This window comes from Cupressus sempervirens, chromosome 9, assembly GCF_028749045.1.
Source record: "Cupressus sempervirens isolate cs-2001-9-10 chromosome 9, ASM2874904v1, whole genome shotgun sequence".
Classification (NCBI taxonomy): Eukaryota; Viridiplantae; Streptophyta; class Pinopsida; order Cupressales; family Cupressaceae; genus Cupressus; species Cupressus sempervirens.
The window spans coordinates 2,889,811-2,961,899 of NC_143126.1; the positions used below are offsets into that span (position 1 = coordinate 2,889,811).

Consider the following 72,089-nt stretch of genomic DNA (forward strand, 5'->3'; position numbering starts at 1 on the left):
GATGTAAAAGCCTTAGAGATGCGATGATAATAGTGTTCCACTTAGACAAAGCATGCTAAGTGAACTCTGCATAAGAAGAAGAAAGAAAAGTAAATGAACTGACAAATACAATAGGTTCAACTAGGTTAACATGATGAGCATGAAGCAAGAAACCCATTATTGTTATGTAGAGGGTAAGAGTGCACTCAACATTACATTTAATGGTGATGGGAGAAATGATTGAGGAATAATCAAAAGAATTCAAATTTGAATTCTTTCCAACTAAATAGAGTCACTAAGAACACATGAAATTTATGACTCCTGTACGAACATGCTACAACCTGAAAAGAGTGGCCCATTATTGCAATGGGAGGCTGAGCTATTGAGCAAAGTGAGAATTCAAATTTTGAATTCCTAATTCCCAAATCAAATCTTCTAAGTGAATTAAGAGAAGAGTATAAAAGAAAACAAAGTCGAAAGAGTAAAGATTAGATTGACAAGTAATTAGCAAAAGAGTCAAGAGAGTTGAGCTAACGTGGAATCTCAAAAGGTGAAGAAGAGTGATCAAAGTTATCATCTTCAAGGATTGTTTGTGTTGAGAAGAGGAGGGTGTTCTTGAACAATGCACAAAGTATTATGTGCACAAGAAAAGAGAGGGAAGCACACAAGTGATCAATGAATGAAGTTGTAGAGTTGAGAGAAGGAAGAGCATCATTCTAGATTAGCAAAGGGACCCTAAAAAGGGTCTATACCAAGCTAAGTTTAGTAGTTAAATTGTTAGATCATTTCTTTGTTGTTTACTTACTTGTGAAACAATAAATCCTATTGAGGGTGGACTCTAACAAGTTCCTTATATAAGCACCTTAATAGGGTGACACATTATCTTGTGTTCAAAAGTCCTTTAACCAAGTTGCTTCTAATAAAGCACAATCTTAATAGTTCTCATCCAAATCCTCTAATAGGGTGGCACCTCATAGTGTCATTGTAATCTTTTAACAAGGATAAGGTCTTGAACAAGCACACTTCAAAAGAGTGCAAACTTGTGAGGATCAACTCACACACCATTATTTTTTTACCCTAGTTGGGTTTCCATGAGATAAATATTATGTTATGTGTTGCTATTCTTATGTGATGTGTTTTTTCTTAACCCTGATTGGTTGAGTTATAGCCTACACTAGCTTGTAGATAAGTGAGGAGTGTGATTTAAGGTAGTAAGTGTAACATAGTGAATATATTGACTCAAAAGCCCTCCCCACCCACCCCTGAGTATACTAACATTTGTTTGGGACCAACAGTTGGTATTAGAGCCTAGGTCCTCAAGAGAGGAAATTTTAATAACTCAAGGAAAAAATCAAGATGTTTAAAAGGGATGCACCAAAGTTCTCTACGGAGAATTATAACTCATGGTGTAGAAATATGTGTTTGCATCTAAAGACTCTTGGAGATGCTTACTAGACCCATGTAGAGGTCAACTATGTATAGCCTACTAGTTAATGTAGTGTAGATTAGTTGAAGGAGAAGAAGATACACACAACCACAACAGATGCTCTAGCAAGCTCCCTATCATACTCTTGAGTATAAATACATGGAGGAACTAGAGACAACATAAAAAATGTGGGAGAATTTGGAGGTCATCCATCGTAGAGATAAGCATGGCATGAGGGCCAAAGATGAGAGCCTGAGAGGGAAGTTTGACAACATTAGAATGCAAGAGGGCGAAGAGATTGAAGCCTATGGAAAGCAAGTAAAAGATATCACACTAGCCATCAGAGCATGTGGTGGAATAATATTAAAAGATGAACATGTGAGCAAGATACTGAGAACCCTACTATTGAAGTATTCCATAAGGGTGTTAGGCATTCAAGAGTTGGAACAATAGACAAGATGGAGGTGCCACTTGATGCCTTGGTAGGAAAGTTCGCTATGTTTGAACTTAGAAAATTTGACAATAGTCAACTGCCAAGAGTTGAAATTGCATTCAAAGTCTGAGTTACATAAGTTACAACATTGCAAGAAAGAGGAGAACCAAGTACATCCAAACATAAAAAGGAGCTAGAAAGCCTGTATGTTGAAGAAGCATAACAAGAAGAGTCAGATGCTCTATTCACAAAAATAATGGTCAGAGGAAAGAAAAAGTACAAGGGTAAGCTTCCTTTCAAATGCTTATGCGGTAAAAAGGTAAGTCATTACATTGCTAGATGTTTGTAATTTGTCAAAAAGGAGATCAATGACTGGAGAGAAAACAATAACTAGAAGGGTACCAAAAAGAAGTGGTCAAAAGAAAAAGAGAAGAAGAAATGCTACATCACTAAAGGTGGTGGGATTGATGTAGAGTCAACCAATGATGAGGATGTAGTATCCTTCATCACCATCACAAAAGAAAGTGTAGAGAGAACCTTGATAACAAGTACCAATATCCATAAGAACTGGATAATATATAATGGTCTCTCACACCACATGTCCAGTGATAAGATAAAGTTCCATGAGGTCAAGGTCGTCGATGGAGGAATGGAGAAGTTCAACAAAAACTCATCATGCACAATGATAGGTAAGGGTACTATATCCCTAAATGAATCCACCACTTGTGAATATGTGTATCTAGTGGAAGTATTGAAATATGACATATTGAGTTTGGCTCAACTAATGGGCAAAGACTATAATTTTAAGTTCAACAAAGGCGCTTGCAAAATATTTGACAACACATGTAAGTTGTTGGCTATAGGAGAGAAAAGTAGAGGTAACCTTTTCTACCTCAATATTTATGGTAATACTTTTATGGTAGCTATAAATGATAGTAGTTGGTTACAACATAGGAGGTCATGTCATGTAAATTTTGAAAGAATTTTCAAAATAGGAAGGAAGAACTATGTAAAGGCTTTACCCCTTTTACTAAACCTAAAAATGTTATATGTAAGGATTGATGACTAAGAAAGTTGGCAAGTTCAAGTTTCTCTAGCAAGTCATTCACTTTAGAACATGTATTTGATCTAGTTCATACTGACTTGTGTGTCCTATGAGGACAAAGAGTGCATATGGTGATAGATACTTCATGTTGTTCATTGATGATTTTTCTAAAATGATGTGGACTATTTATTTGAAATAAAAGCTAGAAGTCTTTCACATGTTCAAAGTGTACAAGGAAAAGGTGGAAAGAGAGACCAAGACGACATTAAGGTGCTTGAGATCTAACCAAGGAGGCGAGTTCACCTCGTAGGAATTTGAAAGATACAATGAGGAGCATAGAATAAGAATGCAAGTGTAAGCTCCTAGGGCACCTCAGCAAAATAGTGTCATTGAAAGAAGAAACATAACTATCATAGATTTGCTAGAACTCTAATGATTCAAAATAATGTTGCTCAAATCCACTACAGAGAGAAGTTGTAAACACTATAATGTACACCTTAAATAGGTTACAAGTAAAGAAGGGGATGAAGAAGACTTCATATGTATTTTTGTTTGGTCACACACCATCTGACAATTACTTCAAAGTATTTGAAAGCAAGTGCTATATCAAGATAGATGAATACCAAGGGAATTTCAAATTTGAAAGTGATGAAGGTATCTTTTTGGGATACTCTACCAGAAGATTACAAACAATTTGAGTATATTTTATTAAGTGACATAGTGGAGAGTGTATTTGTTGAGGTAGAACCTATATAAGAAGTTGTACTAGCTTGAGTAGATGAAGCCAAACTTGAAGAGCAGAGAGCAGAAGCACCTGAAGGAGAACCGATGCTAGCCAAGTATGTGAGAAGACACCACTTAGTAGACCAGATCATTATGGATAAGGATGCTACAGTAGTAACCAAGAGAAAGATGAGAGAGATGGTGTGCCTACTCTCACACATAGAGCCTATGGATACAAAGGAGGCTCTAAAGGATGAAGACTAGAGAAAGGCCATGTAATAAGATATTGATTACACAGTATAAAATGACACATGGACCTTAGTCATCTAATTAGATGATGAGAATTCTATTGACACAAAGTGAATATTTTGAAACAAAATGAATGATGATGGAGAAGTGGTAAGAAACAAGGCCATACTTGTTTACAAGGGATATGTGCAAGAAGAAGGGATAGACTATGGAAAAACCTTCACACTAGTGGCCAAATTGGAAGGAGTCAAGATACTCTTAGCATTTGCAACACACAAAAACTTTAAGGTATATTAGATAGACATGAATTCTACATTCTTAAATAGTTCTAGACGAGGAAGTCTACATTGAGCAACCTAAGGGATTTGAAAATGAACAAGGCAAGAACCAAGTGTATAGACTTAGAAAAGCCTTGCATGGATTGAAACAAACACTAAGAGCATGGCATGAGAGGCTGCACTCATACTTGATGAAGATTGGGTTTGCAAGGACCAATGATAACTCCAATCTATACATGAAGCAATAAATAGAAATCAACTTGTTGATTGCAGAGATCTTCCTCAATGATATCATCTTTCGAGGAGATGATAAGCCAAGTGTTGATTTTTCTAAGGCCATGAAGAAGGAATTTGAAATGTCTGTGATTGGAAAAACCAAGTTCTTTAGTGGACTTCAGGTGTCCTAATTAAAGGGAGGAATCTTCATAAGACAAACTAAGTACGTGAGAGAAATACTAAAAACATTCGATATGGAGGATGCAAGATCGGTAGGTACTCCAACAGAAATCGGTTGTAAGCTATCAAAGGAAGATGAAAAGAGAGAAGTAAATGAGACACTTTAGTGGTCCATAATTGGTAAATTACAATATGCAGTGCACAACAGACCGACCATAGCACAAGTTGTTGGGTTGGTGGCTAGATTCTTGGCCAACCCAAAGGAAACACACATGGTAGCTGTAAAAACAATACTTAGGTATCTAAAGGATGTTGAAGAATATGATATGTGATATCCTTGCAAAGGTAATTTTGAATGTATTGTCTTTATTGATGCTTATTGGGTGAGAAACATAGATGATATAAATACCACAAGTGGATGTGCATTCTTTCTTGGAGGAAGACTAGTTACTTGGACCAACAAGAAACAAAATTGCATAATGCAATCAATTACTAAATTAGAATATGTAGCTGTAACAATGAATTACACTCAATTTTTTTGGATCAATCAAAATCTTGAAGGAATTTAGGAGAAAATAGAGGAACTAGTAGTTATCAATTGTGATAACGCTAGTGCAATCAATATATCCAAAAATTTGGTTATGCACTCAAAGACTAAGCACATATCCATCAAGTACCATTTTTTTCAGAGAAAAATTACAAAAATGAGAGGTTAGGTTGGAATATGTACCCACTAAGGAGCAATTGGATGATATCTTCACCAACCCTCTTTAGAAGGATAATTTTGAGTGTCTGAAAGAAAGGTTGGGGGTTCTACCCCTATTTGGCCTAAACTAGTACAAAAATGAGAGGTTAGGTTGGAATATATACCCACTAAGGAGAAATTGGATGATATCTTCATGAAGCTTCTTTAGAAGGATGCTTTTGAGTGTTTGAAAGAAAGGTTAGGGGTCCTACCCCTATCTACCCTAAACTTTTATAATCAGACAAACATCGATCCATGATTAAAAAAATTGCATTTGACCAAAAGTGGATTGATGAGAACAAGGGATTACTCTACAGGGGGAGAAATCAAAAATACAAGCAAGTCAAGTTGGTCACCTTTGACATTGATGTCAAAGTGGGAGAAGTTGAGAAGAAAAAAGGAATAGTGGAGCTGCAGATGATCAAAGCATGATAATGCACTATCCTAGGGGAGACAATGAAAGAAGTAGGAGAAAGCACACACGAACCAAAGAGTGCTAACATGACTAAGTGTTTCAATCAATGACAAAGGGGGATATTATTGGCCTAAGTGTTGTGAATATCAACTGGTAGATCAACCAATAGACTTAGTCATCAAAAGTGTTGTCATTGCTGACAACACATGCAAATGAATCATGACTAATAGAGAGGCACAACCGGAAAGCCACACTAATGTGTAACTCTAACTCACATGGGTAATCAAAGTAGATGAGATCTAAATGCTTGGCAGAGGTGATAATAATAGTGTTCCACTTAGAAAAATTATGCTAAGTGAAGTCCATGTAAGTAGAAGAAAGCCTAGCAAAAGAAGCAGCAAACATAATACATTCAACTAGGTCAACATGATGAGCACGAAGCAAGAAACCCATAACTGTCATGTAGAGGGTAAGAGTACACTCAACATTGAATTTAATGTTGATGGGAGAAAGGATCAAGGAACATTTAAAATAATTCAAATTTGAATTCTTTCCAACTAAAAAAAATCACTAGGAACACATGGCACTCATGACTCTTGTACAACCACACTACAACCTGATAAGTGCAACCCACTACTATAGCAAGAGACTGAGCTAGTGATTAGGGTGAGAATTAAAATTTTGAATTCCTACACCAAACCTTTTGAGAAAATAAAGAGAAGAGTATATAATACAACCAAGGTGAAAGAGTAAAGGTTAGACTACCAAGTGATTAACCAAAGAGCCAAGAGAGCCGAGCTAAGGTGGAATCTCAAAAAGTGAAGAAGAGTGATAGAGATATCATCTTCGAGGAGTGATTATGCTAAGAAGAAGAGAGTGTTCCTGAATAATGCAAAGAGTATTATGTGCATAAGTAGAGAGAGGGAAGCACACAAGTGGTTAGTGAACTAAGTTGTAGAGCTGAGAGAAGGCATAGTATAGTTCCAAATTGGTAAAGGGAGTCAAAAAAGGATCTATACCAAGCTAAGTTCAGTATCTAAGCTGTTAGATCATTTCTCTATTGTCTACTTACCTTTGCAACAACAAATCCTATCGAGGGTGGACCCTCACAAGTTCCTTGTATAAATCTCTTAACAAGATGACACATTAACTTGTGTTCAAAAATCCTATAACCAGGTTGCTTCTAATAGAGAAATACCTTAACAAGTCTCATCCATATCCTCTAATAGGGTGCACCTCATAATGTCAATGTAATATTTTAACAGGGATAAGCTCTTGATTAGGTGTACTCTAGAAGAGTGCAAACTTGTGAGGATCAACTTATACACCGTGGTTTTTACCCTAGCTAGGTTTCCAAAAGATAAATATTATGTTATGTGTTGCTATTTTTATGTGATATATTTTTTCTTAACCTTGACCAGTTAAGTTATAGCCTTCATTAACCTATCGCTAAGTGAGGAGTGTGATTTTAGGTAAAAAAATTAACATAGTGAGTATACTGATTCACCCACACCCCCCTCCCCCTAGTATACTGACCTGTGTTTGGGACCAACTTTATAAAAGTGGATCTGTTGGTCATTATTTTTCTTGATAAGGAAAATTGAGACCCTAAGATAATGATCCACAAGCATTCCCAACCATTATTATTATTTTTTATCTTGGGTAATTAAGTGAAAGACAATCCCTTCAAAGGGATATAAATAAAATCACAAAAAAATGCCCATAGATTTTGTAAGGAAAAACATAGAAAGAAATACTCCCATACGCAACAATGATCCTCTATGGGAACCATGAGAAACACCTATCACCAGTTCTATCCCCAAATTTGCAACTGGTGCAAGTAAAGCATTCCACATGCCATCTTATTCCAATTCTAGGTTTGTACCACCAAACCATCTTATTCCAATTCCTATTTTATACCACCAAACATAGAAATAACATATTCCCAATAAAATTCCAAATGAGCTAAAGGAGTCCAATCATATTCCTAAAACCTAAATCCAAAATCTAATATGACAACTTCTAGCTTTAAGACCGATTCCTTGAGATAAATATTGTGTTACATTTGCTATTCTTATGTGATGAATTTTTGTTTAACCCTAACTAATTGATTTATAACCTGCATTAACCTGTTGATAAGTGAGGAGTGCGATTAGAGGTAAAAATTTTAACATAATGAGTATAGTGATTCACCCCTTACCCTCTTAGTATATTGACCTGTGGTTGGGATTGATATTTTAAAAGTAGACTTGTTTGTCATCATTTTTCTTGATAAGGTGATTTGAGATCCTAAGATAATGATCCACAAGCCTTTCCAAATCATTTAAAAAAAAATCTTGTGTGAATTAAGTGAAAGGAAATCCCCTTGAAAGGATGTAAAAATAGTACCCACAGATTCTACAAGGAAAAACTCTAAAAGAAGGGTTCCCATATGCAACAATGATCATCAATGGAAACCATGATCTATATACCTATCACTAGTTCTAACCCCAATTTTTCAATTGGTGCAAGCAAATTGTTCCATGAACTATCTTATTGCAATTCCAATTTTATACCACCAAACAAAGAAAAGAACACATTCCCAATCAAATTCCAAATGAACCAAAGGATTCCAATCATATTTCGAAAACCTAAGTCCAAAATAATGAATCCAAAATTTAATCTGATAACTTCCAGGTTTGAGACTAGTTCCCCGAGATAAACATATTGTTAAATGTGTTCCTATTTTCATGTGATGTATTTTTTCCTAACCTTGGCTGGTTGAGTTATAGTCTGCATCAACTTGTAGATAAGTGAGGAGTGTGATTTGAAGCAAAAGTTTTAACATAGTGAATATATTAGACACTTATATATTTGCTTCTCTTTTCTCCAATTTAGTAAAAGACAGACAAAATATTAATGAAAAATATACATAGAAGGATCAGATTTTGGTTGAAGTGATGGAATAGTTGGCCAAACACATGTCTTCTTGTTTTATTAATTCAAGTTATATTTGATAAGATGGCTTCACTATTTGTTGTATAGTACAATTCCCTACTCATTTCATGATGAGTATTGTTGGAAAATTTTCAATCTCTATCCAATGATATAATATTAGAGAGTTATTCTCAAGTATCAACAGATGATATAAAAAACTTGGATACTATAATATAAAAATCTAAAATTTGAATGGAAATTTAAAATTAAGCTTGATATGGAATTGCCTCATTCACTATCATATCAAATTTGTTGTCTTGTGGATCTTTTCCTATCTCCACTTTCACTTAAAATAAGGGGAAAACTGACCATTCCAACAATACTATCATCAATGTATTGCCAGTTTCACAAATTGCAGTTCATTTTTTAAAGTTATTGACAATATCTCTGAAAACCTCTAATTAATTTATCATAGAAGAAAATTGTGAAGCTTTTATATACCAAAGGCTAGCTAAAATTCAAATGAACTAAATACAAGAGTTATATTTTTTGTATGGTTATTCCTGTGAAAAGGTAACATCCATTGGTTCCTCCTGTCTACCATTCTAAAATTTTTTTTCCTATCCTTGTAACAAAAATATTTATTAGAGAGCCTCTACGCAAGACCATTATTCATCCCTCAAAACTGTTTAGGTAGTCTTAACTATGGAGCTCTACAAGATCCAACATGGTGATCTGTCTAAAGGAATGGGTTGTTACAATCAACATCAATCCCATATAGTGTAGCTATCTCCATAAATCTTCCTATGGTCTCTTCCTCCACTACTCCACTTCTAGACAACATAAACAAGTTCTAGAAAATACATTTATTAAACCCTCTGTACATGAATAAACCAAGACAACCTTATGCCCTCCAACCCTATGATCCAATAAGGTCTTTTTCCCCCCTACAAATCCATCTCAAACTTCCTAGGAGTGCTATGATTTTGAAATCTTAATCCATGCTAAATGACCTTAAAACCATTACTAGAGCTAGCGAAAAAAAATAGATTAAATTCAACATTATTACAATTCATATCTATACAAAACGTGTGGGTGCCCATCTATAAACATAGAAAAAACATATTGGAAAAGATAGCAACGAGTCATTTGAAGACAACCAAAATAATAAGAGCAAAACTAAATAAACATGGTAAGCAACTAGATTGACTTAGATAACACACATTCACCAAGGATAGAAGGGGTATTTACTCTTTTTAAGGCAAAACGATTGAAAACTAACCAAATATGTAGGCCACATATCAAGCAACCTATATTTGATATATCCTATGGTTCTCCCTTGGGATCCCCTATAATGGAAAATGGATTAGAATTTGGCAATGTAAATAGGGAAAATTTAAAGAGGATGGGTAGCGTCATAAGTAATCCATATGTGCAATTTTTCCAAATGACATACCATAAACAACAAAAACATGCCAAAACAAGCTTAAACCACATTGCCTTATAGCTCTCACTTCCTTCACTAATAAAGCACATATAGATGAAAGAAAGAAATGAACGATGAGCATGTGAATACCTGGTTTATCACAGATAAGTTGTTTGGCAACACTAGGGAAAATCCTGCTTCGAAAAAACAAAAAGCTAAAGCCATCGAATGCAGAAAATAAAAGTCCCAATAAATTTCAAACGTGCTTCGACTTCTTAACAAGTAGAAAAATACCTACTCTGAAAACCAACAAAACAAGGTGAAGATTCGTTCTCGACAAAATTGAATTCATGCTCTACTAAATAGGAATGAAGGAAATAGTCCAAAGGAACAATGGGACAAAGTCACGGATGCGACAACCCATCAAATTGGGTTTATGGAAAAGTGGAATAAGAATAGGCTATTCTTATTCCACCCTTTTTAAGGAACAACTTTATGCCCATTATGGGGTAAAATTAGGAGAGCCAAATTCTAATTCCAATTTTGTATTTTGCAAACAAACGTCAAATTAGAAAATGAAGGTATATATATTTTCCTATTCCCACCCAATTCCTGCAGCCAAATGTAGCAAAACAAGCCCCATGTGAATGAAACTATAACATAGCCTATAATCACACCAAAATTGATTTCTTTATAATGATGCCAAAATTGATTTTTTTTCTTTCTTTCTTATTCTTAGGCTGGGGTCCCATGGGAGGGGCTTGGGCTCTATTTTTGTGGAGTGGGTGGTCCCATGATAATTTTTGTAGGGGGCTATAGTTTTATTTGGGATCTTTTCCTATAAAATAGGAGCTTTGACTTTTTAGCCTTCTTAATTTAAGGTTGCGGTCTCATGAGGGGAGCTTCCTAAAACAATTCAATGGGTCCTACTGAGACTTTTTAGGATTATTTTAAAGCGAGAGGTCCCATGAATTTTGATTTTGAATTTATGTAGAAAAGTTTAGCCTCCACAATTTATGCAAGTTGGTGGTCTCATGAATTGTTTTATTCAACATTGTCAATTTACACGTTTGAATAATTAAAATAAAATATTGATAAGAATTAATAAATATATATGATCAGGGAAGAGCCTGCAACACAATGGTAAATTGTGAGCCTGTTATCCAGGAGGTCTTGGGGAATTGAATATATTTAAGCATAATAATAATAATATTAATTAATTGCAACACATAACAATAATTATTCTTGGCTTCAACCTCTTACCAAATTAAAAAAAAAACCTACCTAAGCTGACCCCACCACTCCACATAAGACAACTAACTTTAGAAATTGATTTTTTTTGAAGTAGATTCACATACAAATCTAGAACCCTTTCCTTTTTAATTATTCTTAAAAAATGTCAGCCCCCTTCCCTTTTTAAATATTATTAAAAAATGTCAGTGGAACCCACTCTATATTTAGTCCCTGCCTTATTTATAAGGCAGGGAACTAATGTTTTTAGTGATGGTACATCATTAATTTTTTTCAATCAAAGTCAAATAGTACTAATGTTCTAAAATCATTTATTTTTAAATTAATTTTTAAACATTAATTTCTTATTTTTGATTGGTCGACCCCAATTTTCTTAGGGGTAAAATTGATTAAGTGTGACAAAAAAAATCAAAAATTAAATTCTAGAAACTTTGGTCATCTATAAGAGGAAGCATAATGAACCCATTGGCAAAGGCATCCTCATGGTTCTTCAAAACCCCAGAACTGATTATCACTTGTTAGTACCACAACTTCAGTAATTGTCTGCCACAATCATGTTTGGAAAAGGATATCATGTCCACTGCACTAGCAAAGACTTCTTGATAGTACTAAGTTGTAGCACAAATGCAATCCATGGCGATCTGGCTTCACTAGATGGCCTCATCACCGAATTCTCTTTGGTAGTGAGGAGGGTATTTAAGGAGTGATGAAGAAAATGGAGGCTGAAGCAGAGGCCCCATTCGCTGCCATGAGAGCCACCAAGGAGGAGCAACTAACCACAACCCATTAAACTTTTAAAATATGTAATGGGCATCGGCATGGAAGTGTAGAGATGAAAACCCTATCTGCCCTGGAGATGACAACTCTAAAAGTTTCCAAGAGACTTACTGCTCCTGCTCCAGCTACCACCAATTGATATTTAAAATTTGTCAATCTCTTCGCCAATTCACCCTGTCATTGTTATAAGAGCTCAAGACACCATACAAAACTTTAAATACATAGCAACGCCACTTTAAACCCTAACTCTAACGATTTGAAACCCAAGGAATGGCTCTAGTTGAGGGCGAGAGAGGTTTCTCCTCTTGCTTGCTTTGACTACAAAAACTTAGAGAAGCTAAGCAATTGGGGTCGTGCGGCTAATGGTATTTGTATGTCTTCCAGTAGTGCTACCTCTACTCTACTATTGGTGTTTGAACTGCTACCCTAGCTGATGGCTTTGCTTATGCCTCTTTCTTTGGCTTGGTTTTCTAGTTCTCACATGTGAATCAAGCGAAGCGTTCGTTCAATCCTACTCATTCTAGATTCTAGTGCCTTCTAAGACATTGAAATTCCCTTATCAAAATCTATCTACTTTAAAAATATTATATATTTTAGTTCACATTAATTTTTTTTGTCATTAATTCATATATCAAAAAACCTTATAAATAATTTTCAAATTAATTTTATATTTAACTATATTAAAATAAAATATTAATATGAAGAGCGTAAATATAAATAATAATAATAATTTTTTCATTATACATTTTTACAACTTCAAATATTGTTATGATATTAATAAATACGTCAATTTTAAAACTATAAAATAAAATCTATAATACTCAACATAAAATATGAATAAAAAAACTATAAATAATAACTAAGTTACATAAATCTAGTAATTAAATTATAATATTTAAAAGTTGAATATATTTAAGTTAAATGTATCTTTGAGATTTTAAAAAATATTTTGACATTCATAGTAATAAATCTTGTATCATTCAAGTGATGATAATAACCACCGCTATTGCAATAAGGGCATCTAACAATCCTCAAAGTATTTGAATAGTTGTTGTTCAAGAAACTAATAGTGATTTTTTAATCATGTAGTCACCTATAATCCTATAATATATAACTAGTTCTTAAGTTGTAATTTAAAAAAAAATAGTAATATGTGAAAAAGTTCAAATTTATTAAAAAACATAATCTTATTTAGAAGTATATTTTATTTATCAAATATCAAATTAATATATGAATATTTATAACAAATATTGTAGAATCATATATATAAAAAAATATACTAAATGATAATGAATTCTAAATTACTAATAATAATAAATATCAAATTATTAATCAACAATCTTTCAAATTGACCTTAAGATCTACTACTTTTACTATATCCATATCCTTCTCCCAAAGAACTCCAGCTCAACTCTTGTTAAAGAAGCTTATGTCCATAGAACCCCAGCCTTAACCCCCACGCTACGCGTAATTTATAATAAATTTCTCGATTTGAATTTCAGCCAAAACAAACGCATTTTTGACGAATTGAAGCTCGCTAAGCGACGCAAGGGGAAGCTGTTTTTAGGATGATTGCGTTGAAATTAATCGCTCGTTTTCAATTACTAATCACATTGCTGCTACTCGTATCTCCACATTGCCTTGCAAATGCTTCATCTTCGAAACCCAACAAAACTGCGCAGGCAGGCATTCTGTAAAATAACCATAATTTTTTCCGATTCGATACGTCGTTCTTACACATCGTAAAATGCCAAAAGTTGTTTTTATTGATTAAGTTCAACACTTCCCAAATACCTAAATGCGGATGTTGATTTAATTCATTTTTTGTCACAGCCAACTTGCAGCAGGGAGTGTATTGTACAGGATTGCAATTGTAAGCCGCTTTCCTTCTACTATAATTGTTTTGGATCCGCATATACAGGAGTAGAGCTAATCTTGGAATCCTTATACCAAGACCTAAATGATTGCAAATTGTTTTCTATTGAGATATTCAGCTCTGGGAATTAGATACGGGAAATACTGCGGAGTAGGATGGAGTGGTTGCCCTGGAGAAAAGCCCTGTGACGATCTTGACGAGTGCTGTAAACAGCACGATGAATGCGTTGAGAAGAAAGGTGAGCTGTTTCCTGAATTTGAATTTTAATAAGTGGGAAATTATTTAATTAAAAGCCGAACGCTCAAGCATTAGATTTGTTTAGGACTTTGAAGAACAAATTAAAAGTTAAATTCCCAGCTGCAATGGCTACCCACACTGTGGACCAGCCAGTTGGTAATGTTGTTTCCCCTGTGTAGCTTGTTCATCCCTTGTGATCAAATCAATTTATTTGGTTGAGCAGCTAATGTACGTATCGAACGACAGGTTAAGCGGCCTAATCATATAAACCTATTGGTTGCGAAAAGATGTTTGTTGTTTAAAAATATAAATAATCGTTCGCTTAATTGCAAAATTAGATTGTGTATGTAGTCTTTTGCATCAATAACTATCTAATTCAGAAGCACTGCAAATAATTTTCATGGATTGTGGAAATCTACTAGCTTTAATAATCGTTCACTTGTTTAATTGAATGTTTAGAAGTTCAACGCTTGTATTGTTCATGGTCGGGGGAAGAAGTATCTCTAACTTTTATCAGCAATTGTTTTCGTTCTTTGTGCTTTGTTTTTGGAACTTTCTTCCCAAAATTGGTAACTGTAAAATATAATCACACATCTAGGGTTGGTAGAAAAAAATAGAACATGTTGTCTGCTATTTGTTTTGCAGTGTAAAAGTTAACATTATTTTAAAGAAATAGAGTATCGTGGAAGAGACAGCTTGTTAACTTATATCTGCAAGTAAGATTTTCAACTTTCTGCTTATCTTGAATCCGAGTCACTACTGCAGTATCTGCTTCTTTGTTTGCCATAGTGGAGGAGACAAAAGCCTATTTTGGTATGGATACCCTGTGAATCTTCTGTGCAAGAAATTTTGAGAAATACTGTACCAAAGAAAAATTGGTATTATTGCTGGTCAGGCTTCCTAAAAAATCGCTTATTTCAAATTAGATGCTGTGGTCAAATTTATGCAGAATGCCGAGTAAACAAATAGATTACTATTTATGAGTATTTGGGTTGTGTTGCCTTTATGCAACGCAACAGCTGAAAGAGAAAACCTCTGTCTCGTATGTTGCGACTTTGGTAGCTATATTTTATTATGACGCGGGATTTCATTCTTATATAAGGCAGGAATTGTTTTTGACAAAATTTAGTTGATGTTTATAAGAAAATGAATCTATGACCTGCTACAGGGGTCTCCATCAGAAGTGGACGTTTTTGCCCATTTGCATTAACATTCTGCTCTGGGTGAGGATTTCCAGTTGGCCTTTGATTTTTTGGGTTATCTAATTTATAGAGAATCAAGCAGCAGATGAAATTCTTCATTTGAGACTGCAATGTAACACAGCTTAGTAATCCATCCCTGATTATACTTTATAACACTTGTGACTTTATACATCCCGAATCCAGAGAATCTCACCCAAATTGAAACAACTTAACAAAGAGTTAATAATATCGATTCCACTCAAGGATAGGAAAGAAAAAAGAATATACACATCTTTAGGTTTTCAACCACTGCAATGAAATAATGCACAGGAAGAAAAATAATAGGAAATATGCTGTAAATATGTGATAATAATATGCCACTTCAAGGGGACAAGCGCCTTAATCCACTTCGAGGGATACCTCCAATAGGTTTCACTAAGAACATAGTGCTTCATATGTTGATAATAACTAACCTATGCCTTGGTGACCACCTTGGCTGACTCAACTATGACTCCTAGGATGACCTAAATATATTTATAATTATAATAACATTTATGTAACTTATTTAAGGATTTCTCACAACACAATACACACTATAAGATTAGGGACATAACATTGCGCCTCTCTTAACAAAAGCATTGCCTTCAAAGCTAATCTCTCTCTCTCTCTCTCACACACACACACATTTTTCTTTTTTCTTTTTCTCTTTCTCTTGTGCTTGCTCATGTCTTGTTCTTGCTCTTTTTATTGTTCTTCTACTTCTTGAGCTTGTTATTTTCCTTCTGTCTTCTTTTGCCACAAAGCCTAGATATCACTTCCCTAAAAAATATCTTTAATAAATCATCTAATTTGTAGCCTGAGAGTGAAGTCATTGGAAACACTAATTTTGCAACATGTCACTTATTTCTGCGCTAACTTCTTTGAAATTTGGATTGTAGATTCTTCAATGACATTCTCAAAAACCCTTTTAAAATTGGGAAGAAATTTTCTCAGAACTGTGTGATACATGCTTTACAAAAATTTAGGGCAGGAACCCTAATTCTGCAATAAGTATGACCCACCCAATTCTGCTCTAATTGCTCTAAAACTTAGACCAAAGTGCTTCAAAATGCTCTTGAAAATTCTAATATTTAAAAAAATGCCCAAATCTGAAAGATACTGAATTTCAAAAAGTAGGTTGAAGAACATGATTTGTCTTCATGGTGCCAGGATCATATGCTTAGATACCACTTGCAATGAAATAACTTGTACAATATGAATATAATAGGAAATATACTGCAAATACTTGATAATACTATGCCACTTCCAACCTTCTAATCCACTTCGAGGGGAATATCTCCAATAGTTTTCAATAACAACTCAATACTCAACATGATGATAATAACTAACCTATATCTCCCATACATACCATTTTATGCGTTGGATCCTAGGTTGACTTAGATACTTCAATATGACTCATAGGATGATGTAAATACACACACACACACATAATTATAATAATAATTATGTAACTTTTTTAAGAGTTAAGGTTAGTTTCAAGCTGACTACTCATAACACAATAGACACTGGAGGGTTAGGGACATAACAACCACCTCCTATATTCCTTTTCAGTCGGTCAATTAGCATCTTGGGTTGCCTTGTGCTTCTTGTGTTAAAAACTAATTCTGCATCCAATACTATTCTGGTTTCCATGGTAAACTTATCCATCCTTGCTTCCAACTTAAATATTTTGCCTAATTCTACGCTGCATAGTGTAGGATTGACCTTTACCCATTCAGCAAAGGTTTAACAAATTGAGTAACAATTTGACTTTAATAACCCTTCCATTTGTCCAATTTTTTTATATGGTTGCCTGCATCTTCTAGAGTTGGTAATCCGTGGCCTGGTAGAGCGTCAAAGCCATTTTTTGTTATCTCTGAGGATTTCCAAAACATGATGCATAAAAGCTGAAACATCACTCAATAAATTTGTAGCCTTGGAAATGGATGGACTTTGGTAGGACAGGCTGGATCAAAGTTGGCATCCTTGTAATTATTTTTATAATTGAAACTCTAGGAAGCCATTTGTTACGCTCCCCCGTCCAAGAATGCACCTTGTCCTCTACATAAGTGTGACGGATTTTTGAATATTATTTTTCTCTTCCCATAAAATGCCCCTTTTTGATATCTACTTGAATTTAGTCCTGAAATAGTAATTCCAACTTAAGAGGAGAATTGTATTATCTTTAGCTATACAACTTTATAATGAAGTTACCTATTGTAATGCCCTTTATAGGATATTATTGGTTTAGTGTCAGCAAACAATATTAGTCACTAGAAACTGACATTGAAAACATTAAGTATCAAGTATCCACGTTAGCATCTAATACATATAAGCATCATTCATTTCTAAATCAATAGACCCTAATACGAGTAATATTTGGTCCAAGGTGTATTTCGTAGAGTCAACCATATTAGGCATGGTTACCGGGAGACCCATCTCCTCCCTAAAAGTCGCGTCTCGGAGACCGAGACGCGTCTCGGAGACTTTTCGCGTCTCCGGAGACCTCAAAAAAGGTTGGAGATGAAGTCTCCTGAAGTCTCCCCATCTCCTAATCCAAAAAGTGAAGTCTCCCCAAAGTCTCCTAGTAAAATATAAATGTAAAATATAATATTAAATAATTTTATATATTTTAGCCCTCATTTTAATGTTTTTAATACAAAAATTAAGACCACTGACAATTTAAATGATTAAATCATTTAAAATATTTTTGGAGAGATGATTTTTTGGAGAGCATGATAGCTGAAGACCTTGAGATGGATGATCACAACCTTGTGGAGTAGATGATAGTACCATCAACATACTAATACTAGATATATTTCTGTTTTTTGTTTATTGTACAAAGTGTTCATTTTCGTTTGCATATCGGCAATTCAGCATCAAACTATACTTTTTTGAATTTAAAATTTGAATATGTAATGATAATCTCAGCGATTATCAATCTGATATGATGGTGATCATATGCAATATTTGAAAAACAAATATTTCTATGAGATACAATATTGTGATCATGTGAGTTTTGAAATCTTTGACTCTATGAGTCTATTTTAATTTTTAATGTGACATTACTATTATTATTTACTTTAGTCTTGCAGTATTACTATTTTCAAATTTTGTATTTACTTTTAGTATTAGACTCTTTAAACATTAAAAAAAATTTATAAAAAAAAAAATTGCCGTCTCCAAGTACCCCCGTCTCCTATTTGAAAAATTGCTGTACCGGTCCCAGTACCAGTACCGGAGACCTCAAAGTCTCCCCGTCTCCCTGTGACCTTGATATTAGGTCATCGGAAATTCTTGCAAACAACAATCTCAAGGATGGTTGTCCTCATATTGTGAGAACATGGAAAGATTTCTGGTCCATTCCATCCCTTAGTCCATCTTGGAGGTTGGCCGTCCTCCTCGACCAGGGCACAAAAAGGAGTTTTGGTCCATTCCACCTCCTAGCTCTTTAGCGCATGAGCATGGTAGGATTTCTGGTCCATCCATCTTGGAGTGGTGTTCTTGATAAGATGCATGAAGGATTTATGTTCTTTCAACTCTTGTGAACTTAATGCTGGCCATCCCTCCTATTTGCTAGACATTACTGTAATTTCAAAATAGATTGCTAAAGCAATTGGCTATACAAATTCTAATTAAATATATCTTGATGAAAGAATAATAAATTAATTCTCAAATGGCTGCCCCTAATGATTGTCTGAATATTATTTATTGCCGCTCTCAATTTCTATTCTAATTTATTCTTCAGTTGATCATTGAATAATCCATTTCTATTTTCAATAGCTGTCTTGGATTTTGAAATCTCTCCCCTTTTTATATCTTCCATTTGAGGTAGACACTCCTCTTCAATATTGGTGCCCTTTTTAAGAGTTACATCTTTTCCGAAGTAATCACTGCTTCAGCTATTAATTAATTCTATTTTTATGGCCATTGGGAATTGCTGCCCCTAATGCCTTCTTATCTGACTCCTATAGAATTGCTGCCCCCTTTATTATTTTGAATTCCCTTTACTTTGGTTAGCTCGTCATAGAATCACTTAGGTTTTATTTATTTTATTTTCAAATTCCTATTTCCCCAATGGGGCCCCACAGGATTGCCCAGGTTTTATCTATTTATGCTACTGTGATCTCATAGGCTGGCAGGGTTATGACAGTCCACCCCTCCCAAGATTGCTTGTCCTCAAGCAATGCTCATGGAGCGATTGTTCAAGATGTTTTGCAATATGAAATCCCTAGAACTTGCCACTTATATGTTTTCTTTTCATGACGATCTATCTCACAAGTCAACTTTGACTGCAGTATTCTAATATATCTCAAGTAAAGCTATCAGATTTCCACAATCCATTAGAATAATACTCAAGTTTCTGGATATGATTGTGTAATAATTTTTAACATTGACGTTTCGAATCACATTTTGTGATTCATCATTAGGATGCAAGAGAGCAGGAATCACAGAGTGTGACTCGAAACATCGATGTAAAAAATTCTCACACAACTGTATCCAGAAACTTGAGCACTACTATCTCAAGTTACAAATTTGAACAAGGATATGTTTTTGCCTTAACTTCAAAAGTGAGGTATCAACTTTCTCTCATCCTTAGAGAGGAAGGATGAAAGGTCATCAACATAAAAATTGATTTCTGTTTTAGCATCAGTTGTTATGGCCAAGGATCCATTTGGAGGCTCCAACATTTGCATGACAACATGGATATCTCTTTGAGCCAAAACAACCTTTCAACATATTAAGGTGAGGAGTAGAAGCATGACACACATTATAATTTTAATGCTTGTCTTCCTTTCTGGTGCAGGACCTTTCAACATATTAAGGTGAGGAGTAGAAGCATGACACACATTATAATTTTAATGCTTGTCTTCCTTTCTGGTGCAGGAGCACCTAGGCTAACCTCCGATTTCTTCGTCATTTTGGCTTGTATCTGACATTAGCCAAGTCAGAGAAGTTGTGTGTTTGATTTGGACCTTTGAAGTTCTTGCAAGATGTGAACTAGGTGAGTTAGTGTTAGAACTAAGGTCACCAATTAGTCATTGTTAGTTGTTTTTGATAGCTTAGCCTTAGAAGCTTAAAGTTTGGATTTGAGTTGTTAATGTGTCCTAAACACATGAGAGATTTTAAGAAGATGCTTTAAGGTCATTTAAGAAGTTAGTTCTTCGAACTACATGGCTTAGAGGCCCTAGATTCTAGCTAGGCTAATGAATGTAAAAGATGCCAAAAGCTGTCATGACAACATGGGCAATTTATTGCAAATGTTGCATGCAACTCAGCAACATTGAATACCCTAAAAGATGGGAGTGGGAGATCAACTAAGAGGGCCTAAAACCATGGAGAATGACCTATAAGACTTTCTCAGGCTCAAATCTCGAGGGAAAGGGTCTTGTAACTAAGTTTGTGAATAGCAAAAGAGCTCTGAAATTCTGGTCATGTGAGTTTACCAAGCTTTTCAGTGTGATAGTGTCATGTCCCCTCTTTCGCACTAGTTCTTTTGGCGCTTGGTTAATCTATCTCCACATGCGGATAGATTAACAACATTATCAATAAAGATGCCTGCCAGTCACAAGGGAAGATATTTCTTAAGTTTGTCATTTCATGTATTAAAGTACTTTAATAAAGTTACTTTATGTTTTAATAAGGCATTCACTTTATAAAGTGACCTAAGTGACTAGAAGACAAAATTGGTGCTTTATCCCACATCTCTTATTACAACACTTTTCCCTCAGTTCGAGGTTATAAATAAGAGACTCCGTCTTGGGAAAGACACAACAAATATCCATTATGATACAAATTCCAAGGTTGTTTAGATGTGACTGGATTTTAATAAGGACGAAAACTTTTGAGGAAAAGTGTGCAACTAGACGCAAACCTAGTTTAGAACAATTTACTATCAGTTTGGAAGTTCGATTTTGAAGATTAGATATGAAGTGGAACTACAGAAGTAAACAGGAAGAGGATGGAGCAATAAATGGTGTTCGCTTCCTAAGGACACCAGTTGAAGTGAGTTGGCATTCAAGAAATCAGACACGTCCAGGTCAGAGTTGGGATTATTTTTGCAAGGTGATTTCCTTCATCTGTATTTTATCTAGTGGCAGCATATTTTTCCCATCAGAGGAGTACATGGGACAGTTGGGCATGTATCCCTTCATACTAAACCAGTCCCACATATTATCTACACGTGAGCACCATTCTGTAGGACTGAAGGTCGGGCGGGACAGTACAGCAAGGGTGGTATTGGAAGTATCCGCAGCAGAGACTTGTGTTGCAGTTGGTAACGGAAGAATGTATCAACGCCTCGAAGGGTGATCGTGGAAGAGATTTCACTGAACAATATATAGTTTGGGCACTTAGCAATCTGCCACAGCTTCATCCACACCTATAGTATGAGTCGAATTCCATAAACAGTTTAGAGTTCAGCAACAGTTGGTAGTCAGGTTGAGTAATTGGAATCATTGACAGATTGAGTGGTTGCTACCGGTTTCAAGCCTCTTGTGGCATTCATCATATTCGGGTGTGTTCATTCTTATTCACTCTGTAATGTTCCTTTTGCTTATCTGATGATATTATAAGACTGAATCGCACCCTCAGACTGTAGCTTTAATCTCATTGATTTATTGACCTGAATACAAGTTTTTATGTTAAGTCTGTAATCAGCTTCAAATTCCGATTTGGTTGAATGTATTGGTATCTTGTTTGGCATGTTCTTAGTATTAACTCCAGGAAATAGTAAAGAGTTGGGACAGTAATACCTTGATTCTGCAAGAACTGGTTATATTACAACTGTTTGACGAAATTCTCGTCAGTCCTAGTTCAATATTTTAAACCAATTCCAGCAGAGATTGTTACAGACAGTGCTATTTAATGGATTGTTACAGACAGTGCTATTTAATGGATTGAATGTTTTGATTTAGTGTTAGATTTGTGTTTATAGGATAGTTTCAAGACTTTTTCATTTAGTAAGAAAGTAGATTGGAGTTGATTTAGTGCTTTGAATAAATTGTTCTAGATCTAGAGGTTTTCCTGGTCCTGTCCTGACCAGTTTGTCTTTCTATGGCTCCCCCATGAAATCTAGCCACGAGATCTTCTTAAGGGTAGATGAATGTTTTAGGGGAGCCATTGGTCTGTACATATTTAGAGTTAGGAGTCATGAAGAGTTGGGTTGCTATTTTTACGATCAAGCCCTAGGCTAGCTTAGAGTGCCTGGTTAGTGGTTTGACAATGATCAGTTGAAGATTTAATGCAGGAGATTGAAGCACAGTGTGGAACAAGTACAGTTCCAGGTGTGATATGAACATATCTTGATATGTTAGGAGGATTAAGAAACTATCAATCCGTTTGATTGAGGTTTGAACAAGAAACCAGTAATGTCCTATATGTTCTTAATGAGATAATTATGGTGGATATTATGTGACGTAATATCCATGGACATGGCATGATAGGTTATGGTAGACATCATGTGACATAATGTCAGTGCACATACCATGACTAGGACATACAAATGTCACCTGACTTGATGTTCTATATACTCCTTGATATTATGTGTTAGGTGATATCTAAATTAGTTCATACTTAGTTATCTTCCCTAGCTAAGAGGGAGTGTTAAGATATGATAGCATTAGTCAAAATTCAAGGATATACCAGCGTGACAACTGTATGCACATGTGTGTGCATGCATGAATAACAGTTCACCATGTGAATTGATATACATGCATACACACACATATGCATAGACATTAAAATTATCTTGCCGAGATCATCCTTGTATTAAACTGATATTATCAAACTAAGTATGAAAATCTGAGCAATCAGATTATATCTATCTGTTGGATCAGACAGTAAATCCCTGATCAAGATTGATTGAATTACAATCATATGGGATCGAGTTATGATCCTCTATATTCAGATCAGAGGCTTTAATGTTGAAATTGGCTTAGCAAATAATCATGCCTGATAACCATAGGGTCTCTTGATAATTTGTATAGTGACTAATTTGTTAGGGTCCCTTGAACAGTCACAACTGTCCCTTATATGCCTCTTGATTGCAATATATAAGATGAACAATCACAAGAGATAGATCATCGAAATTCATAAATGATTCTATCTCTTCAGATTGGGACTTCTAATCAGTGATCGAATTATATATTCAGACCTGACCGATAGTTATCAGTATTGAATTAATTCATATCCATTCTATATTGGTTATCACCTACAGAGATCCATTACATTTGTAGAGATCCTTCATTATTTAATATCTCTGATAAATTGATTACTTTTCCAATTCTCTAAATTAGACTTTTAATTAAATGCTTTCATTTAATTAATTGATTAAATATCATGAAATTCTATCATTCTCTTTTCAAAATTCCCATTAATTAATTTTCTTGGCTGGATAAACATACATAGTACTACAAAACATGCAACATAATCCAGCAAGAAGCCCCACTAAAAATTGAAGTATAATATCAAACTTAAGGGTTGAGTTCTCGAATTTACGTCACCTTGATGAATTTAGATGGGTGGAATAATCAGATACTTCTCCTTTGTCTTAGGACAAAATAGGCTCAGATTTAGGACTTGGGCTTGAAAACTATCTCCCTTCTTTCACCATTGAGATAATGTGATATGACACACTCATCCTGACAATTTAGGGAAGTCAATGCCTGGTACTTGTAACGTGCATAAAAGGTGAGCGTGTGTGTCTATATGTATATAAACTAAACATGCAATGGCGAGGAGTGGTGCATCATGTAAATCCCGAATCGTAGGTGATTACAACTCCCTCCCTCAACAACATTAGATACATCAATCAAAAATGTAAAATAGACATGTACACCGTACACATGCAAGTATGGGGTAAGTAACTAGAAATTCATATGCATCATCCATATAACCATCATCATGAACATAACTGTGATCACTATATAAAAAAATATAAACAACAACATCATCAAATGAATAACCATGATCCACAATTATCACATGTAATGTCTCAAGTATGAAGTAGCTCATCATATATATGAATCCAACATGAAATAGTGTTAACCAACTAAACAACCAAGTATCAAAGAATCAAATAATATAGGCATGAAAACTGACCTAAAAGAGTTCAACAATAATAACTGAAAGCAAATTGGGGTTAGGCACTACAATAATTAGCAGATTTGTAATGCTAAGATTAATAACTATAAAAACAAATATAAAATCTGTGATCGAACAATAAAATCTCAAAACCAACTTATAAGGTATGATATCGTAATCAGTATGGAGTATTGCAATGAAGGGGTCGACTAAACATTGAAAAAATGATGGGCACCAATGATTATGAAGTCAATTGTATGATAGAATCACCATAGCTGCCTAAGAAAGTATCGGCACTGAAGACTTCGTATAAAATCATGACTTTATCAATGCCTATAATATGGGTCCATCAAGAAGGAATGCAAAAGTCAAATCAACTTGTGCTATCAGAATAATTAAGGAACAATCTATAGATTTGTTTGGATATCATAAGGATTTGATACCTTAAGAAGACACGATGCTGTTAAGTCAGTGAGAAAGAAGAGCCCACCTTTATTTGACGTTTGGAGAAATTAGCATTAAACAACCAACATCAGGAACCAGTGAAAGAAGGGTATCGAGAAATAATACATACCATCAAGTAAATAATCAATATCAAGACATGCCGAATGAGGACTTAACAAAGATTGTGATACATAAAACGGAGGAATTGACTTACTACTGCAAGAGTACTTAACATTAGTTAACAATGGTCAGAGGATTATATCAACCATTTATTGAAAGGGTAAGATTTGTTATAGTATTGAAGAGTTGCCACCTCCTCATAGCTTATTAAAGGAAGGACAAATTTCCCTCATCAATCATCGGAGAATAAGAATTATAAATGTAATTGATACCAATCACAAGAAAGGGATTAGAAGGGAATAGAATATATACCATTGCTGGTAACTATTGTATAATAACAAATAGATGTGCTGTGACTTATGTATCATCACTGATTTACAATAGTACTATATATGAATGCTGTTAGGAATAAAGAGACCAATATCCAGTGTAGTGGGTATGTTGTAGCATAAATAATAATTTATAATAGCAAAATTGTTATATACATATATGTATGTATGTAATGTCCCCTGTCAGAAGATTAATTTAATAATTTCTACACTTGAACTGTTTGTATACCCATTTAATATATATTTCTTCCATATTTCTCTAGATTTAAATGATTGATTTCATAATGTTTATATTATATATATAGTTTTCCATTTTTAGAGTCATGTCCTTCCATTAAAAAATGGTTTTATTACACTAATAATAATAGAATTATATATTAGTAACATAACATATATTATATTTCTTATTAATATATATTTTATTTATATTAATAATATTACTGTATAACATATTTATTTTATATATTATTATTAATATATTTAATTCTTATATTTTAAAGTAATATATTATGAAATATTTAGTATGATTACAATAAATCATAACTTTATTATTATCTATATATTATTATTTTATTGATTTATTATTTATCTATATATTATTTGATGGGGACATCACAGTCCTCCCCTCTTAGATTTTGCTTGTCCTCAAGCAAAAAAGTCATTTATACATAATGTTTCTTGTAGAACCATCAAACAAAGCATATAATTGGATGCAGGAGGGTTTTAGTACACATGATGATGAGAACACAGAGCATACATGAAGTAGACATATGGATGCATGAAAACATGAAGCAGACACATGAAAACACAGAGCAGAGACATGAATGCATGGAAACATGAAGCAGACACGATGTAGATACACGATCTATGCATTCTTGATTTTACTAGAGTCAAGAAGATGATTTACAAATTTTACTTCTTCAATAGAATCATGAAACCACAAGTGATCATCAGTACACAAGTGTATGTATAAGTTTCAAGAAAATGTGAGTCAAGATGATTTATTCCAATCCAATCCCATACTTCCACACAAGGTGGCTTACTTAGGGGGATGCTTGTTTTGTTTTGCACCTATTATCATTCTTTAGTCGAGAAGAACACTTATGATGTAAACCTATTGCTCAGGCACCAAACTCAGTGGTCTTCCTCAAGGTTTCTATGGATCCAAGCTCATGATCCCATCTTGGAATGACCTCAATGCAACTTGATCCCATCTTGGTCAAACCTCAAGGCAACTATAGGGACACTTATCCTACCCATCTTGGAATAACCGATTTGTTGGACTATCGTGGATGCACCTTTGTTCTCTCTCCGAGGCTACCTTTATAGATAAGTAATAAACTATATATGAATTGAAAAATTCATGATACTGAATTGGGAAGCATGTTGAGATGTAGTAGGGTGTTTATAACCAAGCATCAACAACCTTCTTCAAGGTTTCTGTGGATCCAAGCCCTTAATCCTGTCTTGGAGTAGTCTCAAGTCAACTTGATCCCATCTTGGTTTATCCTCAAGGCATCTGACAGGGATGCTGGTCCTTACCCATCTCAGAATAACTTGTTGGCTGGATTTAAATAGGCCTTTCCCATAATGTTCCTTATTTATTCCCTCTAGCTTAGACTTATAGTGGGCTGAGCATGGGTGTTATTTAGATGAATTGATTTTATTTATGACAATAGATGGTTTACTTACCTCAGTGATGTATAAAGTCTTATTAACTGGATTTCTTCCCTCTGTGTAGGAGATGTATATCTGATTGTATCAGTAACTGCTGTAGATTATTCTTATTTTAACACTACATTTAACTTGTCTAAATTTATACCATTATAAATTCCACCAATATGCTTCAGATTCTTAAGCAGTTGTTACACGTCTCATCCTACAACGTTGTTCATAAAATATGCATTCTATGACATAAATATTAGTGTTACCCAATGTTCTTTGTTCCTATACACAAATGATAGACTTTTGTCATGGCAAAGTGTTCCCAGGATATTCACTACCAATATCAAAATATTGTGGACTCCCAACATGTCACTTCCACTCTTATATGGATGAGGAGATATCAACCATTTTCTTGTAGATATATTGATTCTCCAAATCTATTTTGAAGCCTCATTAAGATTCAAACCGTGCTGCTTTCTTCAACCAATGTATATGTTCATAGGAATTTTTTCAACTGAAATCCATGTGGTCGTATTATTCCAGTACCCCGTTTCTTCAGAAATAGCGCTCCAGTCTGTCGTATCTGTTGTCTCAGAAGATATGATGCCGTATGGAATTCACACTGAGACTGGAAAAATATATCCTTTTGCAAGGTTTTCCAAAATATTTTCCATTACTAAAAATGTGCAAACAACCTCTGACTATATCCCCCAACATAACTTCACCTCTGCTAAAGTCTTCCATCTTTCTGTTTCTTCATCGTCTTCTACTGATGATTCTGCAGTATTGTTAATGCTCTGCAATTTCCAACTCTATAAATATTTCGACTACTGACCAACGCGAAGTCAGGTTAGGAACATTACTCAGTTAAACTGTTGTTATCTCTCTTCTGTAACACTTGAATGTTAGAGAATTATTTCTATTTCTTGTATCGGTAATACTGGACATTTCTACTCTCTGACAAGGCTTTGTTATTACAGCAAATGAACCAATCCTATATCATGCAATTTATTAGTCAGCAGCATTTCAACGAACACTCGCCTGCCAACTCACAGAGAAATGCCTGCGCTTTGCATTACATGGAGAATTAACCTTTTAAATCCTTCACCTTAACAGTTTCCACTTGCGATAATATTTAAAGACTCCCTATTCAGAATGCAATATTCTGCACAATACGGTTGAACAATTTTGATCACAATTCTATGTGCTCACCAATATTTATTAAATCAACACAATGTTCAGTAGTTTGACACGGACCCCACAAAGAATTTACAGATGCAAGTACTGACAACAGTACAGAAGATGTTCGACCAGACACAGCTATTGAGATTTCTTTTTGACTGTGGAGAACCAGCCAATGAGAATGCTCGATGTTAGTGAAATAGGATCAATTAATCTATTCTATAACTTGTAATAGCACAAGTGGATATTCTATGTGTTTTTCAAGTTACTATACAAATGAATATATATGTGATATAAGGAGGTATGCCTCTTGAAGAGACATGTTTCTTTAATAAATTAACTTACATTAATTATAGTTATAACACAATTAATATACCCTCAATATATTATAATGATTATATAATCAGATACATATATGTATGTATGTATGTATGTATACACACACACACACACACACACACACATATATATATATAAAACTCTTAATATAAGTTAATTATTCCATATATAATATTTGTCATATATTATATATCTCATATATATGATATAATTTATCCCACAGAATCATAACATTAACACTCCCTCTTAATGAAGAAGGATATAACACATAGATATTACACCATAGGTAATATTTCAAAAATAATACATATAGGAAATCTTTGATCAAAAGATATTCAGTACATGATATCATATAAGTATTGGCCTATCAAAATTCAATATATGATATTCAACAATTACTATTTGATATCATATTAGGTAACATTAGCATTGGCCTATCAGAATATCAATCAAATGATAATTAACTTATATTAAGAGTGATATATATATATATATCGAATAATTAACATTAACACTCGATTTATAAATATTTGCCTCCCGACTTTAGTCTTCGTAAATAAATATGATGCAAATATTTCCTGGCAACAATATACTTGATAGCTTTATATATATTCACCTCCATATCAATAATTGTTTCAACCATAATCAACTTCAAAATCTTCTCCCTGCGACAATTATATATTAAATCAAACCTTCACCTTAAAATCTGCTCTCCGACACCTTTAGTATATCAGGACTAGGACGAAAAAAATTATTTCCTCATAAACATATGCTTCTAGAAAATATATGCATTCATCAGACCTTTTGGCAATTTTAAATTCCTTCTTTGTAATATCTTGCAAGTATTGAATTGGACCCACATAAAATTGCATATAATGCCAAAGAATCAATGTTCACACCCATATTGTAGTCAGATATATTTTTCTTACTTTTATATTGCCCAATGGTTAGATGTTCCTTTTCAATATAAATCATAACTTCAACAAATGTATGTTTAGCCTTAGTAGGGACAAATTATTATTCCAATGCTAATCCTAAGAATTTAAGGATTCCGCTCAAATTGACATATCAACTTTAATAAGATGACCCAAAGGTCATGGCACGTTTAATATGCCTAAAGGAAACGAGGTATTTTTATTTTTGGATATGCATAGGAATTTGGCCAAAATCTTAATTTTGAATCACTTAAAACAATTAAAGTTTATTCCATTGTAGTCATCAAAAAATTCACCCTAAGAACCAAGTTGCACTTCTTGTTACTCATATGATTTCACAGGCTGGAAGGAGAACCAGTTCTGATACCATTTGTAATGACCCCTGTCAGAAAATTAATTTAATAATAAAAATATCTATATTCAAACTATTTGTAAAGTCATTTTATATATATTTCTTCCATATTTCTCTAGATCTGAATGATTGATTTCACAATGTTTATATTATATATAGTTTTGCATTTTTAGAGTCATTCCCTTTCGTTAAAAATAATATTATTATATTAAAACTGATATAATAATATTAACTATTTATTAGTAACATAACATATATTATATTAATAATTATATTTCTTATTAATATATATTATATGAATATTAATATAATTATTTTTAATAATATTTTCTTTATAGATTATTAATAATATATTTAATTCTTATATTTTAAAAGTAATATATTATGCAATATTTAGTATGATAATAAAAAATCATAACTATATTATTATTTTATTGATTTATTATTTATCTATATTTTATTTGAGGGAGATAAGATAAGATATTATGTCCAACAAAAAACCACAAGGATTCATGGGACTGAGCATATAAACAAAAGATCCTGCCAAAGTAGGAGCACCAAACGGTATTTGAGAAGAAGCAAAACAAGATATGAAACTAGAAAACCCAAGGTAAGGACTAAGGATCCTTCCTTGGTACAAATAAATTAGTCACAGAAGGATATAACTGTGGATGAGCCAGTCTTAGATTGTCGCCGAGAGCCGCTGGAGGAGTGTCACTACTTGAAAAGACTGGTGCAGTGTCTGACCAATTTGGAGTGAGTGGTACTTTTGGCCTTTTCATGCCTTGTGGTGGAGACAAGGGGGAGAAAAAGGTAGTGATGAGCTGGTTTGAGATATGGCCCTAAGGTATGAGTGACTGTAGGGTATGCTCACGAAGTTGGGTGGCCTCCCATAGGTAAAGTGCTAGACACCGTTGGTCAATATAGCTGAACAATGGTGAAAGAGAAAGACAATCTCTGAATAGGCAGTAAAATCTCTCTCTGATCTCATAGTAGATAGGACAACGGAATATAAAGTGGGTCTCAATCTCAACCTTTGCCAAAGTACACAGTCGACAAGTCCGATCCTCTCTAACCATATGGTGATCGCTCTGGACCCGAAGACGGTGGGAGCCAACTCTAAAAGAGTCCAAAGAGAATCGCAGGACGTGACTCCAACGCCGATAAAGATAAGCAAGGCGAACAATAATACCATTCTGAATCTCAAGTGATATCACAATGTATGCATGTATGCTTCAGTTATGTTGTGTTTTGTTTATATAAAAATACATATACATATGTACATACATATATATTCCAAATTATTTAATTTTTTTTTTTGAAGTTAATATATCTATAACCTATATCTTTATTGTTCACTGTAGCCCTTGAAGAGGATAGTTTACTTTTGTGTAGGAATAGGCATAGTAAAGCCTCACAAGGTAGGTTAATCCCAAGATGGGATAGGGATGGGGTTCTCAAGCCTTGAGAGAGTCTAGTTTTAAATTGGTGTCAAGCGCTCTACAACTAGTAAATTCTTGTCTTCCTTAATTACTAAATATATTATGAATTATTCCTAGTTACCTTAAATTGAATTGATTTGGATGCATAGTAATGTATATTAAACATTGGAAATTGACCTCTTAGTAGGAGACATTATAGGCAAAGTTGTGATGGCAAAACATAAGGTACTACACAACCCCCATGGCAATTTATAGTATAGTGCATGTATAAAAGAAAGCACAACAAAATGTGCAAAATCCCCAAAAACCATAAACGAGCAACACATTTTCTTAGTGTCTACAAATAGAGAAGTGCATGTAAAACATGCTCAAAATGCCCAAATAGCGCAAAGTACAATTAATTCATGTAGAATAGCCTAAATGAATTCATCCAATGTAAACAAAATGTTTTTGCAAGCCAAAAAAATGAATAAAATATACCAAGGCCAAAATCTAGGAAAAATGCATGGATAGATATGAAAAGCTTGAAGAGACCTTTCCGACGCTGTGAAAAGCAGAGGAAATGACAAAAAACACCAAGAGGAAAATCTGAAAAAAACCACTAGCACCACACAATAGCTCTTTGAATCACTATTCTACCAATTTCTTGCTTTTGAAAAATGGATGCTATATGCAAGAATTATGGCCAAAAAGAAACCTGTCTAAATTTAGCCATGAATGACCAACAAGCATGACCCTTGTAACGTGATTTATGCAAAATTCACTCACTAAATGGAAAATCCGTCAAATATTCAGATGCTCTTTTGGAGAGGAGAAAAAATCTTTGAAATCTTTTTTTTTTTGCCTTTTTTGTGCTCTTTTAGCTTTTTTTTTCGCTCTTTTGTTTTTATCACGAGATATGAGGAGTCTTGGAAAACAAAGAGTGTCCTAGATGTTTTTTGTGGCTATAAAAAGAATCCAAAAAGTGTTTTTCTTCAAGATGAGCTGATATGTAGATTCTCAAAAAATACCCAATTCCAAATTCACACACCAGTCAAGCTGTGGTGACTTTGTAATGCTTCTAAGAAAAGAAAACCCTAAAACTTGAGAAGGTGTTTGCTGACCATGCTCTAATACCGTGTTGAAGTTACGGAGCTTGATACCATGTTGAATTTTGCAAGACAAGCACTACAAGGTGAAATGAAAAACGAAGAATACCTTCCACAAGCGAGAGCAACAAGAAAGATCTGTTATATTACTCAAAAGAAAAAATTACAGATTGAAGATACAATGCACAAAATTTTCTTTATAGAAAGCATGAGCCATTAAAAAAACGAAAAAAGCTAAAATGAAAACTAAGCTTGACTAGAGCTCAAATATGCTAAACTAGGCTCAAGTAAAGCTCTACTAAGTGAACCTAAAATAAAAACATTTACAAGCATGTGCACAAAAATGTAATGCAACAATAAGAAACTTGTGAAACCTCCAATCATTGTTCATCTTTGTCTTGATGTCCCCCAACACCAAATAAAGATTGTTATTATTCTTAGAGGTGTCCAAAATCCCAACTACAATCTTAACTAGGTATTGATATTCAAGGTGTTAAAAATCTACATACTCCCAAAAAGACCAATCTTTCTTCTCATGTTAATTCTGCTACAACTGCTTCTTGAAAATGTGATAATGTTTCTCATCTAGACAAGATTAATAATGTAACGTCTTTGCCTCTGTGTGAGTCGGAGTTACATAAAAGATTTGGATTTTAAATTCTTTTTGAATTCGTATACAATGTAAATGGTTTAAGGTGTGTGGAACAAGAAGTTAAGGTTCTTGAGAAACCTACACTATACATTCTCCTTTGTCTACATCTCCTCCATTGTCTAAATCTTCTTGTGAAGAAGAAGAAATATTGTTGCGGCTTCCTCAAAGCCCACTTGATTGCTTTTCCTCCAACACAAGTTTTTTTAACTAATCATTCTTACTATGCATATTGTTGAGTGCATTTTTTATCCACCCCCAAAAACAAAAAATCTGTGTTGACATTTTAGTGGACTTGGGTGTCAGTTCACCTAGCCAATGCAAATACCTAAGAAAAACATATTGGATATTATAGGTATAAAAATTTCAAACACTTAAAAATGACACCCACATTTTGCCGTTGGCACCATTGTAAAGTTTCAGATATCAAATCCATGTCCGATATCCGATATCCAATATCCAATACCTCTATTACAAATTAATCTTAATGCATTACAAATATAATGCATTGTATATGGAATAGGGAAAGAGACAAAGATGAGAGGACATGGGCGGGAGAGAGAGAGAATGGTTTTTATATATATATTGTATGTATAATATATCATAATATATAATATTATATGTTATTGTTAGAAATTTGTTCAATGCTCCCCTCCAGATTCGTGACAAGGGCTTAACCGCCCCTTGTGTTCTATAAGTCGAGTGGTTGTATTGGGCATTGATAGATTGGTCTTTTGGTGCAACCACAACCCCACTCTAACAAGTGGTATAAGATCTTGGTCACAGGTTTGAATCCTCAGACCCTCGGGTAATGCTAAGGGGGAGATTATTAGAAATTTGTTCGACGCTCCCCTCAGGATTTGTGACAAAGGCTTAACTGCCTCCTTTGTACTATAAGTTGAGTGGTTGTATTGGGCATTGACATATCGGTCTTTTGGTGCAATGGCAACCCCACTCTAATAGTTACAATATGATTAGTATATAATACTATATATATATATATATATATATATCACAGTACAATATTGAAACACAATATTATATTTATCTTATAATATAATATTATATATTATATACATTAATATTTGATATCATATACCAAATCAGCTATTGGAGAAACAAGTATACAAATTTCAAACACTTTACATTGGTGCCAACATAGTACCATTGGTGCCATTATTGGATTTCATATCCAATATTGGACATGTCTTGACACAAATCTGCAACCTAGAGATATGCATTGGGATTGCTATTGGTTTTGGCTTGGGAATCTAAACCTGGAAAGTCAACCTAAAAAACATGTTTTTGAAATCTCCTTGTGTTTCCAAACTTTGACCATGTAATTGATGCTTCTATTTATTTGAAATTTGATGAAGCGAAAAAGGTTACTTAAGGAGGTTCTCAAATTTCCACCAATATAAATTTGTCAAGTTTTGAGTTTAATAAATAATTATTGTTTATTTTCTAAATCGATTACATCTTAAGTTATGATTGATAGGTTGATTGAAAAACATCTACATCTTTCAAATAGTATAATACTTTTCAAATTTGAAACATGCGTCACATATTATAAGCAAAAAAGAAATTTAAAATTTATTTAGTTTTGACCAAGTTAAGGATTTCAAACACAAGGGTTTTTATAATTAATTATTTATTTGGAAAAGAATTACACAAAAATATGTGTCACATTTGGACATGAGGCTTCTACTAGTATCAAAATCTTATAAAAAATATTATCATTTGATTGTGGATGGGGTGGTTAGACATGCAGCTACTAATTTTTATCCTGAAATTTATGCATTGAAATTTCAATTTTTCGTTAATTAGATTTATTTTTTCCAAAAAATAACTAGTAGCCTAGGAACTACATTCAATTTCCTAATGAATCTCTTTTTACATCTTTTTGATATTAGGTTGAAAACTTGTTCAAACTTATACGTCAAGTTGCCCAGCCCCATTTATCCCATTTTCAGAAATTTCATTTCCTGTTTAAGGGCATAGATTGACATGCCATGATCCTGCATATATTGGTATCCCTAGTGTGGGTCCCTAATTTTTGTTTGGAGATATGTATCCTTGATGAGGATCCTCTTCTATTCTCTCTCCTACTATTCAAAATGTCAACATAGCAATATGCTAACACTTTAAAGGGTGTGTATGACCTCTCTTTTTGCCTTTTTTAGTGCCCTCTATTGGTAGTGTTGTGTTGAATGACACTCCTTGAGATGTGGTTATCAATCTCTTGCAATTTCGACAGTCTATGAATCACCCACATAACATAACTTGCTGGCTAGTGGCATTCAAATGATTTACCTTAGATTATCTAGTAAAACATGGCTTGCTAGTTTGACCCTTTTTGTTGCTTCCATTCTTCGAATAGCTGGTGGCATTTGATCACCTATCATAGTGCGGTTTGCTAGTTTGTGATCATTATTGTTTATGTTCCCTAAGGCATTGATCATCCATGGTAATCTAGCTTAACCCGACTCGCTATATCCATGGGAGCTTTAGCAACGTGCATGACCCCTAGCGACAGAGCAAGCTAGTGCCAAAGGTATGTGCCCTTGTGTGTTTTTACCAATGTGTTGCATATGTTTATGAAATAAACTTCTTTCCCTTTCTCTAGAGGGAAGTGATAGGATATGCTACTCTGGAAAAGTTCTGGATGAACCTACGATAATAACCTGCTAGACTTGTGAAGCTGCGAATCTCTGACACGGTAGTAGGTGGTGGCCAATCTACCATTGCCTTGATCTTTGCAAGGTCTATTGAGATACCATCCCTTGATATGAGATGCCCTAAATACTATATCTCTGATTGAAAGAAATCACACTTTTCCAAGTTGGCATAAAGTTGATTACCTCTCAAGCACTGCAAAACCAACCGTAGATGTTCTTGCGTATGGTTGTTACTTTGTTATATACTGAATTCTTGTATGCATTCATTACATATTGATTAAATCTTTTTATTTGTTTGTGATACTTTGCGGATGATGCTTGGTATTGAGACAACCTTTTATATCAAGGTCTCCTTACCTCGCTGACTTGGAATCTTTTCTTCCTTTAGTTTGTAATAACACCAACATTATATGCTTCACAATTCTCTTGTGTGTCTTATGTGTCTACCTCATGCTTGATGTGTTTGCTTAATGTCTTATGACTTTTCTATGCGACTTAGGTTTCTTCTATATGTCTAGTGTGTCTTCCATGTGTCTCGCATGTATGCTTCTTGCCTTGTGTGTTTTAAATTTATTTTAAAAAGAGCCTTGACTTTGGCCTCTCTCTACTTTGTTTTGGATATGTTAATAAACTAATACCCTGATGCAATTTTGTAAATTATGTACCACTAACAGACTCTCGTGGTTTTTAGCACTCACTTTTGGCCCTTGTAATTCATCGAATGGAAATGTGCACACCTTAGGACTAGATTGGAAGACTTGATGACATTCTACAATCCCTTTGAAATATCAAATTGGGGTAGACACTAGACCTAGGCACTAGCATCCTTTCAATTTGGTCTTTTGAACCGTCAAAAAAGCTGGACATTGATGCCCGCTATTCATGTCCTCCTAGTCTGACCCCAAATTCAAAAGTTTGGATGTTAGCTTGGGGCCCTCAATAGATATAATCTTATGTTGGCATCTCTCAAAAAGGTTACTTGTGAAAAAGGTGTGTGTTACATATAAAAGAACACACACTCTCTCTCTCTCTCTGCAACAACTTCTTAGAATCTCTCCCTTTAATCCTAAGAAATTAAGATCAATCAAGTGAATAAGTTTGAAGGCACTATCAAATATCATTGATTTTTTATGAGTAATCATCATAGGACTTATTTTTTAGGGTTTACAGTTTTACGACTCAAGGTTAAGGCTAGAGTTTTCTAATTTTCTGTACTCCCTTGTTAAGTCCCTGTAATGAAAGGTAGAAGTTATTTAAACTCATAACCAATAGGTCAAGGGACCCCCGCAACATTGCAATACCTGTGAAACATTCTGGACAAAGAATGGGAAAGAGATAAAAGTCTATTCTCTACAATCCTTTCCAACAACCTTGAGAGGTATAACTATTTATTGGTACATAAAAGTCGATCCAATCTCCAAAATTACTTGGAAGATATTAAATAAAGCTTCTGAAGAAGAATTTTAACTTCTAGGAGCTGACAAAGAAATTGAAGTGCAGGTCCATAATACAAGCAAGGTAAGGATTGTAGAGAAACTTTATTTAATATCTTCCAAAATGAGCATAAAAAATTATCTGCATTCTGTAAACTTGTCCAATTTAGCATTCCTTATCCTAGCAGTTTGCACACTCATTCCAATTCTAATAACATGAAATCAGCAGAGGTGTGAGTCCAAGACAGTGTGGCTCTTCCTTGTGGACAACAAGCCAAGCTAACTTACATCTCTAATGCTGTGTAGGAGAAGGATTGACCCTGGTTGATTCATATGTTTAACTTGGGGCTTCTTTTCCTACACATCCTTTTGCAGGACTTCAGGAGAGCAAGTCAACCGTACCTTATGTGAGATTCAAGCAAGGGTTTCTTGCCTAATGTAGTCATTTCAGTTTATGTTATTCATTTGCCTTTGTTCCCGAGAGAGCATGGGACGGTTTATATCATCATTCATTAATATTGTGGAGGTGGGAACACCAACATGAGGTCTGAGTTGGGCAAGTCCTTGCATAGCACAATGTTTCCCCCTCTTTTCATGATGGATTGAGTATGAAATCTGAAGATTGTGACTGAGACAATGATATAGTTGGACAAAACGGACGGTGATGAACAGTTTTAAATTTCAGACAGTGGAAATCCCTAGCATAGAAGAGCTGGGCACTAGTGTCTAGACAATTTTTTTTCAAAATTGAGTAGCAATGCAGGAGGCACCTGCTCCCCTTCCAACACCAATTCGCGAAGAATCAACCTTTAGGATAAAATTGCCTAGCACTACTATCTGGCCTAGCACCATATTTCATCACCTGGATCTTCTTTGAACCTCATTTCCAGATCTGAACTCTCGTGTATTTCTATTCTATATTTTTCTGCATTCTGTAACTTGTCCAATTTAGCCTTCCTTATCCTAGTTTGTTGCACACTCACTCCAATCCCAATCACATGAAATCAGCAGAGGTGTGAGTCCAAGACAGTGTGGCTCTTCCTTGTGGACAACAAGCCAGACTAACTTACATCTCTAATGTTGTGTAGGAGAAGGATTGACCTAGGTTAACGCATGAGTTAACTTAGGGCTTCTTTTCCTACACATCGAGTTCTTTAACCTTTAAATTGTAAAGACTTTATGTTCTCGTGCTTTCCTTGCTTGTATTATGGACCTGTGCTTCAATTTCATTGTCATCTCCTAGAAATCAAAATTCTTCTTTAGAAGCTTTATTTAATATCTTCCAAGTAATCTCGGAGATTGGATCAACTTTTATGTAACAATAAATAGTTATATCTCTCGAGGTTGTTGGGAAGGATTGTAGAGAATAGGTTTTTATCTCTTTGGCCGTTATTTGTCCAGATTATTTCACAAGTATTGCAATGCTGTGGGGGGTCCCTTGACCTATTTCTTATAAATCTAAATAACTTCTACCTTTCATTACTGGGACAAATTTAGAAAACTCTAGCCTTAACCTTGAACTGTAAAACTGTAAACCCTAAAAAATCTGAAGGTTTAGGATTAGGGTGTGCTCAAACTTAGAAATTAACAATTCTAAATGACTAACCCTAAACTGAAAACTAATTTAGGGTTACCTGCTAATGAGTGACTTCATACAAAGTCACAACTTATGAAGTAGGGTTTAAATTTTAAAATGAATCAGTAAATCAGAAAAAGTCTATTTAGGGCCTAACTTGTAATAATTTTGTGCAAGACGCAAAGCTACTGAGATGTTGCTCCTTCAGATGCTGTCAAACTTATAAATTTTGCCCAAAACTGCTTTGGAAAAATTGTCAACATTCACTGCAGACAGGAGCAAAAATGCTTAGAAGAAAGATTTATAGGTAAAAAAATTATGAATTGTTTGTGATAATTTGGTTGGGTTTACTGGTTGATTTGGGAAAAGAGTGGTAAAAAATTATTAAGACAGAAAGGAATACAACAAGGAGAGCTCAACAAGGAGCTCTATCTTGGGCAACAAGTTCATCAAATTCTTGCACCATCTCAAAGGGAAGTTGCCCCCTATCCATAATATTCCAGCCCGGAGTATGACCAGAAGCCCATTTGGCTAAACAATCAGCAGCTCTGTTCCATTCACGAGGAATGTAAGTAAACCTAATGAACTCAAGAGAGGTACAAAAGAGAAGAATCTGATTAACAGTAGTGGCCAGCTGCCAACTAACATCCTAAGCTCCTGCGAGGAAAGCAAGTTCACCACCACTTGGGAGTCAGACTCGCAGATAATTCTGCGCCATCCCCGCAAACTACATTGTTCCACAGTATATAAAATGGCATGAGCCTCCATCAAATTGTTAGTGTAATCACCCTTATGCTCTGAGAAAAAGAATTTAACGTCACCAAAACTGCAACGAGCCACTCCCCCAATACCAGCAGGGCCTGGATTCCCCCGGGAAGAACCATCGGTGTTAATTTCCAGAACTCCATGGGGAGGAGGAGTCCAATGCCCATCCCGATTCACCCGACCTTTCCTCTGTTGCCGAGGTTGCCTAGTCACTCTTTGATACCTTTGAGCTGCAACCCCGTCCTGAAGATGAAAATTGAGGCGATTGCATTTAGCAAGATCAACCGGATCCATACCCCCATCTAGCGCACACTTCACTTGAATAGTTTCCTGAAGAGAATGTGAGATCTTCCACCAAAGATGCATAACACCAATCCAAACATCTTGGAATATTCGACGATTCCTCTGCAACCAGATATGCCAGAGAATGAATGATGGGCCAGCAGTCCAAGCAGCATGGAGAGGAGAAGACTTGGAGGGAGCACCACCCAAGCGGGCCCATAACTGAGGCAAAGAGGAAGCATGCCTACAAGAGCAACCCCAAGCACTCCACCAAAGGTGCCATAGCTCAGTAGAAAAGGAGCAATGGAAGAACAGATGGGAGACAAACTCCTCCCATTACCACACAAAACACAATAAGAGGGGCCCTAAAATCCACTTTTACAAAGATTATCCACATAAGACAGCGGTTGTGAGCCACTAGCCACATGAAAAAATTGCACTTGGACCACGAAACTTTATTCCAAACTTGCTTCCACCAAGGGGCCTCAGCATCCTCAAATAATTGTCTAGTTATCTCCTGATACCTTACAGAGACATGATATTTACCAGACAAGGTACCTCCCCAAGCCAAAATTTCTGGACCTACCAAAGAGGAACACTCCCTAGAGGCCAGAATCTGAGAAAGCACCCGACAATCCACGTCTATGCCTTTAGGAGGCCGTTTACTGGTTGATCAACTAAATGAAAAGAATGACAAATTTTTGAACAAAACTCAGAAGTAGGGGAACGTCATGAATAATCACACATTTCTGCTTGTATAACTGTAGATCTGTGATCACTGCTGGAACTGAAACCGAGACTATGTATACCTGCTATTCAAGGCAAGGTGGAGATAGCCACGGATGGATGGGATATTGTGTCAAAATAAAAGATACAAAAGCATGACGCAGCCATAATTTGACTTTTGCAGGATCTTAATACATTTTGGGCTTATATCTTTTTTGTCATTGATAAGTACTAGAATAATATTCTTTACTGTTATAAATTATATTATTGGAAACGAGGTAAAGAATGCCATGAATGCTTGTTATTGATTGATTGGTAAAAATGATGAATTTTGTGAAACTCTTATCGAAGGCTGCAGTGCAACATCCCATTCACTGTTGTGGCTGTTAATCTATAATCTTATTTCTGTTCATAATAATGACTATTTGTTTTGTCTCGTTTGAGTTTTTCTTGTTCGTTGAGCTGGATTTTAATGCTAGTTATATTTATCCTTATATTTCAGGGATGATGAATATCAGATGCCATGAGAAGTTCAAGAAGTGTATTAAGAAAGTTCATATGTCTGGAAAAGCTGGATTTTCTAAGAAATGCCCATATGACTTGGCAGTGCCAACGATGACACAGGGTATGGATATGGCAATTATGTTCAGTCAGTTTAACAACCCTGGTTATGAATTATAAGGACTGTTTGTCAATTGTGCTCATTTTAGATGAACACTTCACCATTCTTTGTCTCAGATTGGGAATCATAGTGAATACTTGGAGTAAAAGAGAATTATATTCTTCAATTCAAAAAGTGGTCCTCCATGTTTGAAAATCATTTTTGGTTAATGTTCGTAAGGAATATCTTTCCTTCATTCATAACGTTTATTTTTGTACTTTGTTGGACATGTTGACATTTTTATCCTCAATAAGAAGTCTTCAGTATTTAGAGCATTGCTTATGAAGAGCTTCCTTTAGTTCTTTAATGTTCTGTCAAAAGTTTCATGCTAAACTAATTTTGTAATGAACAATGAAAGTTTTTTTTGAAGGCCAAGATTCTACATTTCATTATGCATAAGTTATAACAAATCAAAGTACATGCAACTAATGCCATGCAGAGGTGCCTTCATAAATCCCAAGTAGTTAATATTCCAACGTCTCTTCTCTTGTGCTTCCTAATTCTGTTTGCTATTTGAAGTACACTATGAGGATTACAAGTGATCTCTCAAGCACGTGTTTTGAATTATTATATTCATTAATTTAGCTTGTTCTCAATGTTGTAATGTACTGAGGGTGTATGCACGGCCGGGCTTAACTGGCACACTCAAAGCTTTGACTTCAAGTGTTTGCTGTGCCCATTCTTAACCTTGGCACTCAGCCTTAACCCGATTTTCCCTGTCCCTAATGTTTCTGTTACCAAATTTTCTGTTTAGATCATTTAACAATTTTATTTATTTATTTACTTTATCCATTTATGCTATAGTTGATTTTCTCATTCCTGTTTCCACCGTTTCAAAGAAATGAAGAGTTGTAAGAAGAGATGGATTCGCTGCTGAGCGGCTGCTCTGCCCACATGAACTGTCTGAAATAGTGTTGCAAAGAAATATGAAAAGTTTGGTCTCCAAAGAGAAAATCGGAGGTAAACAAAATCATGACGGTATAAGACACCACATCAGCAAGGAGGGAGTCCAGGTAGAGAAATATAGTGGATCTATATTTAAATGTGCCAAAATTAGTTAGAATGTCTTTTATTGTGAAACTTAAAATAGTTAAATTTTTATTGTTCATACATATAAGATATGTTCCTTTCAGTTTCTATTACCACAAAACTGTATAAACAGCATTAAAATACCAATTATTATTTATATCAGTACAGTGAAAAACTTTTTCTGAAACACTATAAAATTCTCTTATTAGAACCATTACTCCAAATTAACTATGACATTATTAAAGCAATTTTGAGGGAGGACTGTTACCCTTATGAATGCAAGAACTTGAGGGCTGATAAACTCTGCTTGAGATCTTCAATTTGGAGGGCAATTTTTTCAACTTTCAATTTTAACTTTGACAATTGTTTAAAAAATAATTCTTTGTTTCTTTTGCCTCTAAAAATTTAACTCTAAATAACTAAAATGAATTTTTTTATTAGACATATTATTTAGAGGCTGACCCTTAAGTTGTGAGTGATATTGAGTGTTCTCATTCTCCAGTCTCCTGCTTGTGAAATGAGAATATTTTCATCCAAGTGCAATTGGCAAGTTAAAACTATTTTTTACAACATTTGCCAGCATCCTCTCTGTGGGTTATTTCCTCCCTGCTTGTGCCAAAATGGGATCTTTGGAACAAGGCATGGGCATCCATCAAAGCATAAAGGGTAAAGATTTTTTTTGTTAGTTTTTGTATTGGCAATCGGTAGACAGGTATGCAAAAAGTCGAAGAATAGACACACTTGGACTATTGGGAAACATACCTATAAAAAATACAATCTCATTAATTCTAATGATTGCGGGACGTTAACAAATTGGACTTGTTGAAAACACTTCAAATATAATTTTAAGAAAACGTAATGGTAAAGCCATATTTTAGAACTATTGCTGCAATTCTTCCTGCCTATGCCAAAATGGGAGCTTTTGAACATCAAAGCGCAATGAAAAAATACTGTCACATTTATAGTGGGAGATGTTCTGTTATACATGTATACAAAATGGGATAGAATAGACGAGGCACTTGAACTGACTGACAGAATTCCTTCAAGAGATGTTATCTTTGGAATACCATGTTTGTAGATATATCAAAAAAATTGTTTTATTAAATATGCTTTTTTTTTATTAAGAAAAAGCAATAAGCAGGTGTGAAACCGCATTTAACAATTCCTAATTATCTTTTTTAACAATGCCAAAATGGGAGCTTTAAAACAGGGTACGGACATCCAACAAAGCATGGTAGAAGGGTAATTTTTCTCATATCTGAAGGATATAATTTTTTTTGTTGAATGTTGTGGCTGTAACTCAGGCAGACATGTTTCCAAAATGTGGATGACCACTTAATTGCCCATGAATGCAAAGTGTAGAAGTATAGACAAAACACCCGTAACTGTCCAGACAAACATATACTATGCATCTGCAACTGCATATGTATGCAAAATGTGGAAATACAGACAAGGCATGACATGTAAACATAGACAGAGAAAATAGACTATTTAACATAGTGATCCAAAAATGTTGCATAACTATAAAGCCAAATTCCACAACCTTCGCCAACACCCTCTCTAATTACCAGAATAGGAGCTTTAAAATATGGAATGCCATCAAAGCATAATGGTCTAAGACATGTGAACAGTTTGAGAGAATGCCTCAAAAAGAAATGGTCACCATTACATAATATGCACAAAATCGATTTATCCTCCCTACCTATGCCAAAATGGTAGCTTTGGACCATCACATAATAGTGGAAGGGAGATTTTTTATCATTTATTATAGGTAAAGAGTAGAAGATTTTATCAAACATAGTAGTTGAACTGCTCAGATAAACATGTGTCCAATATATGGAAGAGTAGTAAGTGTAAATTTGAATTCCACAACCTTTCCTAGCAAACTCCCTATTTGTGTAAAATTGGGAGCTTTGGAATAGGACATGGGCATCCATCGAAACATGGACATGCATATGAAAAAGATATCGTCTTATGGAATTCCATGATTGCATGACATGATTTATTTAAATTGTTGTTTAGTTTTTAGGTATAAGACCATATTTCACAGTTGTTCTCAATTTCTTCCTACTTTTGTTAGAATGGGAGCTTTAGGACAAGGTCTACTTTTGCTAGAATGAGAGCTTTAGGATCAGGTCTACTTTTGCTAGAATGGGAGTTTTAGGACAAGGTATGGATATCCATTAAAGCACGTGGATGGAGTGTACATCCATCAAAGCATTGTGGAAAGGAGACTTTTGGCAAAAGGATGGAAGATCTTCAAAGTCTACAATCTAATTGCTCAACTAAAAATGTATGCAAAATGTGGAAGCATAGTGGATGTAAATTCAAATTCCACGACCTTTGCTAGTTTACGTATGCCAAAAAGGGAGCTTTGGAATAGGAATATTCATCCATCAAAGCATAATGAAAAGAGGTTTTTTAGACATTATGGTAGGAACTTGGAAATGCATTGAAAGACACATGCAAAATATGGAAGAATTGTCAAGGCACTTTGACATAATACCTCAAAGAGAAAAATCTCAATGGAATTTAATGATTGTAGGATATGCAAAGAAATGCATAATTTGTTAAAAAGGTTACTCTCATGTAATGTTCTATTACAAGACATCTACAAAATAACTTGTTGAAAAGGCTTTATGAATGTGATGTCCCCTATTTTAAAAACCAAATTTATTAATAATAAATATTAAATATAATATTAGAATAATTAACTAATTAATAATATAATAATAATATATTATTTATATAATATTATATTAATAGAAAATGATAACATATATCTATTTACATATTAATAGAAAAAAGGAATAATAATATAATAAGATAGTGATTATAACATGCAAAATTATATAACCACAATATTTTAATAATTGAAGTAAATAAAAATATTATAACAATTTGATTCTGATTATATTAAGAATCCGTTATCAAAAGGGTGCCATATTAAGATTACAACCAAAGAGTCATATCTACTGGATATTTGAGAACAAGATATAAATAACATCTGTATCACTTCAAGCGATGGGGAAGAAATGATTGAACAGCACAGATATTTAAATTTAGCATTCTATGGAAAAATGGAACTGGCAATAAGTGAGAGGCTGGAGATGTAGGGTGGGAGATAAAAGAAGAATATATATTTATTAGATATGAGTAAAACTGGAGAGGGACATCACAATGGTATCAGAGCATGATCTTGTCAACTTACAAAGAATAGTAAATGCAAACATATGATAAAGAAGAATAGGGAAAGGCATAGATGAAAGTGGAAAACCATTGAAATACAATTAAGAGAGTCGGAACAGATAGCACATATAGTAATACGCTGAATGATCACAAAGGATAGAAGATACAAATACTTAAGATATAGATTATTTCAGATATTAGATCAACAAATCAGTTAAAGCATTCAAATAAGGATTCACCGCTCCTTATAAAATACGGTTTGCCTTACAGAAATCAAAATCAGCATTAGCAAAGGATATATTTTGGATCATCATGATTATCTTGATGGAGGATATTGAGACGCAGAAATCTCAGTATATACACAAACAAAGAGATAATATTCATCATAGTCCATTCGCTCAGGGAGGAAAAAGCAATTACTTTGGATGGAAAAACTAGAGAGGGAAAAACAAGGAGAATAGTGGAGATCTCAACAAATATAAGCAGCATAAAGATTAAAGACATTGATTCTACAATCAAGAAAAGAACCAACGAAAACAACCTAGTTACTTATGACAATCACAGCAGAATCCAACTTAATAGAATTGATTCAACAATCTAAATTATCAAATTGACTAAAAAGAAAGAAAGAGATATAGCGACTCCTATTCATCAGTCAGACCCATGTCCATAGTCGGAAAGAATACAAGAAGTAATAGGAAGAATTTTGTAGATACGGGCATGCAAATCAGGGACTTGAAGATCTAGTCAACACAATATATATGATATAAAGAGGACAGGTATGAAGAATTCATCAAGACATTAAGAGTTCAATATCGATATAACTTCATGAGAAAGCATAATTGTATCAAAGAAAACCGCTACAGCTAAAGATGGGGTTATATCAATAGTCATAAAGGATAAGTAATGGATGACAACAATTAAAGAGGGATATAGCATTGCACCGATAATTATATCAAATCATCTGTGAACGTTGAACTACAGAGATATGGATTTTGCTAGAGAAGAGATTATTTGCATCAACTATTTATGCTACCGGTAAAGTTTGGAACCAAAATGCCAATCCATACGTAGACTACGGTTCGATAGCAATTCATCTTTATAAGATAGCGATGACAAATATGAGCCACTCGGTACCATCTACTTGCAGATAAATGTCATTAGGAAATAATCAAGCTGAAGAGGATGATATCACATAAAACCACTAGAGCCATAGGTTACAATCATTGAAAATCTAATTCATGCTAAAGGTTGAGGATGGTTAGTCACGATGTTATTCCAGATCAGACTTTTCCTCACTTTGATACAATGATATTACAATCTCAAGTCATAGAGGCAAACTCACTTTAGTTAATACTATAATGGTGATAATAATAGTGAGTGATTGTTGGCTAATCATACAAGCTGCAATTTATATAGAACATGGATTGCTTTTAAGAACATTGATATGGGAAATATAAATCGAAGCAAACTTACATTGGGCTCGTGTACATTACCTTACCAAAAGACATGGTCCACTAAATTCAGATAAGAAAATATGTGAGTATGCAGACTTGACAATGGAATCTTCTGCATGGAATAAAATCAGTTATTATTATAAAGACTTGAGATATTGCACTCATGGACTCTCCGTAATCATAAATATAGACTCAAGTAATAACCTTACTTGATAAATATTTAAAAACATTTCTACAAAACACATTATCACACGTTTAAGGTCATATTAGTTATAGGAGAGATGACAAAAATCTAAGGATTTCTAAGTAAGAACATTACAATGGTATCAAATAGAGATGGATATGTCTAAAGGGATATCTATAGAGGACTTAGGATGAGATAAATTCTCTCTTAAGGATTAAATGGAGAAGGATAATCCTAAAAGGATATCTGTAGTGATCTCTCTCCTAAAGATCACAGAGATGAGTACGTCATAAAGGGGTATTCATAGAGGCCTTAGGGTGAGATAAAGTCTCCCCTAAGGATTGTTGAGATGGATAAATCCCAAAGGGATATCCATAGAGGCCTAGGATGAGATAAAGTCTCTCTTAAGGATTATAAAGAGGGATAGTCCTAAAGGGATATCCATAAAGTTATGGTATGAGATAAAGTCTCTCCCAAGGATTATAAGAAGGATACATCCTAAAAGTGTGTTCATAGAGGCCAAGCAGAGATAAAGTCTCTCCTATGGATTAAAGAGATAGATGCATCCTAAAAAGGTATTCATAAAGTCTTGGATGAGAAAGTCTTTCCAAGGAATTATAAGGTACTCATTAGGACTCATCATGTAACGAGACAATATATAGTATGGAGCATGAAAGTACCACAATATAGCAAGATGAGTTTTTCTTTTTGAATTATTCTTAGTAATTTAATGAAATGATATGATTTTCTAAATTGATAATTTTATTTATTGGCATTCTAACCTCAAGCTGAAATTGTCATTTCAAGATCATCGAATTGGATATCGACAACTAAAGGTTGGAATTGCTTGAGGACAAGCAATTTGAGGAAGGGTGGACTGTAATGTCCTCTATTTTAAAAACCAAATTTATTAATAATAAATAATAAATATAATATTAGAATAATTAATTAATTAATAATATAATAATAATATATTATTTATATAATATTATATTAATAGAAAATGATAACATATATGTATTTACATATTAATAGAAAAAAGGAATAATAATATAATAAGATAGTGATTATAACATAGAAAATTATATAACCACAATATTTTAATAATTGAAGTAAATAAAAATATTATAACAATTTGATTCTGATTATATTAAGAATCTGTTATCAAAAGGGTGCCATATTAATATTACAACCAAAGAGTCATATCTACTGGATATTTGAGAACAAGATATAAATAACATTTGTATCACTTCAAGTGATGGGGAAGAAATGATTGAACACAACAGATATTTAAATTTAGCATTCTAAGGAAACATATAACTAGCAATAAGTGAGAGGTTGGAGATAGGGCGGGAGATAAAAGAAGAATATATATTTATCATATATGAGTAAAACTGGAGAGGGACATCACAATGAAGCAAATGCGATTGAGTAGAGATGCATATAAAATTTGCTCATTTTGCAAAACATAGTGATGTTATTGAATTTTTGTAAAACATTGTAATGGATATTTGAAGGACAACTTGCTATTAGGTACATGAAAATTATTATGGTAAAATAATGAATGTGTTATTAAATAGAGATTATAAATGATCTATATATACAAGTATGCACAAGAATGTTTCTATAACGAACAAAGAGAGAGAAATAGAAACATTTCGAAGAGAGAAAGAGAAAGTTTCCATACTAAACAATGGAAACATAAAAGAGAAGTGACAATTATAAATATAAGTAAATCTACAAAAGAAAAAGAAACAAATTTAAAGAGATTAAGACCCCCCTTAATGGCCAATTTAGCTTGAAAACAAAAAAAATTGCAGGAGAATTCGCCTTGTATGTTATGCAATAATGGTTTGTGGTAGCATTGACTATAGTAGAATGAATGTTAGTACCCAAAACAAGTGCTTCAAGGTGACAGTATTTGAAGGTCATCATCATTCTCTACTTCAAGGTGTTCGTAGCTCTTTACTTTGAATCACTGACTGAGTTCCAAGAGAAGATTGGTGGAGATGCCATGATCCAAAGAATGTGAATATCGGATAAGGCAAAAACATTTGAGGCGGATTGACCGAAGGCCCCCCAAAAATGGAAGGACACGTAGAAAAGAGTTCAAAAAATCCAAAAGAATCTAAAATTGGAGTTTGAATCCGTTGGCTCAAAAATCAAGGCACAAAAAAAAATGCACCCTAAAAAATGGAGACCAACTTGGACAAGGTCTACAAAAACCCATCAAGAATCTACAAAAAGTTTTTGAAAAAATGACAAAGCACTTGAGAGATTCAAAATAAACCCTAGCCGTTTTTGGAAAAACCAAGAAATTGTAGGTTTGACTATAAAAATGGTGGAGAACAAAATTGTTGCACAAAAAATAGAAACATAGGGTTTAAAAACCTAGAGGCCACCTTTTGTAGATGATGTGTAGAAAAAGACAAGTTGAAAATGCCAAAAAAGGACATGAATTTGTAGAAAAATAGGCTCACAAAAAACATCAAATGCAAGCCCAAAAACATGAAAAAGTTAGACATTTTAAAGAGGAACCTGGTTGCGTGTGCAAGGGAAAGACAAATATCGCACGAGTTATAGTAGAAAAAATGCCCAAAGAAACAGAAACATATAAAAATTCCAGACAACTTTTAGAAAATATCCTGCAAATAAATTTTTGAACACACCTACGCAAAGGATGTTGAAAATCTTGAGTCTAAAATTTAATGAAGAAATTAAAGATTTTCAAAACCTATTTCAAGAAATAACTCACAAAATTTTAAAGTGAAATTACAATTTTTCATAAAAATAGCTTCGATACAATATTATGGTAAAGTAATGAATGCGTTATTAAACATATGTCATAAACGATCTATATATACAAGTATACACAAGAATGTTTCTATAACAAATAAAGAGAGAGAAATAGAAACATTTTGAAGAAAGAAAGATAGTTTCCATATTGAACAAAGAGAATATTGAAACATAGAAGAGGAGTGACCATTAGAAATAGAAGTAAATCTAGAGAAGAGAAACAAAAAATGGAGATTTAATTCTAATAAAAATATGGTTCACAACGAAATACTCGCAAAATGTAACAATTGATTTTTTGCTTGTCCAATTTTTTTGTGGCACCTTACACTCTAGTGCAAAATTAGGAAGCCTATGCTTGAAACAACATACCATTCTCATTGTCTTGGCCTAGAGATTATGTCATAGAATTAAATCACTTAAATCTCCTCTAACTTGGCAAAGAGTGTTGAGCTATTAATCCTTTTAGGTGCCCCACTGATCCTAATTGTTGAACACCAATTGGTCCTAATTTGCTACTTTTGTATAGTTGGGATTATTACTTTTATAAAAATTTAAAATAGGAACATGAGAGTTAGAGACCCACTCAAGATGATAAATGGTTGAATGAATCTAAAACAGGTATTTTTACAACTCTTCTTATAAAGAGAGAGTTACTATAGGATGCAATTTGTATAGATTCCAATGATTTAGTTTAACATCAAGTGATACCACAAGGTGGTGAAGCACAAAGAGTTGGTCTAATCAACACATTTTAGCACAAGATCACTTGAAAATATTGTAGAGACTTTTGGTTTATAGTGGAGATGATATATTCCAGTTTAGCATCCAAGGTATTTACAATTTGCATAAGTTTTATGGCCTTCTATGATACCCCTATTATTTTTATGGCCTTGTATGATATCCCTATTTTTTTTACGGCTTTCTGAACAAGTAGAGATAACCTATATTTGAGTGGTGTAGATGGCATTATATTATAAATTTCACCATTAGTATATGTGTACAATTGTGTGTGTAAAGTGTTGATTCATATGGTTTTTTAAGGTTTGAAGGGAAACTATGCTCCAAAACATATGGAAATAGAATCACAATAAGATCTTTTAGTCCATTTCATGTATCATAGAGGTACAAAATCATGGTATTGCACAAGTTTAAGGATTCATATTGTAAGATGAATTTTCCACCAAATAGTTTCACCTTAAGTCCAAGAGGTGAGAAATGCATTACAAAACTTCACCATAATGAAGAAAAATAGGCCTTTAGGAACTATTTTGAAATGGCTTATCCAACTAAAAAAATTCTTAACACAAAGGGAAAATAGATTAGTGATATTCATGAAACATAATAAACCTATTGCACAAGGGAGTGTTTTCACCTATATACATTGAACCAACCTTGAAGCAAGGATAAAAGTGGAGTTTTGAAGCAGAAAAATCATATACGTCAAGAATAATACCCTTTCAAGCTTCACAAGTAAACTCCTACCTGTTGTTCACTGTAGAATTAAAGGCATTTTTCTTATACTTTTGCAAGTCACTATGACAATATTTAAAAAATCAATTGTGGGCTTTCACAAATGGTAACTTCCTTTTCGATTTCTCTTCTCTTACCTCTTTAACATTTTTATCTCCAATAAGGTACTTGTCAAATATTTGAATACTAGAGCATAAAGACAGTGAAGAGGCCATTTTTCAAACCTTTAGTCATTATAAAAGAGAAGATTCACAAAGTAATTAATTGAGGGTCAAGTTTTAAAATTAACTAAGTGTGTCCATTTATTTGAATTTATACTAAGCTTAGACCACTAGAGCACCTTGGAGAGCATTATTATAAAAACACTTACTACATTTTATCGACATGACAATATCTATGGCAATATATGAATATGATGCACCTACCTTCATTGATTTGGTGTTCACTAATAGGCAACTCCATAAGTTTTGGCGTATGGTAGAGACATCTTGAGATCACTTAGGGTCCATTTGGCTGAGGGAATAAGAATATGGGAATAGGAATACATATTCTGGAATTGTTATTCTAGAATATAAAATAAGAATACATATTCCTATTCTTGTTTGGTTTAGGTGGAACTTGATGAGGAATTCATGAACTCAAAAATTTATGTTTCCTAAAATAAATAAAATTGGAATAGGAATATGTATTCCAATTCCACCTATATAAATGAAATTGTAAATGCTCATTTTTGGGCCAAAATTGGAATATGTATTCCTATTCACATTTTTGATTTGGTGCACCCAAATGAAAAATTTGAAATTTTAAGAATTTACATATACCCATTCCACTCATATTCCCACTGCCAAACAAACCCTTACAGATCATTTTTAATGGGGAATCAGGATGGGCCTTGGACTCCTCCTCCCCATGGAGTTTTGAAAATTAACATTGATGGTTCTTCCCAGGGGAATCCAGGCCCTACTGGTATTGGGGGAGTGACTCGTTCCAGTTTCGGTGACGTTAAATTCTTTTTCTCAATGCATAAGGGAGACTACACTAACAATCTCATGGAGGCTTAGGCCATTTTATATGCTGTGCAACAATGTTGTTTGCAGGAATGGCACAAGATTATCTGTGAGTCTAACTCCCAAGTGGTGGTGAACTTTCTTTCCTTGTAGGAGCTTGCAGATACAAGTTAGAGAAGCATTTGTAGTGTTAGCAAATGAATTTGCAGTGATGGCAAAAAATCTTGCAGTTTTAACAAGGGTGTAATGACAACATTGGGGATAGTAGTGGGGAATATCAGTGGGAGAAATGGGTAGGTTGCTAGAGTTCTACCAGTAAGAGGCAATAATTTTTTTATCTCTTGATTTGCTGAAGTTAATAAAATTCCTAATCTATAGACTTGCTTTTCCCTTGAGGGTCTTTCCAAGGACAAATTGTCCAAAAATATTGTGTCATTGTGTTAGTTATTTCTTTCTGTATTTTATTAGTGAAGTTGTGGTTGTGTTATTTTTTGATATTAGCTAAGAATTAATTTTCGGTAGTTAAATAATCATTTAGGATAGGAGATTAATAATCAATGACTACAATAGTAATCTTCACATGGTATCAGAGCAATGTTGAGGGTAGAAAAGTTTTGCCCTAAGAAAGAAATTGAGGGTTTATTAAACCTAGTTTGATCTTAGATTTATTATTGCTTTTATCCTTTGAGATGGCTTCAACTAGTTTAAGAGACCATGACAGATTGGATGGTGCCTCAAATTTTGGTGTTTAGGAGGTCAAACTTTCTTTATTGTTGGAAGAGAACGGTATCAATGATTATGTTACTAGTGTTGTAGCTATACCTACATATGTGACACAACTTGCAACATAAAAGGACGATGCCAAGATGAGAAGGATAATCCTTGATGGTCTCAAGGACCATATTGTTCCACATATCTCGGAGCTAGATACAACGAAGAAAACGTAGGATGCCATTTTGAATCTGTACTAGAATGTTACCACCAATAGGAAGATGATTCTTAGAGAGAAGTCAAAGAATACCTAGATGAACCAGGGAGAAGACATCACAAGTTACCTCACAAGGCTTAGACTTGTCAAGGATGAGTTAGCAACTATTGGAGATAGCCTCAGTGATGATGAGCTAGTACAAATAACCTTCAATGGGTTTACTAAGTAGTGGAGTGTCTTTGTTCATGTTGTCAGTGAACGAGACACCTCATCGAGTTGGGATCAACTTTGGAGTGATTTCACTCAAGAGTAGTTTAGACTATGTCTTGTAAATGGGGCCAACAAGAGGAAAAAAAGTGAAGTGGAGTAGGAGAACGTTGCCCTGGCTGGAAAAGGGAAAGCAAAGAATAGGTCTAGCAAAGGATCGAATTCACAAAGTGAGAAGAAGAAGAACCTTTCTAAGGTCAAGTTCTTTGGTTGTCACGAGTATGGTCACTATGTCAATGATTTCCCTAAGAGGAAGAAGGGAAAGATGTAGGTGGTAGCTTCAACAAGTGCAAAAGAACTCTCTTATAGAATGGAAGATGAGTTTGCACTCATAGCTTGTATGGCTAGCTCAACCTCACAATGTGTTTGGTATATAGAGAGTGGGGCGTCATTCAATATGACAAGAGTTAGAGATTACTTCTCCATTTATAAGAAGGAGAACACCAATATCCAAACCTCTATAGGAAACTTGTCTAAACTCAACCAAGTTGGGAAAGGGATTGTTCAATTTCAAAGGGAGAATGGAAAGATAATTCCGCTTCATAATGTGTTGCATGTGCCATGCTTAGTTATGAATTTGGTTTCCGTATCTGTGTTGATCAAGTATAAGGATTGGAAATCACCCATAATTATTGGATTTAGGAGTAGTCACCTTTATAGTTTGCAGTTTGGTACTCATGAGCAACAATAATTCTAGAGATCATGGAGAGCTATGACATAGGAGGATGAGCCATATTCATCATGGAGGACTTAAATTGCTTTGTGAGACAATGATAGGTGTTCTAGAGGTGAGCATAGAGCATGATGATGTATGTAAGGGATGTGTGTTGGGGAATTTTGTGAAAGCATCTTTTCCAAGGAATGGACACCACATCTAAGGGTGTTCTTGATCTAGTACATTCAGATGTTTGTGGACCTATGCTGACAAAATCTCTTAGAGGATATGAGTACTATGTTACTTTTGTTGATGATTTCTCCAGGAAGACCTGGATAGACTTCTTGAAGACCACGGATGAGGTTTTTAGTAGGGTAAACAAGAAAGCTGCCTCCAAAAAAAGATATAAAATATTGGAAAATCTTTAATTATTTTGAAAAAAAAACAAAATCATTTCTATTTGCAAATCTCTCAAATTTTTATTCTAGATATGATTAATATTGGCTATTATTTTTGAATCATAATTTTTATGTATAAAATATTGAAGAATCTCAATAATAATAGGAAGTTCATTAATCACCATGGAATATTACAAATCAAAATTGAACAATTTTTTACCTCGTGGAATATTATGAGGATCGTTACATATACTTTAAGTCAATAGTGAAAACTAAATATTGGTGATACATCCTTGAAGTAACTAATAATTATGATAATTATTGGCCAGTTCAATTTAATTTCTCCAATAATATATTATATTTAGGTGACTTAAATCTAATCATGTAACAAATATTGTGGCAAATATTTGAGTTTAAAATTTTCAATTAAGTAAATTATTGAGCAATTTTAAATATTGTAGAACTAAATTTTATAAAACCATGGTGATTTAGGTTTTATCAAATCTGAAATGATTAGCCAAATTACTAGGCAAAAAATTCTAAAATTAGCCAATTTGCGAATATTAGCAACTAAAAAATACCTTGGTTTTTAGTCGCTTCCAAGAGTTCAAGTCTCTTGTGGAGAATTCGACAGGAAGGAAGATAAAGGTTCTTTGGTCAAACAATAGAGGTGAATACAAAGGAAACATCTTCCAGGGGTTCTGTAGTAGGGAAGGAATCAAGAGAGAGAGAGAGAGAGAGAGAGAGAGAGAGAGAGAGAGAGAGAGAGAGAGAGAGAGAGAGAGAGTGGATTGTTTCTTATAATCCACAATAGAATGGGGTTGCTGAGAGGAAGAACTATTCTATATTAGAGGCAACAAGGGCTATGCTGCATGACTAGGACATGCCCCTTTACTTATGGGCAAAGGCATGTAGTACAATAGTTTACATTGAGAACAAGGTTTCACACAAGGTGCTAGGGAAGATGACACCAGAGGAAGCTTTCACAAGGAAGAAACCAGATGTTGGTCACTTTAGGACATTTGGGAGTTTGGCATATTTTCATATTCCAAATGATATACGTACAAAGTTAGATCAAACTGCAGAGAGAGGGTACCTTGTTGGGTACAATGAAACCTCTAAGGCACATAGGATTCTTATCCCTAGGACCAAAAGAATTATTATCAGACGTGATGTCAAGTTCATCTAGGAAAAGACATTTAGAAGGTACAGAGATTTTCCAACAGATGATCAGAGTCAGAAGCTAACAGAAGCTCCAAGGCCAAGTCAAGGGCAACAAAGCTCAAGTACAATTACTAGTACTAGCATAGGCTTAGGCAGTTAAGATTCAAAAAATGTGGAGCAATTGGTGCAACATGAAATGAATTAAGAAGACATAGAGGCTCATATTTCATCCTCTATAGTTGGGAGTAGGAACCATAAAGTTCAAGATACACAAAGGGATACTCAAGAGTTTGTGGGAGCTCCTAGGAAGAGTACTAGACATCGGAGAAAATTGGCCATGTTCAATGACTATGTAGCGTTAGTTAGTCAGTTGGTAGATAGTGAGCCTTCCAGCTACCAAGAGGCTACAAAGCATCAGGTATGGGGAGATGCTATGGTTGAGGAATATTCCTCAATAATGCAGAATGATGTGTGAGAGGTAGTGCCTAGACCAATGGATAGATCAATAGTTTGATTACACTAGATCTATAAGATAAAGCACGGTATAGATGGTAGCATTGAGAAATACAAGGCAAGGTTTGTGGCAAATGGGTTCTCTTAGAAGGAGGGAGTAGACTATGAGGACATTTGCTCCAATGGCTAGGTATACTTCTATCTGAGTTGTAATCTCATTTGTAGCACAAATGGGATGACAAATCCATCAAATGGATATCAAGACAACATTCCTTATTGGTGAGTTGAAGGAGGAGGTATACAAAGAGCCAAAAGGCTTTGTAGAATATAACAAAGAGACCCACGTGTGTAGGTTGAAGAGAGCCTTATAGGAACTCAAGTAGGCTCCCAGAGCATGGTATGAGTGCATTGATACATACTTGCAAGAAATAGGCTTTATGAAGAGTGAAGAAGATGCTAACCTCTAATACTTGGTGGTTGGGGGTGAGGTTCTCATTCTTTTTCTTTATGTTGATGACCTATTTCTTACAGATTCACTAGGCCTTATAGAGGATTACAAGAGGGACCTTGTAGAAGAGTTCAAGATGAAGGATTTGGGACTTATGCACTACTTTCTAGGAATGGAGGTGTGGCAGACAGATGGAGAAATTTTCCTTGGTCAAGGGAAATATTGGATTGAAATCTTACAAAGATTTGGGATGGAGGATTGCAAAGCCATGTCTACACCCATGATCACGAATTGGAGGAAGGAAGATACATCTAGGTAAGATAAGATAAGATAAAAATATTAATGTCCAACAAAAGACCAGAAAGAGGTCTATGGGACTGAAAGATTACAGCAAAGTAGGACAGAAACCAGCAGGAGCACACAAAGGTGTCCGAAGAGAAGCAACAAAACGCAACAAAAAGCACTATGATGCTTTCATGGGTAAAAAGAAATCAGTCACAGCATGAAACATGTGCCGATGCATAGAAATATTATACTGTCTCGGACCATTCCCAGAAAAATGTCGCTGGTGCATATAAGCAGAACGAGATCTGACATGTCTAGAAGGCTCATCAAGCAGAATAGAGCTAGAGGGCCTTTTCACACCACACAAGGGGGATAAAGGTGTAAAAAAGGCAGTAATGAGTTGAGTAGATGAGGGTGGGTGTAGAAGTGGAGTCCGAATCATACTATCCCGGAGCATAGTAGCCTCACGAAGATACAGTGCAAGGCATCTCTGATCATAGTAGCTGAAGAAATCATAGAGAGAGAAACACTCTCTGTACAAACAAAAGAATCTCCCTCTGGTCTCATAGTAAATAGGGCATCGGAGAAGAAAGTGAGTTTCATTTTCCACCTCCCCCGAAGTACAGAACATAGAAGTCCGCTCCTCTCTGGCAATCTGATGATCCGATTGAGCTCGAATATGGTGAGAACCAACTCTGAAAGAACCTAAAGAAATCCGCAGGGCATGAGACCAATGCCATGAGAGATAGCTGGGCCAGGTAATAATCCCATCTGAGATCTAGGGAAAAGGATGTAGATCTCACCTTATATAGGCAATTGATTGGTTTGCTTATGCATTTGGTCAACACGAGGCCATATATAACATTTGCAGTAAACTCTCCTAGTTAGTTCATGGTTGAACCTAAGAGAATGCATTGAATAATCACTAAGCATGTGCCGTGTTACTAACGTGGTACAATTGAGTATGGGATCAAATGTGTTTAAGGTGAAGGTTGATAAGCTATACCAACACAAATTGAACAAACAATAAATAGGCAAAAGGAGCACTTCAGGGTGTTGTTTCAGTTTGGGATCAAGACTTATATCTGTAGGAGTTGATGAAATCCAACTCCACAGTCACCAAGATCACCTACATGCAAATAGCTTGCTGAAGAGAAAATGAAGGAGCAAGAGCTTGAAGCAAACAATGTAAGAGAAAATATTTCACAATAGGAAAAATGAAATTGCTATGTGAATGGATGAATTTACAATGAGAGAGAGACCGCTTATAAAGGCCTCAAGGAAGCTTGTAGAAAAAGCTGGAAGGAGGTAGAAGATAAGGTTGACAACCAAGCATCCACAAAAAAGTGGAACATGCTAGAAGAGAACAAACTCTCGTGTTGTCAACAACTAACCACTACAATGATTAAATACTAAATATTAAATAAATGCATTAACCTAAGTAAGCTTAAGTAAATAGAATAAATAATTAATTATTTACTCTAACACCCCCCCTTAAGTGCAACTTAGAGAAATGCCTTTAGCTCACAAAACTAAGATGAAATGCAGAATGGGTCCCGACAACAAGGCCATGTTAGGTACCCATGTACAATGCAAGAAGCTGCAACCTCTATAAACAGGAAAAGAGAGAAAACCACATGGGAAAAACCCTCCCCCAAAAAGAGGTAAGAACAAACATGCTGAAAAATAAAGGAAGGAAGGAAGGAAGGAAGGCATCAACAAGACCCCCCAAGGACAACTTCCATCGGAAATGTTTCAAGAGACTCTCTCAAAACCATAAGTACAACCAACCCCCCAATGAGAATAGACACCAAAGCCCCCCTAGAATGATGGAGCTCCTGTAGAAATGATTGAACCAAAGCAACTCCAATGTCGAAGAAACAAGGGCACATAACAAGGGAATCCCTGAATGAGAGGCAAAATTGGAAAGCCTAGTTGATGCCCAGAGGAGAATGTATGAGGAACTGGAAAGGGAATCCCCAAGGCAGGTGTGATGACACTGTCATGAATGTCCACTGTAGTATCTGCAACAAGTGTACCTGGAGTCTCAATGAATGAAGCTGGAGGATTAGGTAGAGTAGAAGAAGAATCCTGCAGAGGAGAAAAGCCCTCAACTGGATGTGGTGTAGCAGCCAAAATAGGGATCTCAGGAACAATACAAAGGTTCAAGTATCCTGACTGCACCACATGATGCTCCTGCGAAAGAGAAGTAGTGTGCTCCAACAATGGAGATGGTGGACCAAAGTGCGAGAAGGTGTAGAGGAGAGTGGAAGGACCAATTGCCCCTGTAGCAATAAGATCTCATGTAGCACGATCTCAAATGAAGATTGAATCAGTAGTGAACTCAGCTATCTTCCCTGATCCACTGCGTGTAATATGAGAAATCAAGAGAAGGTTGGCAGACAAAGATGGAACATACAATACATCATTGAATATACCATCCTAGATGTGAATTGAACCTTTCCCACAGATTGGTAGTGCACTATTATTCCCCATGAGAATATGAGGAATAGGAGAAGCCTCAAGAGTAGAGAAGACACCTTGGGAAGATGTCATATGGTGAGAAGCACCTGAATCCAATATCCAAGGAACCTATGAAGGAGATGTAATGGTAGCCTGTAATGCATGACCCTTTCCAAGATCCGATGTAGATGGCGAAGATGTGGAAGAAGACTGAAAGGCAGATCCCTGTGAGGTAGAAGAGGATGGAGAAGAAATGGTGTTCTTCTGAAGAAGAGCTTGCAAATCTGCAATTTGTTTCTCATAGCCATCAAATCTCTTCTAAAAACAATGTGCCTCATCATGAGATTGTTTCCCACAATAGGAACAGGTAGGAGTCTCAGTCTTCTTTTTCTCCTTCTTCTTAGAAGATGATGAACTAGTAGAAGAGGGATCTGATATCTGCTTCATCTTCTGCTCTTGTGTAAGCAATGCCTGTGACTGTGAACTTGAAAGTGAATCCATCTGAGTAATCTTGGACTATTCATGGGTTAACCGATCACAAAATGTCTCAAAAGAAGGCATCCTATGTCTATCACCCAAGGCATCCATAGTGGAGTAGAAAATGGAAGAGAAGATCTGATACTTTCCTCTCAACTTTGAGAGTATAAAAAAGATACACTCATTATCTGTCTTGGTTTTCCCACATCCCTGCAAAAGTGTACGTAGAGATTTGAACTTCATCAAGAAGTCCTCAATGGTGGGAAAGTTGTCAGGTGTCAAAGAAGTCAACTTTGCATCTAGCTGAAGTGCTCAGAACTCATTCACTTGGCCAAACAAAGTCTGAAATTTGAGCCAATAAGCTCGTGGACTAGTCAAACCATCTAAGTGAAATAGTAGATTGTTTGAAATGTTCAGTGCAATCAATCCCATGGCCTCATCCATTTTGTTCCTATGCTGAAGAACCTCAAAAGCTTGTGTAATAACAAGTTGATTCTCATCCAACCATGACCATAAGCCCCTTGACATGAGAAGCCGTGTCATTTGTGCCTTCTAGGTGTGATAGTTGTGTGGTGTGAGATGGGTCACAAATGGATCCGCCATTGAGAGAAAGGAGAAGATAGAAGTAGAAGGGTCTTATTATAGAAAAGAAAATGCTCCCCCCCACAATGTATAAATTGGGCACTCTTTACTTAGTGCGATTATAATAGCCAATTTAGGGCCTATTTCTGAAAGTAATATTTCTATCCACAGAACCTATAATCTAATTGTAGATCTGGAAAGTAGACAAAAAAAATACACTTTCAAAAAAAATAGAACTTGATTATGTGTACAGATGAGCCCGTACTAAGCATTTGAAGTGGCAAAAATTGAGAATTGCGAGTTGTAGAAAAATTCAAGAACAGAGATCTCAAACCACCTACACCAATGTGTAGATCATGGAATCCTACCCCAAAACAAAAAAAATTGCTTGAAAAAATGAGTCCGTATGAGGGAGATATCGCTGTTTGAAAATCACCGCTGCAGTTATTTTTTCTGAATCGCCGCCGTTGCACCTCCAAAAAATAAAGAAAAAAGCCCAAAAAATATTAGATCTGTTATGTCAAATCCTCTTTCTCCTTTTTCTCCAAATACTGAAAAAAATGCTCTTTCTCCCGATTGAAGAAGAAATCACAAACAAACTAGGGTTTGTGTCTCCGAATCGTGGCTTCAAAAAAATCCTTCGAACAAAAAGCAGTAGGGAGGCTCTCATACCATGTAGGAGTTGATGAAATCCAACTCCACAGTCACCAAGATCACCTACATGCAAATAGCTTGCTGAAGAGAAACCGAAGGAGCAAGAGCTTGAAGCAAACAATGCAAGAAAAAATATTTCACAATAGGAAAAATGAAATTGCTATGTGAATGAATGAATTTACAATGAGAGAGAGACCGCTTATAAAGGCCTCAAGGAAGCTTTTAGAACAAGCTGGAAGGAGGTAGAAGATAAGGTTGACAACCAAGCATCCACAAAAAGGTGGAACATGTTAGAAGGGAACAAACTCCCGTGTTGTCAACAACTAACCACTACAACTATTAAATACTAAATATTAAATAAATGCATTAACCTAAGTAAGCTTAAGTAAATAGAATAAATAATTAATAATTAATTAATTATTTACTCTAACAATATCTTGGTTTAGCAAGAAGCAGAAGTCTGTGGTTCTGAGTTCAACAGAAGTAGAATACATGACAGCTAGCATGGCAACATGTGAAGCTATATGGCTTCGAAAGTTGTTAGTAGCCTTGTTCGGCTAGAAGGTTGAAACTACTCCGATACATTGCGAAAATTAAAGTTGCATCAAGTTGTCTGAGAATCCAGTGTTTCATGGTAGGTCTAAACGTATAGACATCATATATCACTTCATCAAAGATTTTATACAACATGGGGTTGTTCATCTACAATACATACCTATAGAGGAGTAGGTAGCACACCTTCTGACTAAGGCATTGGGGAAGGAAAAATTTATCTTCTTCAGAGATAAGTTAGGTCTCATGTAGAACAACTTCCTCGCTAAGAGGGAGTGTTAGTTTGCTTAGCTTCGACAACTGTTCCTCAATATGTAATTATTTGGAAAATAATAGTTTCACTAACTAATTAGTTAGAATAGGGATACAATTATTTGTTAAATAATTGAATCCTTTTAGAAGCAACTAGAAACCAACTTGGTTAGGGTTGTTAAGTAGTTTTTTAAATCTTAGCCATCGATTGAGAATCAATCTCAACCGTTGGTTTTCCAACATGAATAGTATAAAAGGGAGTTAGGGGGGCATTTGGAGAACACAAGTTGGAGAAGCATTTGCAATGTTAGCAAATGCATTTGCAGTGGTAGCAAATAGTCTTGTAGTGTAAGCAAGGGCACAATGATAGCATTGGGGAGTATCAACAGGAGAAATTGGTAGGTTGCCGAAGTTTTGCTAGTAAGAGGCAAGGAATTTTGTATCTCTTGATTTGTTGAAGTTAATATAATTCCTCATCTATAGAATTGGTTTTCCTCTTAGGTTTTTTCTAGGGACAATTTTTATCCGAAAATATTAAAAATATTGTGTCATTGTGTTGCTTATTTCTTTCTGTATTTTATTGGTTAAGTTGGAGTTGTGTTATGTTTTGATATTAGCCGAGAATTGATTTTTGACAATTAAATAATTGTTTATGATAGGAGATTAGTAATCAGTGATTGTAATAGTAATTTTCACATTGAGGAGATGTCACTATTGATGTCATGGCAAAAGCCCCACCTTGTGTCATCCTATAAAATTGACTTAACCAAGGAAAGGAAATAAAACATCGAGAAAAATTAGTCAAAGACGTTGTACCTTTTTGTGATATACAAAATACATAAAAGTGGGATATTTTTTAATGTCAAGCTTACATGAGAAGAAGGTAGTGAGCTTTAAGGGCTTTCAGTGCTACCACTAGCTACTGATGTTCTAGAGTTGTAAGAAAAGGTAGGAGCAAGTAATGAAGGATATCTGGGAACATTAGGAACAAAAATGTAGTTTGAGGTAGTGTTTGAGTTTTTCTTGACACTGTGTTAAGTGACGACCCGAAACTTGGAGTCCTTGTAACAATTGATTGTCTCAAAATAGGAGATCGAGTTCAGATACTCTAGGAGATGGAGCTTGGATAGGCTATGATGACTAGGGTCATGCTTAAAAAATGATTTTTAGTAATATGAATTCACTTTTGACAAACAAGCATTGAAATTTGCTAACTCCAAGATGTGTACTACATCTAATAAAAATCAAAATACTCATTATACACATGTATAACACTATAGAATCAAGGTTGGATGGCGAAAGGGGTACTTGGGTACTTGGGGTATGACTATGACTATTTTTTCAAAATAGGGGGCAGAGGTACTTGAGCATATCATTTTTTAATTGTAATTAATATTAATAGGAAATTTGAAAATAAAACTCATAAATATGGTTTTTAAAAATAAAAAATAGTAATAAATTTTTCTGATATAATATATTATTTTCAGTTTCAGATATGCAATATGTTTGTAATAATAATAATATATGCTAAATGTTTAGAGGATTAAGAAAGAAGACATATTTTAAACATGAACAAGAAGATTATAAATCGTGTAACAATGACATATTGTTGATGATGAACTTCTAACTTGAACAATGATAAAGTCTACTATTAAGGAGTAGTATATCAAAGTCTCAAACTGATTACATATTAAATTAAGCTTGATAACCAACAAGTTAATACACAAACAAAACAAAATAAAATCATATCAGATATCTTAACCAAGGTCCTTAGCTATGATACGGTTAGTTGAGTACTCAACACTTGGGTACGTGTTTCTAGTACTTGCGTACATGAGTACATCATAGGAGTGTAGGCTCACATTCCCATGCAAGCTTGTATAAAACAAACCATGTAAAATGAGTCCTTGTAAAAACTCCATTCATTGATATAACTTCCATTACAAAGATTTGTCTGCTAAAAATATGTTTACATTTATATCAATAATTACATTGAGAGGCATTCTATACAATCAGAGCGCAAATCCAAATCTAAGCATGTGAATATGCCATAAAAGATTTGTTGTCAATAAAAAAAATGAGTGGTTACAAATAGTTTAGTTCAATATAAATTTATAAAATAAAAAGAAAAAAAAACATTCCTGAAATAATATTTGGATGAAATAATAGGAAGCCAAATGGAAAAGCCAAAATAAAAGGCCCTAAACAATAGGGCCAAAATAAAAGAACAAGAAAAGACAGGACCCAAAAAAATAGGGCTGAAATAATAGGACTCGAAATAATAACTTTGAAATAATAGGAATTGAAAAATAGGATATAAAAAAACAGGGCCGAAATGATAGGACATAAAAAATAGGACCTCAAAAATAGGCTTGATATAATGTTTTTACAACATTTCAAATATGAAACATTTTGTTTTTTTGTTAAATATATTTTTGTAGGCACATTCACGCTTATTTTTTGTGGGGAGTAGGGGAATTTGTAGAATGTCAATAGACATTCATTGGGGGATATGAAGAGCCTCTCACAAGTTATTAAACACATGCTCCTCATTTCATTTTCCTTTTATGTTTTTACAGTGAGGAAGGCGTGGAGAGTTTTGGAGGAGTAAATTGAAGTTTTTGAAGAGGAGTAGATTGAAGTTTTGGAACAAGTTTTTTGCAAGTGAGTTTTATTATTATTTATTTTTAATTTAATTTTGCATTTAGATTTAGTTATTCGTATAGATTTAGACGTAGATGTATATTTAGATTTAGATGTAGATTTAGTTTCAAAATTAATTGTAATGTTTTACGTTGATATATATTTCAATTTCAATTAGTTTCATTTAGATTTAGAATTGCATACAAAATTGTTTAGATTTGCATGCAATAGTTTAGTCTTGCATGTTTCACTTAATTTTAGATTTGCATTCAAAATCCATTTGATATATATATATATATATATATATATATATACATATATATATGATAATACTTTACATTTGCATGTTTTAATGTTCATGTTCCAAATTACTTTTAGATTTATATGTTTCATATTAGTTTTAAATTTTCATATTTCAAAATGATTTTGATTTGCATGTTTCATAATAGTTATACATTTGCATATTTCAAAATTTTAATATTTTCATGTTTCATAATTAAATTGTATCATTAATGTAGTTGACAATGCTGCCATGTTAATGATATTTGTATTATATTAAAGTTAATAATTTGTTTAAAATATACTAACTATATATTTAGTTTATATTTTATCATTATTTAATTAGATTAGATACATGTGTTTTATTTAGGTATTTCATAAAATAGATACATGTGTTTTATTTAGGTATTTATATTTATAATGTTTGAAAAGTGGAAGGATACATGCAACTATATTTCAAACATTACAACCAAAATGTTTCATTTAAAATAGTTTTAATTTTTATTATCTTATTTTGAGTAGTATTTATTTCAAAAAAATTATACTAATTATGCCAAGAGATGTTCTATACAATAAGAGCACAAATCCAAATTCAAGCACAAGAATATACAAAAAAAATTCTTTTTCAATAAAAAATAAATGTGAGTGGTACAAACAATTTCGTTCAATATAAATATATAAAATTAAAAAATGAAAAACATTTCCCAAATAATATGTGACCAAAACAATAGGAAGCCAAAGGACAATGCCAAAAAAATAGGACCCAAAAATAGGGCCAAAAAATTAGGACAAAAAAAAGGACCAAAATAATAGGACCAGAATAATAGGCCCATAATGATTTCTTTAAAATATTTCAAACATGATTTAAAAAAAAAAAATTATTATTATTATTTTTGCATACACATTCATGCATATTTTTTGTGGGGAGTTGGGGTTTTGAAACAATTTGTGGAATGTGAAAAGTCATTCAATAGGGGATACGAGGAGTCTCTCACAAGTTATAAAATTGACACTCCTCATTTCATTTTCATTTTGTGTTTTTGTAAGAAAGAAGAGATGGAGAGTTTTGGAGGAGTAGATTAAAGTTTGTGAGCAGTTTTTTGGAAATGAGATTTTTGTTTTTTACTTTTTATTTGTAATTCAGTTTTGAATTTAGATCTAGTTGCTCATTTAGAGTTGGATTGAGTTGTGTGTTTAGATTTAGTGTAGATTTTGTTTCAAAATTGCTTTGATTTAGATTTTAATTTGTTTCATTTAGATTTCAATTTAAATTAGTTTTATTTAGATTTAGAATTGCATTTAAAATCTATTTGATTTATATGTTTGATAATACCTTTCATTTGTATGTTTTTGATGTGCATGTTTCAAACTAGTTTTAGATTTGCGTGTTTCATATTAGTTTTAGATTTCTATATTTCAAACTAGTTTTGGTTTGCATGTTTTAGATTTTTATGTTTCATAATAATTTTACATTTGCATATTTCAAAATCTTTATATTTGCATGTTTCATATTTAGTTTATCATTAATATGGATGACAATAGCACCATGTTAATAAAATTTGTTTAAAATAGACTAGTCATATATTCTGTGTGTATTATTTCAATTTTTTCAACATAGTCAAATGACAATGTTGTGTTCTCCACAACTTTAATTATAATTGTGCAGGACTCTTTAATTATTTTTTAGGAAATTGTCAAACTCAATCTCAAAGAAATCATTTGGGGCCACTGAAGTAGTGAGATAGTATCATTAATGTTTGATTCTTTGTTCAATGTATCCATAGGTCAAATAGTAACCTACAAACTTATAAAAAAACATCAACATAGAAATAAATAGACTAAAAAGGTATTAGTAATTAACATAAATTTTTGAAATGAATAATGTTCAAAATAAGCTAAATAAAATAAAATAAAATTTTAAATAACACATTTACATTGTAATGTTCAAAATATGTGGCATTGCCTTTCACTTTTCGAACATTACAAACATAAACATTATATCCCAAATTTGACCATACTTCTACTCCAAATACTCCAACACTACTCCTAAATCTCATAGTTCCCTTAACCACATCCCTTATTTTAGTGTAACACTTAACCACTTAGTAGTTGTAACCATAACACTAAGTGTCGTATAAATAAAATGTAAAACCTTCGATCCTAACTCTAGCCCTAACTCTATATGTGATTGTACTAAGCATTTAGTAAATTATATACCTAACCTTTACCTAGTCTATAATTATACTACTAACTAGAAATAATATTATATTTTTAATAGGGAGAGGGAGAGGGAGAGGGAGAGAGAGAGAGATCATAGGTGTTACAATAACACTAATCATGGGTGTTATGAAAATACTAAACCACAAAAACAATTAACCTTATAATTAACTCAACACTAACTTGAAGTGTAATGAAAGCACTAATGTTAACCATAATAGGAGAAGTAACCCTAAAATTAAGTTAACAACAATAATAACACAAACCCTAGCAAACTTCATAAATAGAACCTAGGAATTCCCCATTTGGTTGTTGGAATAGGAATATAAAATTTGGAACACGTTTTCTATTTTTCATTTGGTTCGTCAATTGGAATAGGGAATAGGAATACATATTCATGTTTTGCCTCTAAAATGCGCTTATGCCCATTCCAAAAAATAACTATTATTGGAATAACAATTCCTATTCCCAATATGCATTCCTATTCTCCATTCCTATGCTTGCAACCAAACGGGCCCTAAGTGTAACAATATCACGAACACTAACTGTAGGTGTCATAATATCATATTAAGCATTATTGTGACACTAATTATAATCTTAACAATTATCTTATCGCAAATGTGCCCCTTAACAATAACTCTATATCTAACCCTAACTCAATGAGCAATTCTAGTCCTAACCTTAATCCTATGTCTAATCCTTCACATATCCTACCTATGTTTGACCACAATCCTAATCATAACACTAACCCTAACCCTACTCCTAATCATAAGCATAACCCTTGTCCTAACCATACTACTAAATATGATGCTTTTCCTAATTGTAATTCCTAAGCCTTAAATCTAGTTCTAACCATAATCCTAACCCTAACCCTAACTGCAACCCTAACTGTAACCATAACCCTACTACCAATCATAAGTCTAACTCTAACCCTAACCTTACTACTAAATGTAATCCTATCCCCATTTGTAATTCCCAAGCCCTAAATGTTATCCTAACTCAATCAACATTTCCTTGTTCTAACCCTTCACTTGTCCCAAGTCTTAAATCCTAACCCTAAGTCTACTCCTAAGTGTAACACTAATTATAATCCTAATAGTTTCCCCATCATAAGTGCACTCCTCACCATAACTCTATATCTAACTCTAACTCAATGATTAACCCTAGTCCTAATCCTAATCCTGACCCTTACCCTAACCCTAACCCTATCCTACTCCTAACCATAAGTCTAACTCTAACCCTAATTGTACTACTAAATGCAACCCTTTCCCCAATCATAATTTCTAAGCCTTAAATTTAACCCTAACCCTAAACCTGACCCTAACCCCAACCCTAACTTTACTCCTTAAACCAACCCTAATTGTAAGTCAAACTCCTTCCTTATCATAACTTCACTGCTAACTCTAATTCGAAGCCATATTGCAAACCTAAATATAACTCTGTAGCTAATTGTAACCCTAACTATAACTATACCCCTAACTCTAACCCTAATTATAAGCATGTCTTTAACCTTAACACTAACTCTAACCATAGTCGTACTCCTATCCATTACAAGACCCTTAATCCTAAGCCTTTCCCTAAGTATTATAGAAAGCATAACCATAAAAATAAAAATAATCTAAAACCCTAACCCTAACTCTACTCTTATCTGTAACCCTAACTATAATAATAAACACCTATATGTATGGCCCTTATCCTAATTAAAGGTATACAAATTAAACATGACATATATAATTAAAAATAAAATTTTTAAGAATAATTTTATACTAACTTTAACAAAATATACAACTATAATTAAAAATTAATTAATAAATTTAATACTAACCTTATCATAATAAAAAAATAAAAAAATATTTTTGCTGTTGTGCCGTGACTACCACTAGCTTACACACACACACACACACACACACACACACACACACACACACACACACACACACACACACACACACACACACACACACACACACACACACACACACACACACACAATATGCCAAGAGCAATCATCCTCAAGACACCTATTTTCCTTAAATCCCAAGATTATTTTCTCAATTGGGATTGATGAAAATAAGCACCTTGAAAATGATTACTCTCAGAGTATTATATATATAAGTATATTATAAGCTAATTATTAAGAGGACTATAACAAATGAGCAAATTACTTGAGAATTTTGAACCTTTTCAATTTCCAATTCTACAAGTTGTCAAGTACTTATTCAGCATGAGCTGCACTTCTCTTAGACTTTCCCAACATAACCACTAAACCAAGTCAAGTCACATCTATAATACAATTTAAAGCTGTTCATTTTTATATGTATAATAGATTAAAATTAAAAAAACATTTCTATAAATTTGAATAAATCATCACTTTATAACATATATAAAATATTAATAAGTTTAAAATATCAACTTTAATATTTAAATTTTTGATTTAAATATTACATTTATTGCTTTTTTATTTGTTAATTTTATATTTTTTATAATTTAAAAACCAATCTAAATAGTTCAAGATATTTAATCTTAAAAATAAATAATACTAAATGTTAAAATTCTCATAAATTTGAATTTCAATAGAATAATATCGATGACTCAACAACGATCATTCTTTAGTGAACTCATAAGGAGGATAATGCTAGGCACTTTTCTGATTGACAACCCAAAGTTTTAGCACATTTTGGAGGTGTTGTTGGGAGAAGAATTCATGTAAATAGAAAAAAGATACATGTTTCACATTGATGTGGCCTTTGTGGCGTTTTCTTAGGCACTTCAATGGGATCAAAAGAGAGACTCTACATACAATGTTCACTTCTGGGAAGCTAGAGTGGACTGGAGGAATGGTCCCAATGCTAGCATTACCAAACTAGGGCTTGGCTTTTGAACCAAAGAGAGGACTTGACATTTGGTAGAGGCTACAAGGCAGAGTTCCAAACCTTTCATTATCTTTGAAGAAATCCACAAGGTCAAGAAGGTCTGCTCTGGTAAATGGTCTTGGAAGTCCCTAATATGCAAAAGCAAACAAATATTAGAATTTCAACGCTCTCTATTTGCCCACATCTATATAAAGATCCAAAAGTGAGTTTGGCAGTGATGGATGAAGAGGTTTTGACACTTTCTATGTCTGGATGATGAGAATAGGCAATGGTGTTAACCCTGATAGGGGTTTTACCTATTATGATGACCTCTGCCTCAACCATGGTGCATGTCTCAAGATCAAAATCATTCCCATCACTGTTCTTGTCGTCATCGTTAGGTCAGGGAAAAAATAATGAGCATGACAAAGCTAAGATTTGTACGAGAAATTAAATTTGAGGTAGTGGGCAAATTGGTAAATCTATTATTGAAATATGTCTTCAACCCAAAATCTAACCTTCTATCTGCATTCAAAATATTAGAAGATTACAACAACTATGCCTCTAGAATTACTCCTCAAATCCTTGAATTAGTTGTCATAGCTTCAAGACAAGAGACATAAGCGTCAAAGTTCTTGCCTATAGTTACAGTGCAATACTTTTTGGGAATGAAAAAAAGAAAAAAAGAAAAACATCGTCAAAGTAGAGTGAACAAGTGTGTTACACAAATTCAGAAATAGACAACCACCGTCTAAATGGATCGTCTCTAAAGAAGCTAGCAAATTGTAGGGATATAATTTAATAATTTATTCTGATGGGCTAGCTGACTATTCAAAATAGAAATTTTACATTGGATGCTTGCATAAATTACCTCTCACAGGCAGAACTAATAAGATGTGTTTATTTGTGAAATATAACTTCATTGCATGCATTTTAAAGGAGGATTTGAATGGTATTCACAATTAAGAAAAAATAAGTGGTCATGTCAGAAGTTCTAAAATTAGTACTTGTTTTTTAAATATCAAACTTTTCAAAATTTCTAAAATAATGTTTAATTCGAGCATGGAAAAGAAGTGCTTCAATGTTTTATGTAAGATTCATCAATAAATTATTCAATGAAAGAAATGAAATAGACAAGAAAATAATTGACGAATCAAGAAGATATTAAAAATGCTAAAAATAAAACAAGACAATTAAAAATAAAACAAAACGCATTAAAACAAGTAAAAACCAACTTTATAATTCTTTTAGAATTTAATATTTATATAAATTAATAAATATAAAATTTTCAATTTTAATTTTTTTTACTAATAGTTATTAAATATATCCTAATAATTAATACTAAAAATAATTTTAGGATTAAATTAAACTTAAATTGTATATTCATACACAACATAAAATATATCGTGTTACTATTTATTTCCAAATCCTTTCAAATTAAACCTAAATTAAACTCTAACCAATATATGAAGAAGTCTACTTAAGTCATATTATCCATTTAAAACCAAATACATTCCATATCAGAAATCCATCTTTTTAATAGTTTAGAGCATTGTGAAATTGTGATTGATAATTTAAGAGGGGGATTGTAAGGTGACAACTTCAACCATTGGCATATGGAGGAAAAGTCTTGTAACCACAATAATTTTTTTTAAGGAGATTGAATTTTTAGTTGACGCATGAATTAGTGTGCACAACATGATACAACCATATCATGTAAGCTGTAGGCTTTGACATGTGTTAGTATACGCCTCAAAAGAATAATGGGCATAACAAATATGCATAAGATCCGGTTCTTTTCTTTTAGAGTAAGCTAAGAAAGTAGAGAGCATTCTGGAAAAGGAATTGTATAATAATAGTGAATCTAGGATGGTAGGAAAAAGTATTAACCAAAGTCTTAATGTCAATTGCAGTTTTGGTTGTGATCTGTAAGAGAGAAATGAAAAGGATATTGATGAACAAATTTGTAGAGTGGTTAAATGTGTTAAACACAATTTTCTACTACTTCGTCATAGCTAAGGAAATCTAGAGTGCCTTTTGTTCTACTATAAATGGATGGAACAATGAGGCTAACAAGTTGGATATATTATTTGAAAAGATTAGGAATATCTCTTTGAAAATAATGAATTATTTTTGGTTGTTGTTATCTATTAAAATTATATGGCAAACTTGGATTTTCAAAAATGAGGAGAAATTTTCAAGGTAAGGAGAGATCTCTTATTGAGCCAAAAAAAACTTATTATTTC

At 34.0% G+C, this 72,089-nt stretch overlaps 1 protein-coding gene across 2 annotated transcripts; it reads left to right on the forward strand.

The window, feature by feature from the left end:
• The first annotated feature begins 13,465 nt into the window (after nt 1–13,465).
• Nucleotides 13,466–42,456, forward strand: LOC149537331 (putative phospholipase A2 homolog 1). Of its 2 annotated transcripts, XM_089802843.1 has the most exons (5): nt 13,485–13,741; nt 13,893–13,932; nt 14,054–14,173; nt 40,984–41,106; nt 41,982–42,456. In XM_089802843.1, the coding sequence occupies exons 1-5, from the start codon at nt 13,628–13,630 to the stop codon at nt 42,017–42,019; spliced, it is 435 nt and encodes a 144-aa protein (XP_089658969.1). In that variant the 5' UTR covers nt 13,485–13,627; the 3' UTR covers nt 42,020–42,456. The 2 variants fall into 2 exon arrangements, with proteins under 2 accessions (XP_089658968.1, XP_089658969.1); XM_089802842.1 differs by lacking the exon at nt 41,982–42,456 and having other exon boundaries at nt 13,466–13,741; nt 40,984–41,417.
• Nucleotides 42,457–72,089: the final 29,633 nt, after the last annotated feature.

What these genes read in the sequence shown, in the direction of transcription:
- LOC149537331 (XM_089802842.1), top strand. Translation starts at nt 13,628, where the DNA reads ATGATTGCGTTGAAATTAATCGCTCGTTTTCAATTACTAATCACATTG. An exon ending in AACCCAACAAAACTGCGCAG is followed by an intron (nt 13,742 to 13,892) that starts GCAGGCATTCTG and finishes TTTTTGTCACAG; the next exon opens with CCAACTTGCAGCAGGGAGTG. An exon ending in TGAATGCGTTGAGAAGAAAG is followed by an intron (nt 14,174 to 40,983) that starts GTGAGCTGTTTC and finishes CTTATATTTCAG; the next exon opens with GGATGATGAATATCAGATGC.